The 72089-nt window shown below is 35.7% G+C and overlaps 1 protein-coding gene across 1 annotated transcript; it reads right to left on the reverse strand.

Moving 5' to 3' along the window:
- Window positions 1-6759: 6759 nt before the first annotated feature.
- LOC123531601 (putative leucine-rich repeat-containing protein DDB_G0290503) lies at window positions 6760-59860 on the reverse strand. The gene is made up of 12 exons (XM_053518058.1): window positions 59505-59860; window positions 46270-46356; window positions 41066-41107; window positions 34158-34250; window positions 33166-33330; window positions 27290-27382; window positions 24145-26710; window positions 16317-16366; window positions 15537-15645; window positions 12711-12790; window positions 11609-11713; window positions 6760-9548 (listed from the first exon to the last, which is right to left on the reverse strand). Exons 1-12 carry the CDS (start codon window positions 59580-59582, stop codon window positions 9438-9440), a joined length of 3579 nt encoding a protein of 1192 aa, XP_053374033.1. The 5' UTR covers window positions 59583-59860; the 3' UTR covers window positions 6760-9437.
- Between the last annotated feature and the right edge of the window lie 12229 nt (window positions 59861-72089).

Below are 72089 nucleotides of genomic sequence, written 5' to 3' on the forward strand. Positions count from 1 at the left end.
ATGCTATCATCTGACATATTATATATGGTATCACAATGTACAGCCTTAAGTCATGTCAGGTTAATCCAGTTGTTAAAAAACCTTTCTAATGGTGCAACAATTACTTTTTTTTCAATCAGTTTTCCTTCTGAAGAGGTAAGGAACTACTGCTTACAGTTGTAAAACCTGTCTGAAAAATAGCGTTGTCACCAAGACCTTGACTTCAAAATCTAGGCCCACACTCGAGAGTTTAGAATCAGAAACATAAAAGACTTTAGAGCAGCTAATATTCCACTGACTTTGTCTATAGCATATTCATACTTCTGTAAGTTTTTCTGAGGGGCCAACATTAACTGCAAATGAAGATTCCTGTAAAATTTACTTACAATCTATGCATATTTGATAAATGTTAGAGCAAAATACATATTCAGCATTTTTAAGTCTCTAGTTTCCGACTTAAAGCAATGAGGAGTACAGGGCCTGGATTTTGAAGCTCAATTCAGTAAGCTGAAGTATCCTTCCACATCTATTTTCTTCCAAAAAAAAAAAAGAACAAATATTATACTAAATGTTGAAAAAAGTCCTTAGCAACTGGAACACAGTTTTATTCGGTACTTAAGACACAGTTTTCCAATAACTGGATTAACGCAACTTTACATGTAGCTGCTACGTAAAAATTCATCACTTTAATGTCATAGAGAGATACATAACTTCTATCATACCAGAAAGGCTGAGATAAAAACATTAACTTTCCAATCAAGCGGTCTAGAATGTAGGAATATGTTCCACACTATAAATATGATATGCTAGGATAGAGTACCAAACGAGTACAAAAATATACAAACTCAGTTTAAACACATAGGCGCATATTCAGACTAGATATATATAGAGAGGGTATTTGAATGTTTCAGAATAAAGATCAAAATATCTTTCACTTACCGAACACCATATGCAGTAGCCATGAGTAAAAATGTAAAATTCGATGCTCACAAATGAAAGATATTTTAGTTTTACAGTCACATGAATCAAGCAACTTTTCTGTTTATTTCATGTCCTTTCAATGACATTTACTATTTCTATTATCTCTATGACTATATACCAAGTGACATCACAATGCTGACCATTAAATATTAAGATAGTTTATGCAATTTATGTATTAACTAATACACTCAAGTACACTAAAGTGTGGAAACTTGAATTTATCTGGATTTTTCCTATTGTAATATTTCCATAAGACACTGAAAAGCCATGAAATAAATATTTCAGATAAACAGGTTTTTAAACGTTACAAAGAGTAATAGCTACAGCCAGGGATACTGGAGTCAAAAAACATGTTTTTAGTATTTTATCTAATGATAATGAAAAGCACAGAAAGTATTAATCCTCTGTAATATGTAGTGACTCAAAAATATAATCAGTATTTTCCCTCCAATTACATACTCTGTGTGTGCAATTTTAGCATTCTCCAGTTGCTGTGAAAAAAAGCAAATTTTCTGTTACAGCTGTAGGACGCCGAAACAGGATACAAGAATACATACTCACTCGGATATTGCGGATTATCATTATGGGTCAGACACTTTAAATCAGTGGTCTATTACACACTTACTAAATGACTTGCCAGTCAATAGACAAAACTATTACCAAAGGTCTGAATGATCGGGGGTCAACAGTTTTGACTACAGACCAGTCAGCCATTGATTCTGTGTTTTACTCTTGAAATCTTAACTAAATTTTCATACTTAATTTCTTCAAATTATGTTTTTAGCCTAACAAAATTCAGTGTTGAACTATAGACCAGTCAACATTACAAACTATGGACCAGTAAGAAATTTCTATATGGTGTCATGTAATAATAAATTCTATCATATTAGTAACCAATGCCAATGAACAGAATAATAATTTGAAGTTTCTAGCAAAATCTCACAAGCTCTGTTTTGAGGACACTGAAACATTACACAAGTTGTTAAAAAAAAACACAAGGGTTTCTGTATACCATAAATGAGCCATGCCATGAGAAAACCAACATAGTGGCTTTGCCACCAGCATGGATCCAGACCAGCCTGCGCATCTGCGCAGTCTGGTCAGGATCCATGCTGTTCCCTAACAGTTTCTCTAATAGCAACAGGCTTTGAAAGCGAACAGTATGGATCCTGACCAGACTGCGCGGATGCGCAGGCTGGTCTGGATCCATGCTGGTCGCAAAGCCACTATGTTGGTTTTCTCATGGCATGGCACAAATGATTATTATGAAAACAAATTTGCATTGCTATCAATGCTTATAAAAATATCTTTATTTCTGGCTGTTCAACAAAGCAATTTCTGATTATCTGAAAATACAGGAATTCTGAGTAAAAAATGCGTCATCAAAAGTCACGATTTAACCCTTATCCTGCTAAAATTTTTATCATGAATTTGTCCATCTTTAAATCTGGATAGTACCATTAACTGTAGAAAGGGGTGCTTACCAAATATTTACTGACTGGACGGCAAACAGTGCAGATCTTGATCAGACTGCACAAATATGCAGGCTGATCATGATCTACACTGGTCGCAAAGGCAGGACCAATCATGTTCAGCATGATAAGGGTTAAGCATTTCAAATAACAAAATATTTCATAGATTTAATATCCACTAAATGGATATACATGTCAAACAGTGGACTAAAACATTAAAATCTTCATGTTTATTTTATTATGCGAAGTCACGAAAATGTGACAAATCGTCCAATCTAGAATATGACTATTTAAAATTAAAGGGATATGGAAACTGACATTTTACAGCAATTTCCTGGTGTTATTCTAGGCATATGTAAGTCAGATAATGAATATCATGAAATCTGTGTACCTGCATTATCAAAGTAATACCCCAGTCCCACATACAGCGCGGATAGCTACGTCTAGCCACGCATAGAAACGTAGTAATCCGTATCGATCCGTACCTGAGCCGTACCTTAAAGTAGTAACCTGTATCAATCCGTACGGCTCAGGTACGGATCGGTACAATCTGACTAAAGTACTTGATCTTCTAAACGAAGATCTGAGAACGACCCATTCACATTCGTCTTCTGTATATTTTGGATTTCCAATATTGCTATTTTTATTTTCGCAAATCTATTTTTGTTTGAACCAACCAGACAACTTGTTCGAATGTCAAGGAGTAAGAAAAATTTGCAGTTAATCCAGGTCTCGAACCCGGGACCTCTCATTTACAAAGCAAATGCCCTACCGACTGAGCTAACCGGCTATCTGACATCTTTCGACATAAAAATTGTTGATATCAAAACCCACGGCTTTTAAAGCTTGCAGGATATTGTAAGGTAGCTTTTGATTGGCTAGCGGAAGGGTTGTCAGAACGAGGCCATGAATAGCTCGTTGTCAGATCCTATGCGTAGCATAATAGGAGATGTACTTTAGTCAGATTGCGGATCGGTACAAATTAATAACTTTCTGTGTAGCTAAACGTAGCTATCTGCGCCGTATGTGTGACTTTGGTATAAAGAACAATCTATTTTCTTCAACCATCCCATCTGTATATCCCTTTAACAATTACAGCTAGATGTTTTCTGCAATACAAAAACTTGGACAGAAGAATATCAAAGCAACCATTGTTCAATGTGTTCTTTTCACGATGCTGTCTTCAGTATAAAGTTTTGCTTCTTAACCTTTACCCTGCTAAATTTCTAAAATGGACTGGTCCATCATTCAATTTGGGCAGTACCACTTATTATTCAAAGGAATGCTCAACGAAAATTTACTGACTGAATAGCGATCAATGTCTAAACAATGTGTAAAAAATTCAAATTATCAGAATCTATAAATTAAAGTCAAACTCTTCTACAAAAATAGTTGCTTTGTTATAAATATAAATAGTTAGGTCACTGAGAAATACAAAGTTCTGTTTAATATACAATCTTTAACAGTCCACACACTGACTATCTTTACTGCCCTGTTAATGTAATGGCAGTCAATTAACAAATAAACGCTAATTTCAGCATAATAATTGAGCCGTGCCACGGGAAAACCAACATAGTGGCTTTGCGACCAGCATGGATCCAGACCAGCCTGCGCATCTGCGCAGTCTGGTCAGGATCCATGCTGTTCACTAACAGTTTCTCTAATTGCAACAGGCTTTGAAAGTGAACAGATGGATCCTGACCAGACTGCGCGGATGCGCAGGCTGGTCTGGATCCATGCTGGTCGCAAACCCACTATGTTGGTTTTCTCATGGCATGGCTCATATCAATCTTTGATGTACCATTTGCACATTACTTTGATTAACAAAATGTAAATTATCAGAAGTTACGCAATCCTGAATGTGCAAGATTTACGATATTAATTCATCATCAAAATTATGCATCACATGTACTTTATTTAGCAATTTCTTACAACAACCATTCTACTGCATTCCCCCTTAGTTGTGGTAGGTGTATAAAAACATGCTCAGACTATTTTATAAATAGGGCATAAATAACACAAATATCTAAAATGCTGAGACAAACTTATAATGGTGGAATATCAGGGTTTATAGTACATTCATCAACATAACAATGCATTTATTATTCACATACATTATATCATTATTCTTTGTGGATTCATGTGTGCACTGTAAAACCACTTAACCTGAAGCCTGCTAAATTACTAAAATGGACTGGTCCATTATTCAATTAATGAAGTAGCATTTATTATTCAAAGGGGTGTTCACTGACTATTTACTGACTGAATAGCAAACAGTGCAGATCATGATCAGCCTGCACAGACGTGCAGGCTGATCTTGGTCAGCACTGGCCACAAAGGCAGAACCACTTGCAGGCTAAAGGTTAATTTAAAATAAATTGGGCTTATTCTTACTTTTAACTCTTCAAACTGAAATCAGATTTTGGATGATAAAAGTATGTTCTGCTGCCATGTTTTTAATATTTTTAGAAATTTGGTTCTGTCATCAAGCAATTAAAGGGAGAAATCCATAAAATATTCTTTTAAGAAGCATGTGAACCAAACAATAAGACACAACACTCCAGCAAATTACTTTTATAGCTACAGATGAACCTGTTCTCTGCAGCCATTCAAACGACCAGTCACAATATGTACGACCCTGCCTGAACAATGATCAAATGGAAGTGTTTAAGCAAATGAAGATGTGAATCAATGAATAGATGTTCAATAGTCTGCTTAAATGTATCTTAAAAATGAGAAGAACTATCAATGTTCATGAACAGTACAATCAGAAATATTTTAGACTGGGACTTGGTATTGAGGTAATAATATACAAGTGTACAAAAGGTAGTTGAATCATAATAAGAATTGGCAATTTCCCTTCCATTACACTTTCTCTGTATGTTATTTCAGCATTCTCCGACTGTTCCTGAAACCATTGCTCAAATGAGCTTCTTTTATGACCAAAGGATTACGAAATAACAGACAAGAATATGGACATCGCCAATTGTTATTATGGGTCCACTACCATAATTAAGGTTTTAGTGAACACATGTACCTCTATAAAATAAAAAAAACTTTTAACATGAATTGTTTGTCAAGTCTTTTCTAGCAGTGAAACATTTCTTGCCTACCTAGTGGGTAAAGAATACAAATGTACGATAATGTGCCAGGGATAGATATTCCTGTCTTTTCCTATTATAATAGAAAAACTTATCTAGAATAGCATGCACTTATGTAAGTAACATCACTACAGCAGTAACCATACTATGACATCATAATGCCATAAAATACCCAGACCTGTCTGTCATCTTCATTTATTTCTAAAGTGATAGGCAGGAAAAATTGTCTTACATGTCTGACTGTGAATGGCAGCTGTTTTCCTAACTCTTGGGACATCAGGGATGATAAACCTTGAGAACACTTGCTTTCCCATTCCACTGTCCCTGGGGTAGGGAAAGGTTTGCTTTACACCGGCAGGCATGTAAGCCCCTTAAAGTTGCATGATTAAAATTGATCAGTCGCGATCAATGAATATGCTTTTTGTAAGCTAAATAAGCAGTTGCCGATTCAAATCTACAACAGTCTTAAACAGATCTGCGCACTGTGTTTTTAAAATACATGGCACTTTAGAATATCCAATCACCATAACTAAAATTGGTACCCTACAAGCCTTCATTTACTTCAACTTATAACATTTAAGTATCTACCTGTTGCAAACCTCATAAACTTTCATTTGTGAAATCTAATTTATGTGCAGAAAAAAGTGCTTTACAAACTGAAACTAAGAAACTCTATTTTCTACCTTTCTAATCTGAAAGCGCATTAAGTATCACATGTATGGAAAGTTATTTGCTTAAAATACATTTGAGCAAAAAAAAAGAAAAGAAAAAATTGAGTTTCACAGAACTGACCAGATTTTTACATAAAAACAGAAAAAGGAATTTCATATGTTTTTAGACTCTTGTTATTAGAATCTGCAAATCAGTTCTAATTAGGGCTAAACTGAACACAATGTAAGTGTAGGATTTAAGATAGCACACCACCTTAGTAGCCAAGTGGTAAAGCCCCTGCTTCCAGTGTCGGAGGTCTTGGGTTCGTTTCCCCAGCCCGACAGTGTAATACCAAAGACATGAAAAATAGTACATGTAGCTTCCTCGCTTGACAAAGATAATCTTCTTCAGTCTTTCGCAAAGTGTTTCAATACATACATTAAAGATCAATGATTTCTCTATGAATATTCTATGAACACTTTTCCTTACTGAAATAGCTGAATTTGTATGCATATTTACAGAGGCAAGGGAAAAGAGGTTTACAATGCTTGTGAACAATGTTTATGAACAATATATCACTTTTCACTTTTACTGATAAAATCTTCTAGTGTTAATATCAGCTGTTAACTAAGTAAGCAATTCTATAAATAGATTGACATCTACAAACAGCATTTCAAAATTTGCATTGGGGATCATGACATACAATAATATTTATCTAATCATCAAGTGTGATTCTACTTTATACACATGTGAGCACTTTTCCATTATATGGACTAAAAGAGGCAAGAATATGTAGAAACATAAAAACGCATGACTGCCATCCATGCAAATACATGTAGTTCATGACATAATAAAATAAAAATGAGCTGTCCCATGAGAAAACCAACATAGTGCATTTGCAACCAGCATGGATCCAGGTCAACCTGCGCATCCGCACAGTCTGGTCAGGATCCATGCTGTTCGCTTTCAGCCTATTGCATTTAGAGAAACTGTTAGTGAACAGCATGGATCCTGACCAGACTGTGTGGATGTGCAGGCTGGTCTGGATCCATGCTGGTCGCAAATGCACTATGTTGGTTTTTCCATGGTGCAGCTCAAATAGCAACCAATGGAAGAACGGCAAAATCAAGCAGCTGCAAACAGCACTGGTTATAAAGTTAATCTACTGCTGAAAAAGACATCAAAACTGAATACACGCGCCATCAAGTCTTAAAACAGCGAAAATCTTAGAAAAAAAATTCCAAGCAAAAAGTTCATAGATTTTTTAGCCAACTAAATTCAACACTTTTCTTTAACGAAGTTTTTTGTGAAAGTTAGCTTTTGGTATTATCGCATCTGACTGAAAATTATCACTGCATCGGAAAATGGGCTGCTTCAAGAGTTAAACTTATATCAGTAAAAATATGCTCACAGCTGTGGTATCTTGGATACAAAATGATAAGTGATTTATACTGAAATTAATACACAAAAATTCATAACTTTTCATTATCAATACTGGCACTGTAACACTCAAAATGGAGTTTCCGATTTCCTGTTATTTCCTACTTAACTTAAATTTGTGCTTCAAATGACATTACATAAATGGGAATTAAATGTCATCCAAATTTTTTCAAAATCATATTCACAAAAATACTGACTTTTCAGCACTACAAATTTTTAAACATGTAATTTTCCTGTTTGCAGGATTCTGTGTTGATAATAATATGAATTGAATTCTAGTGTTTTTGAAACTTTATACACGTTATACATGTTAATTTATGAAAATAGAGAGACTGCGATTCCATATATTTTTCCAGCACGTGTAAGTAAGCATCTAAGCATCTGAGATGTCAATATTCAAACACTGTCGAAATATTACAAACTATACACATAGTACAGCCTTACACATTCATCTGTACCTGTAAAAGTAAATGTTTTAATTTCAAACCTGTCCATCAACATTTAATTTCAAACATGTACATAAACCTGTTGGGAACGATCTGATTAGTTATCGGACAATCTAAGCAGGTCTTTATTGCTATGTAAAGGGATTTACTACAAATATGCGAACACAAATGAAAATCGCAAAATCTCTATTAACAGTTTTCTTGCATACTTTAAATATTTCTGTTACACTTGAATAAAATATTCTTGTTCACAATATACATCTTTCTCATGATACGGTTTTAGAATATAAGCTTTAATTTAATTGTCACTATATATACATCTAGGTCCAATTTCATTTGACTATGGATATATCTGCATTTATACAAACATAAAATCTTGCATAAGTCTACAAAAGAGCGAGAGAAAATAAAATAACACAGGGTTTCACAAGCTTAGTAGATATTTAAATACCTTATAAATTGACATGTCAAGCATATAAAAGCTTAAAAATAGTTCCTACTGTCTGATCCATCAAATCCGTAGACGGGGTTTTTCCCAAATTTCAGCTTTATTTTGCAAGATCCAGAAGTTAGTTATACCATTCTAACATTTACCCTGCTAAATTTCTAAAATGGACTGGTCTATCGTTCAATTTTGGCAGTACCATTTATTATCTGAAGGAATGTTCATTGAAAATTTACTGACTGAATAGCAAACAAATCAGACCAAGATCAGTCTGCACAGATGTGCAGGCTAATCTTGGTCTGCACTGGTCACAAAGGCAGAATCACTTGCCGCCAGCAGGCTAAAAGCTAAATGTCTGCAACAGTTGTAGTCTGACAATTAAGAAGACATCTACCTATAATTTTGAAACCTTTTGTTGTTCAAAATAGTGGAAAATACCCTATCAAAATCATTTTTTGATATTCAATTCAAAACTTACTTTGAAATATAAAACATTGCTATTTTCATCATCAGAGTTTTTAAAGATGATATAAAATAATATATGAATGGTACTGTCTGGTAGTTAAAGTAAAATAAAGGAAAAAATCTGTTACAGAAAGGATGGAACAACAATAATTCCTTATTCTCATATCGGCCTTCACACCTAATCTCTTAGTCTGTTAGGCCCTTGGTCTCATCCAACATGGGTTCAGACTAAGTTCTACTGGAAAACACTACAAGTTGCTATCATGATCCTATTGTCCAATCACAGCAAGAAGCACTGGTCACATGACTGATCCTGGCCAATCAGATTCCTTATTTCTTCTATCCAGTCAGAAATATGCACTGCTTATGAAGCTAGCCAATCACAGGTCTGATCAGAAAATGCACTGACCAATGGGTGAAGATGTCTTATATTGATTATATTATGATTAAGCATGAATCATGTATTCACTCCTAATGCACTTCTTGTTTGGCGTATTTTTTCTAGTCTTTTCGTGAGATGTTTATTCTGATTTTGTAATTCTTCTATCTGGTTTTGGCACTCTCGCAACTGAAATAAAAGCATGTACCATGGTATATAAAGGTATTTTAGTCCGCTTTACAGTAAGTACCAAAAACATTTTCAGATCTAAGTCAATGGAAATTTAGGAAATCAATTATATTCTTTGCTTTTGTTTTGCCAGCAAGATGTTAGCAGTGCAAAACAGTTCTCACTCTGTGTTGACAATGTCCAAACAAAATGACACAAAAAAAGCCAACTACATTTTTTTTCTACAATGTGAAAACAAATTTAAATTGTGTCTTCAACTATTTCTTGAATAAAAGTTTGAAATTTTAAATGTCTTAACTTCATTGGATACTAATAAAGGCATTTCCCTAAAAGGAATTTGGAAATCCCGAGGACTGAGATAATCTCAGGGCTTCTCTTCATGAAAGTACATTCTGTTGTACATTCAGGAAAATTGTCAGAAAAAAGATTACAAATATTGCAAGTATTTCTATATTTACATTTATCACTGGAATTTCTTTTCATTGAAAAGCAAACAACAGACACACAGACTTGGTATAAAGAAATTAACATAAAACTAGAAGATGCTTTTGTAAAAAAGCGCATGTCTCCCCCAATGCAAAGTCGTATAGGCAAGAAGTCAATAGGGGTCAGGAGCGAAAGTCAAAGAGTCACTGATGGTTGGCTGCAATAGGGATCATCTACTTGGCATGTCCAGTCATCACACTAAGTTTCAAACCTCTTAGCCTAGTGGTTCTCAAGTCACTGTTCAGGCTCCTGTGACCTTGACCTTTGATCAAGTGACCCCAAAATAAATAGTGGTAACCTACTCTGCATGTCCAATCATCCTATTAAGTTTCAACATTCTAGGTCAAGTGGTTATCAAGTTATTTTCCGGAAATGATTTTATATGACCAGGCCCCTGTGACCTTGACCTTTAATAGACTGACCCAAAAATCAATAGGGGTCATCTACTCTGCATGTTCAATCATCCTATGAAGTTTCAACATTCTGGGTCAAGTGGTTCTCATGTTATTGATCGGAAATTGTTTTCCATGTTCAGGCTCCTGTGACCTTGACCTTTAACAGAGTGACCCCACAATCGATAGGGGTCATCTACTCTGCATCATCTATTATGTTTCAACATTCTGGATCAGGAGGTTCTCAAGTTATTGATCGGAAATGGTTATCAATGTTCAGGCCCCTGTGACCTTGACCTTTAACGGAGTGACCCCAAAAACAATAGGGGTCATTTACTCTGCATGACCAATCATCCTATGAAGTTTCAACATTCTGGGTCAAGTGGTTCTCAAGTTACTGACCGGAAACGGTTTTCCATGTTCAGACCCCTGTGACCTTGACCTTTAATAGAGTGACCCCAAAATTAATTGGGTTCATTTACTCTGCATGTCCAATTATCCAATGAAGTTTTAACATTCTGGGTCAAGAGGTTCTCAAGTTATTGATCGGAAATGGTTTTCCATGTTCAGGCTCCTGTGACCTTGACCTTTAACAGAGTGACCCCAAAATCGATAGGGGTCATCTACTCCGCATGACCAATCATCCCATTAAGTTTCAACTTTCAGGGTCAAGTGGTTCTCAAGTTACTGACCGGAAATGGTTTTCAATGTTCAGGCCCCTGTGACCTTGACCTTTAACAGAGTGACCCTAAAATCAATAGGGGCCATCTACTCTGCATGTACAATCAACCTATGAAGTTTCAACATTCTGGGTCAAGTGGTACTCGAGTTATTTATCAGAAATGGTTTTCAATGTTCAGGCCCCTGTGACCTTGACCTTTAACGGAGTGACCCCAAAAACAATAGGGGTCATCTACTCTACATGACCAATCATCCTATGAAGTTTCAACATTCTGGGTCAAGTGGTTCTCTAGTTATTGATCGGAAATGGTTTTCAATGTTCAGGCCCCTGTGACATTGACCATTGATGAAGTGACCCAAAAACAATAGGGGTCATCTACTCCAGCAGCCCTACAACCCTATGAAGTTTGAAGGTTCTAGACAGGGCAAAAACAATATGTCTCCCCCCAGAGAGGGGGGTGTGGCGGAGACATAATTAAACAACTATGAAAGAAAATTTACCTCTCGTTGTAACCGTCGTCGATCGGATTTTAATTCCTCTTCTAATTTTTCTGCTTCCTCAGCATCGTATTTGAAACGTTTGACTTGTGTCTCTAACCTATTTACCTGTAATCAAACATTTTCAACAAAATGAAGGCAAGTCAAATATTTCACTGTGACAGCATTTATGCATTTATACATGTGGAGAAGTAATTTTCGTGTATTTCGTGGCTAGGAAATTAATATCTTGAAATTAAATCCACCAAAACAACTAAAATTAATATTCATTCAATCTTTTAAATCTCAAATTCACAAATAAATGCCCCAATAAAAAAGTCATCTGGGTTTAAAGCATAGAATTTCATACCCATGGCATTAAATGATTTCACTGCAATTTTATATTCTAAATTAGGGTGAATATTCATTATAAATAATTCAGTTTTTCATAAATTTTGATCGAGTGACAAATATTTACTTTAGATCAAATATTTACTTTAGATCTGACTCTATCTATCAGAGTTTAAATTCTATCTGTGGGTAGTCAGATTTTTCCTTTATAGGGATATACAGATAAAATTAAATTCCTTCATTTCATTGCAGAAACAATATTTCTCACATTTTATTGACAAACCTAGTTAAAACAGCCTAATAGATTTTTTCTTAATCTGACAATGTGAGTGCGAAATTGTTAGGCTTTTGCTAATCTGACCAATATAAGATGGGCAAGAACAACCCCTGAAATTACTGTAAAATGTCATTTTGCATGTTTTTTCTTTTGATTTTACTCATTTTTACCATGGAAAAAAAAACAAGATAGGACATTCAGAGTTTAATGGTAAGATTAATAATTTGGAGACTTTTCATAACTTCACACAAAATCACACAGCAACTACCACAAAAACATTTAATTTCTCAAAATAATCACTTCCACTTCCCTTAAATTAAAGGAGTAAAATAAGAATAAATAAATCATTTTCTATATCTTGAAAGTATCCCTGTAGCAGGAAAATTTGAAAGAATTCTGATTTAAACAAAACAACATAAATTAGTACTGTAGTAGCACAGTCCTGCTTGATTTTTATTTGTACAAATTAATCACAAACTTTCCAAGCCTCATACTCACAGTGCCATCCAAATTGGTTATTTCTTGCTCGGCTTTTTGTAATTTTAGTTTATATTCATGTATCTGTTTACTGGCTTCTCCTGAAAAATAAGGTAGATATAAAAATGAAAATTGGGTAATTTTTGCACAAGTTTATTAAGATATTTCAAGTCTAGCCCCACTTTGTGGTTAAAAGAATTTGCAAAATGTGAGTGTCTATTAGAACATGGTGTGCAGATTAATATTCAAGTAATGGATAATATCACTTGCATTATAAGCCTGTGGCAACTGGATGTAAAAACAAACCATGGTCCTTATTAATGGCCCCAAGCCGAGGTATTAAAATTAATAGATAATTACCACACATTGATTTTCAACTAATTATTAACCATTCTTATTTTTTTTCCACAGATTTTATTAAGAATTATACCATTTGAAACATAAATCATTTCTAAATAATAATATACAAGTTTTATTGTGATATAGTACATTTAATCACTGCATTCACAAGTTGTTTAACCAGATTTGGTCTTCTTTTTTTTTAAAGTGCATTATTCGCATCTAGATGGTAATATTCTCACACATAATTGTTCAAATTTTTGTCAAAAATATCTACTGGATGTTTGACAAATGAAACAGGCTGCCGGAGTTTGTTACTTTGGTGTCTCCACTATTTGGCAGTGTCATGTGACTTTCTCATCGTCATGTGGTATCTTGTAAATGCAGCGGTTATAATTATTGCAAAGAAAGGTAATCGCTGTGAAAAGCTTGGACTATTGAATCATCTGGACCTGTGCCATATGTTCATGACAAGATATTGAATATGCACTGTCAGAAACCATATCTATGAAGCTCTGACCATGAGGATAAATAGCCGACTTTTTTTCCGCTTTCATCAGCCCAAACAAAACCACTTTAAATAAACTCAAGGTAGCTGCTTTGATTTGCTGGGTTTAAAGTCATATCAAACCAATCAAGGTTATACGCTAATTTTTCAGCTTCTTATAGAGGATCACACACTATAGGTATTTTTCAGGAACAAGCAGACATCCGTGAAGAACCATTAGCCTTCTACAAGCCTGCTAAAGAGAGGACCTGAAGACTTCAACCCATAAGGTTATGGGCAACTGATTCAAATACAGTAACCTTAACCAGCCACCCATTAATATTCTTCAAAACAAGAGGGCCATGAAGGCCCTATATCGCTCACCTGACCTACTGACCTAAAGATCATCAAGATCAACATTCTGACCAAGTTTCATTAAGATATGGTCATAAATGTAGTCTCTTAAGTGTTAACAAGCTTTTCCTTTGATTTGACCTAGTGACCTAGTTTTTGACCCCACCTGACCCACATTTGAACTTGACCTATAGATTATCAAGATTCACATTCTGACCAAGTTTCATTAAGATATGGTCATAAATGTGGCCACTACAGTGTTAACAAGCTTTTCCTTTGATTTGACCTAGTGACCTAGTTTTTGATCCCAGATAACCCAATATCGAATTCGTCCAAGATTTTATTAAGGGTAACATTCTGACCAAGTTTCATTAAGATTGGGCCAAAATTGTGATCTCTAGAGTGTTAACAAGCTTTTCCTTTGACTTGACCTGGTGACCTAGTTTTTGACCCCACCTGATCCAGATCTGAACTTGACCTATGGATCATCAAGATTAACATTCTGACCAAGTTTCATTAAGATATGGTCATAAATGTGGCTTCTAGTGTTTACTAGCTTTACCTTTGATTTGACCTGGAGACCTAGTTTTTGATCCTACATGACCCAGAATCTAATTGGACCTTGAGATCATCAAGATTAACATTCTGACCAAGTTTCATGAAGATATAGTCATAAATGTGACCTCTACAGTGTTAACAAACTTTTCCTTTTTTATTTGACCTGCTGACCTAGTTTTTGACCCCAGATGACCCAGTATCAAACTCGTCCAAGATTTCATTGAGTGTAACATTCTGACCAAGTTTCATTAAGATTTGGCCAAAACTGTGACCTCTAGAGTGTTAACAAGCTTTTCCTTTGATCTGACCTGGTGACCGAGTTTTTGACCCCAGATGACCCAATATCAACTCGTCCAAGATTTTATTGAGGGTAACATTCTGACCAAGTTTCATTAAGATTGGGCCAAAATTGTGACCTCTAGAGTGTTAACAAGCTTTTCCTTTGATTTGACCTGGTGACCTAGTTTTTGACCCCAGATGACCCAATATCGAACTCCTCCAAGATTTAATTGAGGGTAACATTCTGACCAAGTTTCATTAAGATTTGGCCAAAATTGTGACCTCTAGAGTGTTAACAAGCTTTTCCTTTGATTTGACCTGGTGACCTAGTTTTTGACCCCAGATGACCCAATATCGAACTCGTCCAAGATTTCATTGAGGGCAACATTCTGACCAAGTTTCATTAAGATAAAGTCAAAATTGTGACCTCTAGAGTGTTAACAGTCAAATTGTTGACGACGAACGGACGGACGGACGCAGGGCGATCACAAAAGCTCACCTTGAGCACTTTGTGCTCAGGTGAGCTAAAAAGTCTGCAATGTTACAGTATAACCATATCATAAACAGTTCCAACTGTTTTTAGTGTTTGTGCCAATATACAGTTGAAACTCATTATCTCTAATTCCAAGGGATCGAGCATTTTACTTTGAGATAACAGCAACATGACTTAAAATTTTATTTTGTGCACATGTTTTCTGGACAGGACTTATGTTTGCAAAACAGCAGGAATTTTGAAATAGGCGAGCTTGAGTTTCAACTGAATAGCTTGAATAAAACTAAAATAGAATAATCATTAATCAGTCTCTGACGGGTTGTTCATTCTAACTTACTTTGAACTTCATATAACTGTAATTCAGGCCCATTCGATGGGTTGCTCTTAGGTGCACTGGAATCCTTTTTCGATCTTTCATCGTCTAATTTATCTGTTAACCTATTGATCTAGAGGCAAAAAAAAACCAACAAATATTTATAATATTTATATTACAGTGGCAGACAGCTTTTATAATGGTTGACAAATGAGCCGTGCCATGAGAAAACCAACATAGTGGGTATGCGACCAGCATGGATCCAGACCAGCCTGCGCATCCGCGCAGTCTGGTCAGGCTCCATGCTGTTCGCTTTTAAAGCCTATTGGAATTGGAGAAACTGTTAGCGAACAGCATGGATCCTGACCAGACTGCACGGATGCGCAGGCTGGTCTGGATCCATGCTGGTCGCATACCCACTATGTTGGTTTTCCCATGGCACGGCTCAAATTATGATGGGAATGATACAATACAACTTTTCCTATGCTAAAAATATAATTTTGTATATTATTTGAAATGGTCCGTCATAAAAATGTTAAATTTCAGGCCAAACCTTTCCTTTAATGAGCTGTTATGACTATATGCAAATTACACATTGCAAATTATAAGTTCTCCATATGCAATTTTGGCATTATATGTTGTTTTTTTTTATGGAAAACCAAGTGCTCGTTTAGCAAAATTTATGTCTGAAGTATGCCAAATTACTAAACAAAATGTAATTACATGAAATTGCGAAGTATCAATACCAGTACACTACCTTAATGGCAACATTAATTTCAAATTCTACTTATTAATAAACAATACCTCTTCTTGTAAACTTTTTTGGTCAGCTAAAATTTTCCTCAGCTTATCATCTGAAACAAAAAAGTTTAAAATATCAGCATTTTCAATAACATTTCACAGACAAAGGTTTCAAATGACTTTTTATACCGGTACTTCAAATTTGCTTTCCTCAGAAACAAATACTGCAAATTTATTTTGCTTAAAAACGAAACTAAATACATGAAGTTCATTAGATATCTTTACAGAACTCTAAACTTGTGTCTAATACTGTGCAAATCATAAAACTTTCTATGGCACACAGCCTGACACTTTTTTAGAGCAATTATTTATTTACTTTATGCCTTAGAACTCTGAAACTATAGTCTTAAGGACTGACATACAGTTTAATCAGTATTTCTTGGGGGTAAAAAGGCAAGCAAACCTCTGCTCTCGGAGAGTTACTGTTATCAAAACATAATACCAAGACTCAAGACATGACATTTTTAAAAAAAGTTGGTATACTTTAAGCATTTTTCTTTAGAATACATCATTTAGGTTTCAACCATTGTTTGTAAATCCCCAAACATGCTTATGCTACAAGTGTTACGAGCATTTACACACCAATTCAGTATTTAGGTCTTAGAAATAGACTTTAACAGAGTTTAGCATAAAAAGTCTAGAATAAAAACCCCCATGCAAGCACTCATGCTAAATAATAAGCAACAAGTATTTATCAAATTCAAAAAGTAAGAAAGTTCAAATCATTTCAGTTTTTTCTTTCTGCTTCTATGGATAACTACTAATATTTTCACTTTCAAACATTCAGCAAAATTCTGTCTAATGTAAAGACTTTAGTTAAAACATGTGTCTTGCAAGACTACTAAGTACGGGGCCCTGCATTTTCAGTTAAAGATAAGCAATTCAAACAATCACAACAAAATACAAAATCCTCAACCCCTAATATAATATACTAAGTTGTTAATGAGAATTCTAATAACATATGTAAGTAATGATAAAAAGTTCACAGGATTCATTTGACAATAGAGATTAGGAAATATAACAAACAAGCAGGCACTAATTCTAGCAAAAGCACATTTCTCCCACAACATCTTTCTATACACAGGAGCATTCAATGATATTTCTAGAAACAGAACAATGATATTGCATGATTTGGCCACAACTACACAAAAAGTCATATTTCTAAAGGTCAGCCATACAGATAAAAATCACATACTAGTTAACAGCAAAGGTCCTGTAATTAAGTTTGGTACATTGCCTTAAAATCTAAGCATCATAAATGGAGAAAGCCTCAAATACAGCAGACAGACAGATATACAGACAGTAATGACCAGACTAATAATGTCTCCCACTACAGGGAGAAACAAAACTATTCTAAAATAAGCTTCCTAAAAGATATGAAATAAGGCTGAGTTATGTTTCCAAATCAACCGAAGAACAGAACAACTGTGCAATTCACAATTTTTAAAATTCAATACGTATGCTTCCAGTAACCTTTTAACAAGTATTTTAAAAGCTCTTCTACAAAAAGTAGTAAGCAGTTCAAATGCCTATGAGGCTATAAAAAGGAAAGGATTTACAACCAACCTATTTACAACCAAACCACTGACAAGACTGATATATTTAATTCTGGATTTAAGGCTAGTGTCCAAAACGGAGCCAAAAGACTTGTCTCAAAGTTAAAGGACCGGACTGGTTGACTTTGAACTCTATTAAAACTGACCAGTGGCAAGACAGCATTTTCAAACTTGTCTCCAAACTTAATTTTACAACCCTGGAAACAGCTTGGTCAGCTTTTGTAGGCAGGTATTTGTTATCAACCCTTACACTGCTAAATTTCTAAAATGGACTGGCCCATCATTCAATTAGGGCAATACCATTTATTACTGAAAGGGGTTTTCACTGAAAATTTACTGTCTGAATAGCTATGCAGGCTGATCTTGGTCTGCACTGTTCGCAAAGGCAGATTCACTTGCCGCCAGCAGGCTAAAGGCTAAGTCTATTTTCACCGAGTTCAACATCAAACCAACAATACTACATGTCATATGGTAACTTTCCAGTTCTTAACGGTGGTGAAAAACCTCAAGTACCCTTACGAGCATAATATCAGGTAAAGTGCCACTGACCATCCAAAAGTCAAGTCAACTCGATGGCTCTCTCAAATGGAAGTGGGCAAGTGATCCACTGGGACATGGAGGTGCCTAATATTTGTTATTAACCCTTACCCTGCTAAATTTCTATAATGAACTTGTCCATCTTTCAATTTGGACAGTTCCATTAACTGTTAAAAGGGGTACTACTTAAAAGATACTAACTGAATGGCGAACAGTGCAGATCTTGATCAGACTGCATGGATATGCAGGCTGATCATCATCTATACTGGTTGTAAAGTAAATTTCATGAATGTCTCCATAAACCCTATGGTCAATTTCACGAATGTCTCCATATACCCTGTGGTAAATTTCATGAATGTCTCCATAAAGCCTGTGATAAATATTATGAATGTCTCCATAAACCCTACGGTCAATTTCAGGAATGTCTCCATAAACCCTGAGCTAAATTTCACGAATGTCTCCATAAACCCTGTGGTAAATTTCATGAATGTCTCCATAAACCTTACAGCCAATTTCACAAATGTCTCCATAAACCCTTCAATCACTTTCACTAATGGAGAGAAACTTAGAATTTGGTATAGTTATTTTAACACCATGATACACTTTCTGCTATGTGATGTAAATACAAAATGAACAACTACTCTGTTAGTTACACTATTCCCGAAAAAAAAAACAACTATCACATTTCTTGATCAATAGTGATCCTCTGGTAATCTACAGTGACCCTCCGGTAATCTACAGTGATTCTCTGGAAAGCTTATGTGATTTTCCAGTAAGCTAAAGTGATTCACCAGTATTCTAGATTAAAATAAAGAGTATGGCTGAAAGTACACAGATATTGCCTGCATGCATACAGATAATAAGCACCCACAGCAACATAGGTGTATTCATCAATATTCATCATTCAATCAATCAATCAATCACATTCATCAATAATCAATCACAAAATTATATGCAACACTAAAAAGCATTCACAATATCATTATTTAACATAACTTAACAATTTGACACATTAATCCTACTTAACTGAAATGCATGTAGGGTTATCTTTTTCTTCACGCGAGTGCATGCACTCAAGATTTTGGACAACAATTTTGTGTCCTAGAAAAACATAAATAAAAACACCTCAAATGCTCGCTAAATATTGATAAATACATGCCCATTGTTAATCAAGCCAGAGAGATAGGGTAATATTTAGGAATTTAAGAGAAACAAATAGTTTTCTAACACATTATCAGACTGTGACAAATAAAATCAGTATATAAAATTTTACAACTAAGTATTTGTTTTTAGAGTTAATTTCTCTAAAGTCTGAAGGAAAACTGACTCGAAAATTACATTTGAAAGAAAAACAAAACCACTGTTTCTCTTCAATATAAATTTTTTAAGAGAAGTAAGCCATAAAAACAAGGTCTACAGATTCAAATAAGAAATGTTAACTTACGTATAAAACTTCACACAAAGTAAACACCGTCCAGTTTCTACCTAACTACACGGAAACTAAAACAATTCTCAAAAACTCAAAATAATTTCCGTTTCTATAAAACAAAACCATGTCAATAAAAGAAAAAAAAACAACATATAATTTAAAGGTATCAATGTGAATTTCTTGGTAATTTCAACTTTTTAGGAAAGGACTTTGTGACCATTATTACTGGCAGAAATGTTTTTAATAAACCAATATGAACGTTTCAGGCAAGTCTATTGAAAAGTGATAAATCGGATAAATAAAATAAATATGAGCCGTGCCATGAGAAAACCAACATAGTGGGTTTGCGACCAGCATGGATCCAGACCAGCCTGCGCATCAGCACAGTCTGGTCAGGATCCATGCTGTTCGCTAACAGTTTCTCCAATTCCAATAGGCTTTAAAAGCGAACAGCATGGAGCCTGACCAGACTGCGCGGATGCGCAGGCTGGTCTGGATCCATGCTGGTCGCATACCCACTATGTTGGTTTTCTCATGGCACGGCTCAAATATGTTTTTTGACATTTCAATTTGAGTTAAAAATAGTTAAGACCAGTTATTGCAAAAGTCGTGAAAGTAAGCAACTGTTATCTCTAATTTCTGCGTATAATTCCAAATTGATTTTAGCTCTTACTCCCAGTTTATAAACCTTGATTTTTTTTTTTCGGTTCCTAATCACTACCTTTTGTGTCTAGTAAGTCATTTAGTATTCAAGTCATTTGTGTAAAGACAAATATGCTGTTCCTTTAAAATTCATTTATTTATATTTCTTACTGATTACACACAAATGTAACAAAATAAAATAATATTCATAAATATTGCAAATTTAACAAATAAGCACATAAAAATTTAAAAACAAATGATGAAAATAAAGATTTGATATAAAAAAATGGCACAATCAGAAATGTGTTCTTTAAGTGTTATTCTCTTCCCCATCCCCCACCCCTCCCACAGAAATAACAAAGAATATCAATATAATGAATTTAGAATATCTCTATGGTAGCATATCTGTTGACATTACAATTTAAATAACAGGAGTTGTCCATCAGTAAGACAGAACGCTCGACTACTCGACAACAAAACTTCTAAGTAAAACGAAGACCATAACTTGGCAAGACTTATGTACCTGAATTATCTCGTAACAATTTATAACAAACGATATTTTATTTGGCAATGATAACAACTTAAATTCAAAACTTTAAGGTAAATAAGGGCCATGATTTTGATTAATTTTAACCAAGAATTCTCTTAACTTGAGTATGTGCGAAGACTTATAAGAAGATTTGATGAGAAGGATATCTTCTGTGAAGTTAAATTCATTACATAGATACTGCTTGAAAGTGGCACACAAAACTTAAAATGGCTTTCCTTTGTTGAAAAATGCCATACTTTACATGAAATCTAACCAAAAGTTATCTTACTTTGTACAGCTAATGACTGGCATGCATTTTGTGGTTTAAATCATAGAACTTAAACAGAATTTTCCAAGTTGAAGAACGGCTAGAATTTGTAATAAATTCAACCAGGAGTTAACCAACTTGGTTATTTCAGTAGAAAGCCTTGTACGAAGTTTCAATCCAATACATGCAATGGTCACTAAGATACAAACTTCCTCGCAAATCTTTAACCGAAGTGTTATGCAGATGCCAAAGTAAGTAAAATAGCTCTCACTAAGCTAAAAACAGCACCTTACCAAATTAACTCTTAGAAACATGTTTGACTTAAATATCAATACTCGTGTACTCTGAACTGGAAATATTCTTTTTGTTCCATGTTTGATATGCAAGTGATACCTATTAGTTACAATGTGTATACATACAAAAAATCTAAATAACATGCATGTTTAACTCTAAAACAATCAACAATATTCAGCATTCAATTGTTAACACAACATTCAATAATACTTCTAGTTCCTTTCCACTTATTTGAGCTGCACCATGAGAGAACCAACATAGTGCATTTGCGACCAGCATGGATCCAGACCAGCCTGCGTGATCAGAATCCACACTGTTCACTTTCGAAGCCTATTGCAATTAGAGAAACCATTAGCAAACAGCATGGATCCTGACCATACTATGCGGATGGGCAGGCTGGTCTGGATCCATGCTGGTCGCAAAGCCACTATGCTGGTTTTCTCATGGCGCGGCTTATTTCATTTGAAATTCCTTATGCAACCCATGAAAGTTTTTTAAAATTGTTTTCAGCAGACCTCCTATTTTCACCCAAAAATAAATGGTACTGCCAAAACAGAATGATGGACCAGTCCATTTCAGAACTTTAGTAAAGGTTAAATTGATAAAGGGCTGCTCAAATGAAAGACGTGTCATATGGTGGGAACTGTAGTCCCTATCAGAGATGGACAAAGAAATAAAAGGATAAAGGAGCTTATGTACTGTTAAAAAGCATAAGCTGCTTGGTAGCCAACATATGAAATTTTTGATCACATGACATGTTAGCTGGGTAAACATTTACGTAAGTGGAAAGAAACTGTTTACTACATCTAAAATTAACACAAATGACAAAACTCTCTCTGGCTTGATAACTGTTCAATATAACTAATAAAATCCTCTTATTAAGAAATATCCTGACATTTGTCTTTCAAATTAACCAGTAATTGCCACATACCAGGCACTGTGTTTAGAAAAAAATATCTGGGTCAGCATTCAAAAAGGTTCAGGGCACAAGGTGATAAAACTCAACTTTGGATACCAGTCTCAAAACATAAGCATCTGATTGGTTGTTCCAGAGCACAAATTTGAAATTGACCAATGGCATGGCTGCATTTTCAGACTGGTCTACAATCCTGAACCCAGGTGATAAACTAAACTAAGTTTTAAGTTTGCAAATTTTTCCCAACTGCTGTTTCCTTTTTCAAACATAATGCTTCTGAACATATGAAGCTACTGAATCAGCAGGAATAGTCATTTTGCTGTCTTAATTACTCATAAACAAAGACCACTGGATCAGCACCAATACTGATATTTTGCTGTCTTACATGTTTCATGAATATAAAACACATCTATTTTCAAAGAATGTAATCATAGAAAATCAATCTTTTGATAACTGTTTTATATCAAAAGTTTTTTGTTTTTTTTCAAAGCATACATAAGCTAAATTAAAGTACACCGTTCTCTGATGGTTTCTCCACAGTTTCTATGTCCAAGGACAATTTTCAGTAAGTTTTTGTGTTAACACTAAATTTGTACAGTCACAAAACTAATTTGATACTCCCAAACATCAGAACTGCTTTCACTCCTTTCGCATCTACTCAGCTTAATTATCCATTATCAAACTGGTTTTAAACTGGCAAGATAACTTGATAAATATTGCACTCCTACACTAAAGTTCTTCAGCAACTAATGTACTGTTAATTTGAAAAAATCTTCATGTATATATATTTACTTCCATTTTCAAAAAAAAGTCCCAAATACCATTAAACAGCAGTGCAAAATGAAAAACATCATATTCTGTAACACCCAAGTATACAGCCATTCTGAAAATTTCGTCAAGATAAAAATAAATATGTATATTTTCTAGTTTTCAAGAATAACTGACCATTGTCAGCATTTTGATTCCTTATTCTCCGACACACTCTCCCCAATGGCTAAGCACCCACACAAAATAAACAATGCAGCTATGCTTAGGAGACGAAAGGAAATTATCAAACAACCCTGCCGCCCTACTGTCTAAATATAGCTTGATATAAAGAAACTACAACTTTCTATACATGCTAAATAAAGAAATAACTAAAACAAAACCAAGATCTACAGCATTATGAAATGAATATCAATCTGGAATGTATTTCAAGGATTCTCACTCATAAAATTCATTGCTAACCAGCTGAACCCCTAAAAATCCTAAAATGTTGGTCCTATTACTTTGTGCCGAAAACTACGAAATTGCTATGTCCAAAGTAAACAATTCATCTAGCAAAAATCCTGAGAAATCAATTTTGCTTCTATCTAACAACCAGCATTGGTCTGCAAGTCCTGTTATTAACTCTAAATGTATTAGAGATGTTTATGTAGGTATACCCGTGAACCAAGGGGAAAGGCATGCTCAGAGTTTATATTTCTAGGGTAAAAACAGGCATGGCGTTATTTCATTCTAAGCACCTTTGGCATGAAAGCTTTATCTTCAAGTTGAATAAAGTTAATGTTTATCCCCAATGCACTGCAATACTGGCTATAAATATAAAATATTAAAGGGCTGTAGTTCAAAGCATATCAAGACATGTTAGCCTCTTGCGTTCACGTTCAACTGATAAGACATTCTTCTTTTGAATTTTTCTTTGACCCCTTTTTCTTTGACTTTTTCCTGTTCATACTGCCTGAATCAACACTCTGCCCACTTTCTCCATTAGGAGATATTTCTCCCGATAACCTTGAACCTGGTTCAGTAACATTCTCTAAGGAATCAGACTTTACATTCTCACTTTTGTTTCCCTCAGAATTTTCATTGAATTCAACCCCTGTGGCACCCTCCACATGTTCAACATCTTTTCCTTCACCTACCTTTGCTTTTGTCTCTTCTTCCACATTAGGATCACTTCCTGTGCCAACCTCATCTTTCTTTTCACTATCATTATCAGGTTCAAGCTGTTCATTATCAATGCTTGATTTCTCCCTATCCCCCTTAAGATCAATTTCCTCTTTAACACCATCAAAAGTTGCATTTTCAACTAACTCTTCATTTACCTTATTTGCATCCTTATCTTGCATATCACAAGCATTTTCACTTTCTGCTTTATCTGTGTTTAGGTTTTCTAAACTGGTATCTAAAATTTTGCCAGATTTCTCAACAGGAACATTACTTATTTCAGAATCTACTTCATTTTTCACTTCTTTGTCATCTACAATATTGCATGATACAATGTCTTTATTTTCTACCTCAGATACTCCAAGTTCTTTGGTCTCTTTGTCTACCTTATCATCAACAGCTACAGGCATTGAAATAAAATCTACAAGTCCAGGGGAACCTGTTTCATCCCCTATTTCCTCAGCACCATCATTGCTTGAATCATCAGAATCTACATCAGAGTGACCTTCTACACCAGAATAACAAACACCAAAACCTGATACTGGAGACTGCAAAGAATCCATAGTAACCATACCTTCAAGAGGGTTTTGCTCTTCCTCTATGGAGGTTAAAACAACATCAGCATCTGTATCTAATTTATAAGTAAAAAATTTCAAGTCACCTTTATCTTCTGAAGGCATGTGGACTACTGGACTTAGAATTTCTACAGAACCACTAGACAATTTCTTAGGAATAACATTTGTTGCAGTATCAACCAATTCCTCTGAATAATGTCTTTTAGGAATAGAAATATCAATATTTTTAGACGTGTATGACTGTTGTCTGACCATGATTTTCTCATCTTTTATCTGCTTGTTATACAAGTCAACTGACTTCAGAACAATATCAGTAACATAACCTTTAGCAAACTGAATCATATCTTGATCATAACCCATTTTGTCAAGAGGTAGTGACATAAACACCTCATCATTATGTGTGAGAGAGGTGCAAACTTCTTCAGGGATATCACTTCCAACATCTCCTTTCACCACTACATTTTCCTTCTCTAATGATTTAGTTTCATTTATGTTAGGTACAACATCACTATCAGCATCATTGACCAAAACAGAACCATTATCATTTTCTACACTAGCACGAGTAACAGACACTTCGTCATTTTCTACTCTACATTCTACATTACTCTCAACAGCTACCTTTGAAGACTCTTCACCTTCTGAACCTCTGTTAAATGACACATTTGGTCTTGAATCATTATCAGTTTCATCTCTCATCAATACCTTTTCATCCACAACTATTTTATGAAGATTCCTATCACCTGAACTATCATCTAGCTTTTCTTTTTCATCTTCTACAAATAAATCATTATCCTCGGATTCACTATGGTATGTCACATCACTCTCAAGACTAATAACACTCTCACTATATAATATTTTTCTCACTCCGCTTGAACTCCCCAACTTTGGCCTTACCACCAAGCTCTCAGATTCCAGACCCTTATTTTGAACATTCATTACTCCACCAATGTTAACATTGCTAGCACCTGACACATTTTCAGCAATCTCAGACTCGGTCTCATCCTCATTCACTTTATCTTCAGTCATTTTTTCTGATGTTTCCTTACTTTCAACCTTTATGTCAACTCCTTCCTGTTTCTCTAGATACGCAATCTCATTCTCTTCTCTCTTTTCATTCAAACCACTCAAATTTTCTCTTTCTTCATGACAGACTTCACTTTGACTCTCAAAAAACACCTCATTCTCATCATCCTCAGAACCAGATTTATCTTCCTCACTCTGTCTTTCCTTACCTGTTCCTATAACTAGTTCAGGATTACCTTCTTGTCTTGCATTTTCATTTTTGTCTTCTTGAACTACATCTTTTTTACTGTTAATGTTAATTTCATTGTTTTCTGCATCATTATTATTTTCATCTTCTATTTCAATATTATCTGTAGCCTTTTCTTCTGCAATAACGCTGTCCATAGCAGGAAGATCTGAATCTTCAGAACTCTTACTTTCTGCCTTAATAATATCTTCATTTTCAGCTAAATCTGAGTTACTATCACCTTTTACCTCATTATCTACAACTGAAATAGAAACCTCCTTTTGGGAATCAAGGGAAGTAACTTTCTCTTTAGATTTACCTAATGTTCCTTCCCCTGCTTTTTTTAGCAAATCAGCAGCTTCTTCTGAAATTATTGAAGTACCAAGTTCTGGTATAGGCACGTCGGACATGTTGGAACACTTTGTGAGTGAAAACTCTCCTTCATCTGTTGTAACAATGACTAAACCACTTTCCTGAAATACATCATATTCAAAAGATACATGGCCAACCTTGGTTGGCTCAAAATTATAACTTTCTTTTTCCTAATGTAATACTTAGAGAAGTTTTTTGTTTGTTTAGCTGAGTCATTAGATCATATACTAACTTTCTAAATCATAGAAAGACCTTAGGCTAGGTGTCCTGAAGTCAATCATCTGGTTAGAACCACTGACCTTCTGTAAGCTGGATGAATGGCTTCCTCAATCAAATATTTCACCTTTTTCTGAAGCTGCAACCTAACTTAGTTGAATGTTCTGGCAATTAAAGACTTTTACCACTACAGCGAAAAAAGTCTGAAAACCTATCATCTTTCCTCTCATCAAATTTGAGTTCTTTTGCTTCTGTCTATTTCAGAAAAATACTGTATAAAACACTTTTTATAATGCAGAGGCTGCTACAGGAAAAAAACCTCAAAACTTCATTACTACATTTATCTTTAAACTAATACAAACTATATAACTTTGGCTTCTAACTTCCTTATTCATGACTTTCTGTATATGTGCCAAATCTTTGTTTTGTCTAAGACATGATTTACCGTCATTTATTTCACTTACCTTTAATAATTTATCTTTTAATTCTATTTGTTGCTTTATACCATCACATTCTAATTTTAAATTTTCAAAATCTCTTTTTAAAAGATCATAGTCCTGAAAAGAAAATAAGAAAAACATCCAGATTATTTCTCCTAATTATTATTTACCCAAGCCTACATGTCTAACAACTAAACATTAATGACGAAACTATATTTTGTTTTTTGTTTTTGTTGGGTTTAACGTCACATAAAACACAATTGAGGCGTGCCATGAGAAAACCAACATAGTGGGTTTGCGACCAGCAAGGATCCAGACCAGCCTGCGCATCCGCGCAGTCTGGTCAGGATCCATGCTGTTCGCTAACAGTTTCTCCAATTCCAGTAGGCTTTAAAAGCAAACAGCATGGAGTCTGACCAGACTGCGCGGATGCGCAGGCTGGTCTGGATCCATGCTGGTCGCAAACCCACTATGTTGGTTTTCTCATGGCACGGCTCAATTATAGATCATACGGCAACATTCAAGCTTTGATGGTGGAGGAAGACCCCAGGTGTCCCTCCGTGCATTATTTCATCACGGGCAGGCACTTGGTAGAACCATCGACCTGTAAACCAGCTGGCTGGCTTCCTCACATGAAGTATTCAAAGCCCTGACGAAACTTGATATACTAATGACCAGCCATGCCACATTATACATCCATTGGGAGTATCAAACCATCCATTATAACAAGTAGCACTTTCTTTTTAAAACATTTAGAGGTAATACTAATGAAATGTCTCATCTAAATGCACACTCAAAGACTCAAACAATCTAATATTTGCTTTAACTTTTGTCAACCAACATTCAAAGATAATACTATCAAGTCCCAATATAATTACTGTTGAAGATAAAACAAATAAAGGATATAACTCCTGTCAACAAACACTCTAAATACAATCAGAATACTAAAAACTTTTGTAAACAAACAAAAAATAATAATACCAACGTAACATATTAATGTTTGATAACAAACATGAAAAGTTAATGCATAAAAAAAATTTAACCTTTGTGAAAAAAATTCAAAAACAACACCGATTATAACAACTGTCAACAAATGAAAATGAAAAGGAACAAGAGCTGTCACTAATGGTGACAAATGGTCCCCCGCAGTGCCTTGACCTTTGACCTGGTGACCCCAATGTCAGTAGGGGTCGTGTATTCAGTAAGTACTATCAGCATGTGAAGTTTGAAGGTCCTGGGTGCAATGGTTCACGAGTAAAGTGCCTTCATGCAAAAAGTTAATGTTGTGACAAACTAACAAACTAAGGGACGGACAGTTGAAAACTAATATGCCTCCCTTCGGGGGCATAAAAACTTCACTGGAAACAAGAGACCTACTTCTTCAATTACCTACAAACATTCAAGACAGTATTATGTTAAACAGATGAATGCTTCATCATATTATGTGTTCATACTGACATATACTATGTAATTCTTTACTGCCCAAGACACATAATCTCGTGGTTTTGGCCAAAACAACTGTGTTTTGGGTATATGAATTTGTGCATATAAAATTAATGGAATTTTTCTTATTCGCTGAAACTGAATTTCATGGATTTACTATTTACACCATGAAATACCCAGAAATAACTCAACAACTTATATTAATTATTTCACAGATGAACTGTCTGATCGGCCATTGTGCCTCAAGCGGGCTTCTACAACAAGAGCTGTCACAGGAGACTGCGCACTTGACTATTTCGATGCTGGATAGTGAAACTGGGCACATTTAAGCTGGAGCTGTCACTTGGTGTTTAATGACTCCCAACTGGTATGAAATATTGGATAATAGCTCGAGTCTGTGTCAAAATAATTAAGAAATAAGAGTGATAAGGATCAAGTGCATCAAAACATTAAATATTAAGTATAATTCTTATCAAAAAGGGGGCATAATTCCTGAAATCTTGGTGCAACAGTGATGAGATAAAGTGTAAATGCATCAAAATTAACCTTTAACTCTAAGTAAAAGGGGCATAATTCATGAAAAATTGGTGCTAGAGTACAGGACCTTGTGTCATATGATATGGGCGATAAGATGGAACAACTACTGTGAAATCATTTTTATTTGCGTAGGACGAATTTTCGCGTATTTCGCGCTAGGACCGATGCGCGAATTTAAGACCGCGCTATTATTATTTTTTATTATATTTTTCATTGCTAAAATTGATAATGCGCGAATTAAAGCCCGCTCGAAACAGTTCTTCCTCACGTTTGCGCGAAATTTCATGCCAGCGAATTTAAATGATTTCACAGTATTTTAAGTTTTTATCAAATCCGTTCAGCAATAACCAAGTTAAGAGTGAAAGTGCATCAAAACTTTAACCTGAAATTGTTAGTAAACAAGAGCTCGTCGAACACGAAATGCCCCCCTTGATTCATTTAGTAATTGCACAAGGAACAGAAATTATATGCTCACTGTAAGCAAAAGTTCTACCATTTTGTTTTAATCTGACTTTGACCTTAAACCTAACAAGAGATTACAAAGTGACCTTGGTGCCATCGACTGAGCCATTTTTGAATGTTCCAAATTTCAAGACTTGCTCAAGGTCAAAGGTCATATTTCATTTCGGTACAATATAATGTGTATGTGGTCCAAATTTGAAAGCTGTGGCTTGAGAAATGTTAAAGTAGGTCACTAGATCAATATCAAAGTCAAAGTTCATTTTGGTAGTCAGAAATATGAAAGTGCTTCAAAATTTGGAGGCTGTAGCTTGAGAAATGTGAAAGTAGGTGGTAGGTAAAAATCAATGTCAAATTTCAATTCAGAACACCAAAATATGCATGCGGTCCAAATCTGAAGTCTGTACAATCAGAAATGTGAAAGTAGGTCACTAAGTCAATCTCAAGATCAAGGTTCATTTCGGTACACAAAACTATGCATGTGGTCCAAATTTGAAGCCTGTACCTTCAAAAATGTGAAAGTAGGTCACTAGGTCAACTTCAAGGTCAAACTTTTTTTGGTACACAAAACTATGCATGTCGTCCAAATATGAAGGCTGTAGCTTGAGAAATGCGAAAGTAGGTCACTAGTTCAAAATCAAGGTCAAATTTCATTTCAGAACACAAAACTATGCATGTGGTCCAAATTTGAAGCCTGTACCTTCAAAAATGTGAAAGTAGGTCACTAGGTCAATGTAAAGGTCAAAGTTTGTTTCGGTACACAAAACTATGCATGTGGTCCAAATATGAAGGCTGTAGCTTGAGAAATGCGAAAGTAGGTCACTAGTTCAAAATCAAGGTCAAATTTCATTTCAGAACACAAAACTATGCATGTGGTCCAAATTTGAAGCCTGTACCTTCAAAAATGTGAAAGTAGGTCACTAGGTCAATGTCAAGGTCAAAATTTTTTTCAGTACACAAAACTATACAGGTGGTCCAAATTTGAAGGCTGTAGGTACAGAAATGTGAAAGTAGGTCACTAGGTCAAGGTCAACTCATGTCAAGGTTCATCTTGCCACTCAAAACCATACATGTGGTCAAAATTTAAATGTTGTAGGTTATTGACAAGAAGACTTTAAAAGCTTTTCCCTATATAAGTCTATATGAAGCATGTGACCCCCAGGGCGGAGCCATATTTGACCCTAGGGGGATGATTTGAACAAACTTGGTAGAGAATCACTAGATGATGCTACATTACAAATATCAAAACCCTAGTCTTTGTGGTTTGAAGAAGAAGATTTTCCAAGTTTTCCCCTATATAAATCTATGTAAACCATGTGACCCCCGGGGCGGGGCCATATTTTACCCTAGGGGGATAATTTGAACAATCTTAGCAGAAGCCCACTAGATGATGTCACATACAAAATATCAAAGCCCTAGGCCCTGTGGTTTTGGACAGGAGGTTTGTCAAAGGTTTTCCCTATATAAGTCTATATAAACCATGTGACCCCCGGGGCGGGGCCATATTAGATCCCAGGATAATACTTTGAATCATCTTGGTAGAGGACTACTAGATGATAATTCATACTAAATTTCAAAGCCCTAGGCTCTGTGATTTTAGACAAGAAGATCAGAAACTGCTTTAAATGTTCCTGGCCAATGTGACCTTGACCTTTGACCTAATGACCTCAAAATCAATAGGGGTCATCTGCTGATCATGACCAACCTAACTATCAATTTTCCTGATACTAGGCCCAAGCGTTCTTGAGTTACTGCCCGGAAACCATTTTACTGTTCCAGGTCAATGTGACCTTGACTTTTGACATACTGACCTCAAAATCAATAGGGGTCATCAGCTGGTCATGACCAACCTCCCTATCAACTTTTGTGACCCTAGGCCTATGCGTTCTTGAGTTATCATCCAGAAACCGTTGAACTGTTCAGGGTCACTGTGACCTTGACCTTTAACATATTGACCTTAGAATCAATAGGGGTCATCTGCTGGTCATGACCAACCTCCCTATCAACTTTCATGATCCTAGGCCCAAGCGTTCTTGAGCTATCATCCGGAAACCGTTTTACTATTCAGGGTCACTGTGACCTTGACCTTTGACCTACAGACCTCAAAATCAATAGGGGTCATCTGCTGGTCATGACCAACCTCCCTATCAACTTTCATGATCCTAGGCCCAAGCGTTCTTGAGTTATCATCCGGAAACCGTTTTACTATTCAGGGTCACTGTGACCTTGACCTTCGACATACAGACCTCAAAATCAATAGGGGTCATCTGCTGGTCATGACCAACCTCCCTATCAACTTTCATGATCCTAGGCCCAAGCGTTCTTGAGTTATCATCCGGAAACCGTTTTACTATTCAGGGTCACTGTGACCTTGACCTTTGACATACAGACCCCAAAATCAATAGGGGTCATCTGCTGGTCATGACCAACCTCCCTATCAACTTTCATGATCCTAGGCCCAAGCGTTCTTGAGTTATCATCCGGAAACGGATTGGTCTACATTCCGACCGACCGACCGACATCTGCAAAACAATATACCCCACCTTCTTCGAAGTGGGGCATAAAAAGGGGGATAACTCATTTGTGTCATATGATGTGAGCGATGATGTTGAACAACTATTTTAAGTTTGAATCAAATCCATTTAGTAATAACTGAGATAGAGTAAAAGTGCACCAAAACTTTAACCTGAAATTCTAAATGAAAGGGGGGATAATTCATGAAATAATGGTGCTAGAATTATGACCCTTGTGTCATATGATGTGAGTGATGATGTTGAACAACTATTTCAAGTTTGAATCAAATCCACTTAATAATAATTGAGATAAAGTGAAAGTGCACCAAAACTTCAATCTGAAATTCTAAGTAAAAAGGGGGATAAATCATGAAATAATGGTGCTAGAATTATGACCCTTGTGTCATATGTTGTGGATAATAATGTTGAACAACTATTTTAAGTTTGAATCGAATCCATTTAGTTATAACTGTGATGAAGTGAAAGTGCACCAAAACTTGAACCTGGAATTTTAAGTAAAAAGAGGGATAATTCATGAAATATTGGTGCCAGAGTTATGACCTTTGTGCCATATGATGTGGGTGATGATGAGGAACAACTATTTTAAGTAAATCCATCAAGTAATAACAAAGATAAAGAGAAAGTGCATCAAAACTTTAACCGAAGTGCGGACGCGGAAGGACGCTGACTCCAGGTCGAGTAGGGTAGCTCTCCATACTTTGTATAGTCATGCTAAAACACATTATATTTCTCACCATTTCTATATATCGAGGGTTGAATGCGAAAAAGTTCTGAGCTTCTTTATTTATATGCACATAGAACTCTTTCGCATTCACCCCTCGATATGCACTAGACAAAAGCTAACATTTTTACACATGTCTAAAACCCATCAATTCCAGGCAGCTTTTCATGTACATTGTGTACAAACAGATCTACAGTAACACTTACTCTACATTTATCTTTATATTCTCTTTGTACTTCTATCATGCCTTCCTCCTGTTCTTCTAACTGTTCTTTCAGCAGTTCTAATTGGAACACTTGACTTGTTTTTGTATTATCTAGTTGAGCATTTGTAACCATAGCAGCCTTGTATTTGTCTTCCAATTCTCGTAACTGGTGCTAAAAAATCAAATTCATGGATAATTTTTATTATGGGTTCAAACTGTTGACTTATAACCTCTTAATGTGAACTGAAAATTAAGCTGAAATGTGTTCTAATTAAAAGTTGTGAAAAAATGGTGGAGCGTATTTCCTCACATTAAATCATTAAAATATTATTAACTCTCTTATACTGTCCCTGGATACTTTTTATCACCTACCAGATATAGTATTCCCCATAAAGTTCTGATATTTCGTTTGTTAACACAATTTTTTTCAACCTATTTTAGTTATTTAGCAACAGGCAGTTAACCTAGCCAGTTTGCCTGGATTCTGTACCAGCAACCTGTTCTACGAATTTCAAAGTATTAAACTTGCAACTTCTCCACAAATAAAAGGTGGAATATACCATGTTTTCTATCAAATAATCATGGAGGACATAAGCCTTGCTGGAGAGTAAACTCAAAACCCCAGTCTGTAGACTTGCACTTTCCCTACTGGGGTTAGTGGGCAGGCTTAAGCACAAATGCAAGACAATCCATCTCAGACTGGTAGCCTACTGCTATTGTATTAAAGTATGTTTTTCATCCTTATAATCTGATTGCACTATTCATACCTTATTTATGCCCAAGTTCACTAAATCTATCATAAACAGTGTCAGGTAGCTGTGCTATTTCGAAAATCTTCACTGTTACAGCTTAAACAGTGAAAAAATAAATCTACAACACCAGTTGAATTGTGGTAAACTGGTAATAAGGAAATACCATCATTGGTTGAAATTTCCTTATCCAAATGTTCCTGAAACTGTGCCACATATTTCAACTGACCTTAATTTGTCGGACTTGATCCTTGGGATCTCTACTGTCCTTGGAGGAGACGTCGGATTCTGTAGAGTCATTGCTGCCTCTCCTTGAGCCAGAATAGCTGGCTATACTCTGAAATATTCACAGTTACAGAAGGCATGAAGGTTGGAACTTATCTTGTGCCACAGTAAAGTTCTGGGTAAATTAATACAGCAAGAAATTCATTTCACTTAGCATGGCAAGAACATTTATTTCGAAAAGAATAATCATTAGTTTTTACGGTAATTAGGATTTTAAGTTTTTAACAAAGATAAATATTGACATCTTTCGCTTTTATAATATCTTAAATAATTATCAAAATAATTTCAAGAATGGAGAATAATATATATTTTTCTACAGGGTGGTGAGGCACAGTCCACATGAAGGAGGGCAGAGGTTACAATAAAGGGATTTGTATCTCAATGAATAAACTGGTAAGGAAACCTACACATATATCATATGAAAGACAAGAGATCACAGAGTGATCTTGGCGCCCACCAATGTGCCATTTTTGAGTGTTCCAAATTTCAAGACTTACTGACTAGCTCAAGGTCAAATTTCATTTCCGTACACAACACAAATCTATGCATGTGGTCCAAATTTGAAGCCTGTACCTTCAAAAATGTGAAAGTAGGTCACTAGGTCAATGTCAAGGTCAAAGTTTGTTTCGGTACACAAAACTATGCATGTGGTCCTAAATTTGAAGCCTGTAGCTACAGAAATGTGAAAGTAGGTCACTAGGTCAATCTTAAGGTCAAAGTTCATTTCGGTACACAAAACTATGCAAGTGGTCCAAATTTGAAGGCTGTAGCTTGAGAAATGTAAAAGTAGGTCACTAGGTCAAATTTTACTTTGGAATACAAAACTATGCATGTGGTCCAAATTTGAAGCCTGTACCTTCAAAAATGCGAAAGTAGGTCACTAGGTTAATGTAAAGGTCAAAGTTTGTTTCGGTACACAAAACTATGCATGTGGTCCAAATTTGAAGGCTGTAGCTTGAGAAATGTAAAAGTAGGTCACTAGGTCAAAATCAAGGTCAAATTTTATTTAGGTATACAAAACTATGCATGTGGTCCAAATTTGAAGCCTGTACCTTAAAAATGTGAAAGTAGGTCACTAGGTCAATGTAAAGGTCAAAGGTCATTTCAGTACTCAAAACTATGCAAGTGGTCCAAATTTGAAGGCTGTAGCTTGAGAAATGTAAAAGTAGGTCACTAGGTCAAAATCAAGGTCAAATTTTATTTCAGAATACAAAACTATGCATGTGGTCCAAATTTGAAGCCTGTACCTTCAAAAATGTGAAAGTAGGTCACTAGGTCAATGTCAAGGTCAAAGTTTTTTTCAGTACACAAAACTATGCATGTAGTCCAAATATGAAGGCTGTAGCTTGAGAAATGTGAAAGTAGGTCACTAGGTCAAAATCAATGTCAAATTTCATTTTGAAACATGAAACTATGCATATGGTCCAAATTTGATGCCTGTACCTTCAAAAATGTGAAAGTAGGTCACTAGGTCAAAATAAAGGTCAAAGTTTTTTTCCAGTGCACAAAATTATGCATGTGGTCCAAATTTGAAGGCTGTAGCTACAGAAATGTGAAAGTAGGTCACTAGGTCAAAATCAAGGTCAACTCATGTCAAGGTTCATCTTGCCACTCAAAAATATACATGTGGTCCAAGTTTGAATGTTGTAGTGTCTGACAAGAACATTTTAACAGCTTTTCCCTATATAAGTCTATATGAACCATGTGACCCCCGGGGCGGGGCCATATTTAACCCTAGGAGGATAATTTGAACAAATTTGGTAGAGAACCACTAGATGATGCTACATTACAAGTATCAAAGCCCTAGGCTTTGTGGTTTGGACAAGAAGATTTTCAAAGTTTTTCCCTATGTAAGTCTATGTAAACCATATGACCCCCAGGGCGGGGCCATATTTGACCCTAGGGGTATAATTTGAATAATCTTAGTTGAAGACCACTAGATGATGTCACATACAAAATATCAAAGCCCTAGGCCCTGTGGTTTTGGACAAGAGGTTATTCAAAGTTTTTCCCTATATAAGTCTATATAAACCATGTGACCCCCAGGGCGGGGCCATATTTGACCCCAGAGAAATAATTTGAATCATCTTGGTAGAGGACCACTAGATGATGCTTCATACCAAATATCAAAGCCCTAGGCTCTGTGGTTTTGGACAAGAAGGTTTTCAAAGTTTTTCCCTATATAAATCTATATAAATTATAGAAATAAACAAAGGGCCATAACTCACTCATAAATTGTTGAACCAGTCTGATTTTCAGGGGGACACAACTAGGGTACCAATACATCATTCTGACAAAGTTTGGTCAAAATCCCCCCAGTAGTTTCTGAGGAGATGCGATAACGAGAAATTGTTAACGGACGGACGGACGGACGGACGGAATGACGGACGGACGGACCACGGACGCAGAGTGATTTTAATAGCCCACCATCTGATGATGGTGGGCTAAAAACAAAATACACCAAGGTCCATACGGCAAAATAAAGGAACCATCTAGATGCTTTGTAAAATATCAGTGTTTATGAAACAGATTGGTCGAATATCTATCTGTCTTGTTGCTTTGTTGTAATCCAACATAATACTATGTCCCCCAATTATCACACAATAATTCAATAATTCTTAGCCTCTTCAGTTATCAAATTGTTTTGTTGTTAGTTCTCTTGTAACAATGTTGGACTCTTTCTTTTTTGGTGGCAACAGGCAGAACCAACAACCCGCTCCAGTATTTCGCTACTCACAAGAAACTAGAGCCCCTAATGGGACCTAACACATCCATTTGCCAGTTCATCAGGAACTATTTTTAATCTTATCAAGTGGACTTTAAAATAGCATGCAAATATCAAAATATCAACCATGCACAATCAGGTCAGCAATGTACATGTACTTATATGTCACAGAGATGCACACACACACTGACATACAAAAGTAACAAGTAACTCCATTAACAAAATTTACATATGCACTTGACTCTGTAAAAACATTTGAGCCGCACCATGAGAAAACCAACATAGTGCGTTTGCGACCAGTATGGAGCCAGACCAGCTTGCGCATCAGCGCAGTCTGGTCAGGATCCATGCTGTTCACTTTCAAAGCCTACTGCAATGAGAGAAACCATTAGCCAACAGCATGGATCCTGACTAGACTGCGCGGAAGCGCAGGCTGGTCTGGATCCATGCTGGTCGCAAACCCACTACGTTGGTTTTCTCATGGCATGGCTCATTTACATGGTACAAACCAAGAATATTGACTAAACATCACTCACATAAGTCATGTGAAGTTTAAGTCTGTTAGATTTATTTTAACCACATGATCAAGATGAATCTACTTCAGACACCTAAAATGTTCCTCAATTTCACAATATCTGACCTAGTTTTTCAGCAATATAACAAAATCTTCTTTGACTCAACGTAATGGGTTTTAAAACTTCTGGCTGTGTATTTAAAGGTCCAATACTAAGGAAAGTGAACATTTTAATTTCTTTTAAAAAGCACAGAAACTATTTCATTTTATTGGAAAATGAAAGTTGGTATGTAGAAATTCGAAATAAATCGCAGTATATGTACAATTATTTAAGAAATAATAAATCTGTTCCTATATTTTATCAGTTATTAAAATATGGGCAGGAGTTTGGATGCGTAATAATTAAATCACGAGTGCGTAGCACGAGTGATTTAATTATTCGCATCCAAAGGACTGCCCATGTTTTATTAACTGATAAAATTTTTGGAACATATTTATTATTTCGATTCTAACAACGCAAATAATTCGCATTTTACAGTACTACATTTTCAGCGTAATACGTCATTCGGGTCATATGCTGTTACAATTTACCCCCTATGGTTAGAAAGAGTTGCATAGCCAATGGAACGTATAGATATTTGTTTCTTTGTATCAGAATTTTGAGAAGTATTTATAATATAGTAATCTAACAGCTCGCAAACTAATTATGAAGAGAATCATCAAATTAGGCGAGTTGACCCTGTGTTACAAGTTACGAGCTTAACTTTATATGACGTCACATCATTATGACGTCATACTTTATGTCATACATTTATGACGTCACCGCTGAATCTTTATTAAGCTAATTGAATTCGCTTGTAGAGATCGAAACGTGTTTTACTGTCCTACACATAAGTCAGTATGACATTTTATCATATTTATGTTTTTGAGATGCTGTTTTCAACCGTTTGGCCCTGAAATAATTTGTATGTAATGGAACTGAAGTAGTATATCTTATGCCACAATCATAGGGGGTGAAATGTAACAGCCAACCATATTTTATCGTAGATTCATGTATAGGCGATTTTGCTATAATAAATTATGTTTATGTACCAATTGCTGCAGATCGTGTTAGAATTTTCTATGAAGTATGAAGAAACTTAAAAAGACCTGGGGGGTCATTCTGTCGATTCATTGAAATTTCAACATAATACACATACATTTCTTTGAGTTCCAAAGACCTTCTGTAAATTTTGACCTGCCAATCTGCATTATTTAGTGTCTTGCAGAAGTCTATGCACTGGCTATGAAAAAAATTGCCAACTCACTTTCCCTTAGTAATGGACCTTTAAATGCATTCTGTTCATTTCTTTTGTATTCTAGACATAACTTTTTTCAAGCATTTAGGCTTTTTGAAACTATGGATGTTGCCAAATGTACTGTTGTAGAAAAATACATGAAAACCTTACTGTACTGACAACCCACAGTACTGACAACTTCACTATATTTTCAGTCTCACTAAACTGACACCTCACTTTACTCAATACCTCATTATACTGACCATCTCACCATACAGACTGCTGACTTAAGACAGATACTACAATAGGCTGACACAAGACTTGAAAAAGGCTTTCAGGCAAAATGGAGGTTTCAAAGGATTTGTCAAAAATCACATATATATATCTGAAGGTTTTCCACATAGAGGCCTACCTTGTAATAATGCACCTGCAAGTTGATGTAAACAATTCATAACAAAATAGATGTAATTTCAACTTTCCTAACTTGAATACAGTTAAGTGGTGTAGAGTATGAAAACTTGAAATGAAATTAATTCCAAAAACAATTTTAACTTCTTGTGCTTTAAACTGCTTCATCTTTATACTCAGCTTAAGTGTCACAATAATGACACAATTAAATGAAGACAAGAGGGCCATGAAGACCCTGTATCGCTCACCTGACCTATTGACCTAAAGGTCATCAAGATTAACATTCTGACCAAGTTTCATTAAGATATGGTCATAAATGTGGTCTCTACAGTGTTAACTAGCTTTTCCTTTTATTTAACCTGGTGACCTTGTTTTTGATCCTACATCACCCAGATTCAAACTGGACCTTGAGACTATCAAGATTAACATTCTGACCAAGTTCCATGAAGATACAGTCATAAATGTGGCCTCTACAGTTTTAACAAGCTTTTCCTTTGATTTTACCCCGTGACCTAGTTTTTGACCCCAAATGACCCAATATCTAACTCGTCCAAGATTTTATTGAAGGTAACATTCTGACAAAGTTTCATTAAGATTGGGCCAAAATTGTGACCTCTAGAGTGTTTACAAGCTTTTCCTTCGATTTGACCTGCTGACCTAGTTTTTGATCCCAGATGACCCAATAGTGAACTCGTCCAAGATTTCATGGAGGGTAACATTCTGACCAAGTTTCATTAAGATTGAGCCAAAATTGTGACCTCTTAGAGTGTTAACAAGCTTTTCCTTTGATTTGAGCTGGTGACCTAGTTTTTGATCCCAGATGCCCCAATATCAAACTGGTCCAAGATTTTATTGAAAGTAACATTCTGACCAAGTTTCATTAAAATTTGGCCAAAATTGTGACCTCTTAGAGTGTTAACAGTCAAATTGTTATTGACGGACGGACGGCCGACGACAGACACAGGGCGATCACAAAAGCTCACCTTTGAGCACTTCGTGCTCAGGTGAGCTAAAAACAGCAACTTATTAACATAATCACCACAGTGTAAAAGGCAGCTAACTTCATAGACATTTATAAAGAAAGTTAACCACTTTTTGTGCCAAGGTGACAAACATTGTACTTTCATGGTCTGAACAAGAGCTATTTCTAAAACCTGTATGCCCTCCACAATGGCCTACCCCATTTTCAGTCCACAGATTAATAAGACCTTGACCTTTGACCTACTGGCCCCTACCATAATTGGATCAATTTACTAATCACAGGCAATCAGCCTAATATGGAGTTTTTTGGCAGTATGCCAAAGCGTTAACACGACCACTGTGACATTGACCTTTGACCTATTGATCCCTAAGATATTAGAGGTCATTTCCTAACCACAGGCAATCATCCTATGAAGTGTAAAGACAGAAGGCCGAAGTGTACTTTAGCAACTGAGAGCAAACAATTCAGTTTAAAGTCCCTGTGATGTTGACCTTTGAAAACCTGACCCCTAAAATCAATAGGGATCATCTACTGACCACAGACAATCATTCTACAAATATGACAACTTGTGGCCAAAGTGTTCAGAAACCATTTTCAGTCTTAAGGTCCCTGTGACCAATCATCCAGTGAAGATTGAAGACTATAGGCCAAAGGTTTATTTAGTTACTGAGCAGAAAACATTTCCAGGCTCAAGTTCAATGTGACTACTGACCCCAAAACAATAGGGGTCATCACAGGCAATCATCCTATCAAATTTGAACATTGTGAGAACAAGCATCCTCTAGTCACCGAACAGAAACTAGACAGTCTACAGACTGACCAACCAACAAGCAGCAAAACAGTTCTTCAATGTGGGGCATAAAAATGCCTAGGGTATTACATTAACTAGCTTTAGTTATGTTATACTGATCCATTTATGGAAGGGTAATTACAGAAGCAGATAAAGACTTGTGAAAATTACCTTGGAGTCCGTTCCTTGTTGTCCTTTCTGGCGTTCTTCCTCCTGAAATGTACAATATTAATGCATATATTACCAAGAAAAAATGAGACATATATATATATATATATATATATATATATATATATATATATATATATATATATATATATATATATATATATATATATATATATATATATATATATTTTACCAAGTAAAACTAGAACTGTCACAGGAGTGACTCATACCCCCACCATACGGTCTTGTCAAAGAAGAATGGCAACCATATACTTAGTCTTTGGAGTACTTCATCCTGGGCTTCCACATGTAAGTAATACTAGTATAATACTAGTATAGTAATACTAGTAAATATATTAAATCTCTAATATTAGAGATACACTAAAAGTGAATACAAAAAAGTGTCTTACCGACCCATGTTACCACAGAAAAATGTATTTACTTTTTACATAGGACTTATAATAAAAAAGTTAGAAAAATACCTAAAATATTGAAAATCTAAAAATAGGATTTCTAAAAATAGACTAATTCCTGGAATTTAAGGTGAAGAAACTCCATACAAAAGTTAAACAAGAGCTGTCGGAGGACAGCAACGCTCGACTATTCAACAGCCTTGTCAATTGAATGAATATAAAAGTCGAAAAAGGGGCATAATTTTGTAAAAATGGGAAAAAGAGTTAAGGAACCTTCACAGTGCTTATCAGCTCATGACAGTTAACAAGTGTGAAAAGTTTCAATCCATTCCAATTAGTGGATACTGGGATATCAGCTTACATACAAAAACTTAACCAAAAACTGCTAAGTCAGAAAAAGGGGCATAATTTTGAAAAAATGCAAAGTAGAGTTATGGGACCTGCACATTGCATGTCAAATTATGACAGTGAACAAGTGTGTGAAGTTTCAATCCATTCCCATTTGTGGGTACTGAGATACCAGCTTACATACAAAACCTTAACCAAGAATTTCTAAGTCGAAAAAGGGGCATAATTTTGTAAAAAGGAAAAACAGAGTTATGGAACCTGTGCAATGTAGGTCAGTTTATCACAGTGAATAAGTGTGTGAAGTTTCAATCCATTCCCAGAAGTGGTTACTGAGATACCAGCTTACATACAAAACCTTAACCAAGAATTTCTAAGTCGAAAAAGGGGCATAATTTTGTAAAAAAGCAAAATAGAGTTATGGAACCTGTGCAGTGTAGGTCAGTTTATCACTGTGAATAAGTGTGTGAAGTTTCAATCCATTCCCACAAGTGGTTACTGAGATACCAGCTTACATACAAAACCTTAACCAAATCGGGACGCGGACGCGGACGCGGACGCCGACGCATGGGTGAGTCCAACAGCTCACTATTCTTTGAATAGTCGAGCTAAAAAAGGTTACTTCCCTTTGGCTCTAAGCCAATCAGAATGAGATATAGTGAAAATACATCAAAATTAATCTTAAATTCTAGGTAAAAGGGGACACAATTCAAGAAAAATTAGTGTCAGAGTTATGCACCTTGTGTCACATGATGTGGGTGATGAGGTGGAACATCTATTTTAAGTTTGAATCAAATCCATTCAGTAGTAACTGAGATATAGTGAAAATACATAAAAATTAACCTTAAATTCTAAGTAAAAAGGGGCATAATTCATGAAAAATTGGTATCAGAGTTATGCACCTTGTGTCACATGATGTGGGTGATGAGGTGAAACATCTATTTTAAGTTTGAATCAAATCCATTTTGTAATAACTGAGATATAGTGAAAATACATCAAAATCAACCTTAAATTTAAAGTAAAAGGGGACATAATTCATAAAAAATTTATGTCAGAGTTAAGCACCTTATGTCACATGATGTAGGTGGTGTGGTGGAACAACTATTTTAAGTTTGAATCAAATCCATTTAGTAATAACTGAGATATAGTGAAAATACAACAAAATTAACCTTAAATTCTAAGTAAAAGGGGACATAATTCATGAAAACTTGGTGTCAGAGTTATGCACCTTGTGTCACATGATGTGGGCACATGATGTGGGTGATGAGGTGGAACATCTATTTTAAGTTTGAATCAAGTCCATTCAGTAGTAACTGAGATAGAGTGAAAATACATCAAAATCTACCTTAAATTCTAAGTAAAAAGGGGCATAATTCATAAAAAAAATTGGTGTCAGAGTTATGCACCTTATGTCACATGATGTGGGTGATGAGGTGGAACATCTATTTTAAGTTTGAATCAAATCTATTTAGTAATAACTGAGATAGAGTGAAAATACAGCAAAATTAACCCTAAATTCTAAGTAAAAGGGGACATAATTCATGAAAACTTGGTGTCAAGAGTTATGCACCTTGTGTCACATGATGTGGGTGATAAGGTGGAACATGTATTTTAAGTTTGAATCAAATCCATTTGGTAATAACTGAGATAATAGATTTCGGGACGCAACGGGACGCGACAAAACTGACTCCGATATACCCCCCTAAAACACGTTTGGTGGGGGTATAACTATGACATGTATATATTACCAAGTAAAACTATGACATGTATATATAAACCAAGTGAAACAAGTTAGGTTTTCATTTTGTTGGCATACAATTTCATATTATCAGCCAAAACCGCTACCTTGTAGTCCTGATATTAATGCAGTTGTATGTCATCTTGATGTGGCAAACAACTTAAACTAGAAAATGCTTTTGTAAAAAAGCGCATGTCTCCCCAAATGCAAAGTCCTATAGGCAAGAAGTCAATAGGGGTCAGGAGCGAAAGTCAAAGAGACACTGATGGTTGGCTGCAATAGAGACTATCTACTTGGCATGTCCAGTCATCCCGCTAAATTTCAACACTCTGGGCCTAGTGGTTCTCAAGTCACTGTTCAGGCTCCTGTGACCTTGACCTTTGATCAAGTGACCTCAAAATAAATAGGGGTCATCTACTCTAAATGTCCAATCATCCTATTAAGTTTCAACATTGTAGGTCAAGTGGTTCTCAAGTTATTTCCAAAAAATTATTTTACATGAACAGGCCACTGTGACCTTGACCTTTAATTGACTGACTCCAAAATCAATAGGGGTCATCTACTCTGCATGTTCAATCATCCTATGAAGTTTCAACATTCTGGGTCAAGTGGTTCTCAAGTTATTGATCGGAACTGGTTATCAATGTTCAGGCCCCTGTGACCTTGACCTTTAATGGAGTGACCCCAAAAACAATAGGGGTCATTTACTCTGTATGAACAATCATCCTATGAAGTTTCAACATTCTGGGTTGAGAGGTTCTCAAGTTATTGATTGGAAATGGTTTTCCATGTTCAGGCCCCTGTGGCCTTGACCTTTAACAGAGTGACCCCAAAATCGTTAGGGGTCATCTACTCTGCATGACCAATCATCCTATTAAGTTTCAACATTCTGGGTCAAGTGGTTCTCAAGTTAATGACCTAAAATGGTTTTCAATGTTCAGGCCCCTGTGATCTTGACCTTTAATGGAGTGATCCCAAAATCGATAGGGGTCATCTACTTTGAATGTACAATCATCCTATGAAGTTTCAACATTCTGGTTAAAGTGGTTCTCCAGTTATTGATCGGAAATGGTTTTCCATGTTCAGGCACCTGTGACCTTGACCTTTGATGGAGTGACCCCAAAATCAATAGGGGTCATCTACTCTTCATGATCAATCATCCTATGAAGTTTCAACATTCTGGGTCAAGTGGTTCTCTAGTTATTGCTCGGAAATGGTTTTCGATGTTCAGGCCCCTGTGACCTTGACCTTTGACGGAGTGACCCCAAAATCATTAGGGGTCATCTACTCTTCATGATCAATCATCCTATGAAGTTTCAACATTCTGGGTCAAGTGGTTCTCTAGTTATTGATCGGAAATGGTTTTCAATGTTCAGGCCCCTGTGACCTTGACCTTTGACGGAGTGACCCCAAAACAATAGGGATCATCTACTCTTCATGACCAATCATCCTATGAAGTTTCAACATTCTGGGTCAAGTGGTTCTCTAGTTATTGATCGGAAATGGTTTTCAATGTTCAGGCCCGTGACCTTGACCTTTGATGGAGTGACCCCAAAATCAATAGTGGTCATCTACTCTTCATGACCAATCATCCTATGAAGTTTCAACATTCTGGGTCAAGTGGTTCTCTAGTTATTGATCAGAAATGGTTTTCAATGTTCAGGCCCCTGTGACCTTGACCTTTGACAGAGTGACCCCAAAAACAATAGGGGTCGTCTACTCCAGCAGCCCTACAACTCTATGAAGTTTGAAGGTTCTAGGTCAAATGGTTCTCCAGTTATTGCTCGGAAATGAAGTGTGACGTACGGACGGATGGACGGACAGACGGACGGACGGGGCAAAAACAATGTCTCCTGGGGGGAGACATAATGAAAGTCCTTCCAGCTGTTAAGAAAGAATGGAGCAGACATAATAAGCTATATATGTGGGACCTTGACCCTGGACATGCGTCATGCTCTCTCTGCATGCTGAATTGATCTCAGAGGAAAACAAATTGGCTCTGGTTTATGAAAATTCTTCCAGTTGCTCCAAGGTACGGAGCAGAAAAACCGTGGAGCAGACACAAAATAACACTACTTAAGCTTTGACCTTTAGGAGTAACCTTGAACTTGGACCTAGTGACTTAACCCTTAGCCTGCTGGCGGCGATTGGTTTTGCCTTTGCGACCAGTGCAGACCAAGATCAGCCTGCACAGATCAGCCTGCACATCTGTGCAGTCTGATCATGGTCTGCACTGTTCGCTATTCAGTCAGTAAATTTTTAGTAAACACCCCTTCAAATGATAAATGGTACTGCCCATATTGGAAGATGGACCAGTCCATTATAGAAATTTAGCATGGTAAGGGTTAAGATTAATGTGTATCTCACTGTATTAGGATAGCAAAACATTATGAAATGTAATATGAACAACAGTGGAACTTCTGTGATTGTTACACAAGATTTACACCATTATTCAAGTAAGTTACCTAAAATGGATGTATTTCATTCAGATTAAAGTAATAGCTAGAAGAATGTTCCTTGTGCTTGTTTTTAATTTCTGCAAGTGCCCACTGAAACTGAAAAACATCCGCCTGATTGTACTTTTAAGGGTTCAAGGGGCATTTTGTGCTTTATCAAAAAATCCTTCCAAACCACAAACTTTTTAACATGGTAACCCTGCTAACATTTATAATAAAATAAGCTCCGCCTATGATATATCTTCCTACTGTTACCTCTTTTTGTTGTCTCTCTATTTCACGGAGTCGTATTTCTCGTGCTTCAGTCCTAGCCTGCCGTCTTGCTTGAATTCTTTCTTCAGCCTGAAAAAGAAAAGAACGAATGTTATTTACCAGAAATTAAATTCAGTAAACAAAACTAACAAATCAGGGTATTTCAAACACAACATAAAAAAGTGTTTTCATCATCTTATCTTCACACTGATGTAAAAAGAAGCACAATTTTAGATCATTATGCAACATTAAATTTGTTACAATAGTATTCTGCCTTTCACTGATGTGGTCTATCATTAAAGCTATTTTGATACAGAGCTCTACATCTTAATTTCAATAGGGAATTTAAATAAAGTTCAGAAATGATATAAAGCAGGAAAATTTATTAACATACTGCATACCCATGGGCGAAAACTGTCTCCAAACCTGGGTCTATTTTGAACAAAATTGTTTTTACTGATCAATATATTACTTCATATCAAATTTACACAAAGAGAACACTATCTCCTGAAGGCCTTATAAATAAGAAACTCTAGCCTGCTATCATAGCTTATGTACAAGACTGTCTTTCAACTTTTTTTCGAGAAGAAAATGTTATTGTGAACCTTACATTTTATATTAGTTCTAAAGTCACATTATATTTACTGTATTAGTAAAAGTTGCCCTAAATTAATATATTTCCCTGCAAAAAAAGAGTTGACAGTGTAACATGTATAATCACAGATACCCAAATAAATTTATTCATGTTATAAGAAAATAGCCACAAAAACAAACCATTCTTATCTATGTCATTTATTTGTTTGTTTGCTTTGGGTTTTGCCATTCATTTTTCAACAGTATTTCAGTTAAGTAAAAGTGGGCAGTTAACCTATCCAGTTTTCTTTTATTTTGCATCTACATTAACATGTCCACAAGTTACTGCCATCTTCCCCACATTAATCTGTAGTGGTTAACCTTCTTCAAGATCAGTACAACTAAATTACATAAAAATTCTTTTGTTGAATTAACCTTTAGCCTGCTGGTGAGAAGTGATTCTGCCTATGTGACCAGTGCAGACCAAGATCAGCCTGCACATTCGTGTAGGTGAACACCCCATAATAAGAAATGGTACTGCCAAAACTGAATGATGGATCAGTCCATTTTTGAAATTTGGCAGGGTAAAGTTTAATGATAACTGACAAAACAGACTTGTAAGCTAATTCATCTGTACATAAATCTGTATCAAAATCAGTGCATCTTGTACGCTTAATCTAGTATGACTTTACGAGCTTTCCTTCAACCCTGGATACTATATATACAACTGAGGAGAATAAATATATCTGGAACTGCTTGAGAAACAAGAGTATGTCAAAATATTACCAGGAGTAGACAGGTATCTGTTATTATGAATGAAAACTCCAGCTGTGAGAGATCTAAGACTAGACCATCAAGGCCATGACCTTGACTTATGCTATCAGTACATATAATGTTCTGACCACAAGTCTGCCTTTGACCACTGTGACCAGCCAGTGATTAGGACACCAGGTTATCACTGGCCGCAAATACTTACTTGTTAATTAAAGGATCAACAATGTTAGTGAAGAAATAATGATATTGCAGCCACAGTTTTTTTCAAGGCCAATTTGGGAGATGGGACAGGGTGGAGAATTAGGCCCCATTTCCCTCCTGGAAAAGTAGAATATTACAATATTCCTCCAATTTGATAAAAAAAAAAATCCTTTCACGTTGTGAAGCAAAAAATTGAAATTTTTAAATCAAGTGGTGGTCAGAATTAGTTTCAATCAAGAATTTCAACAGTCACTGGGTACAATGGATGTGAAATCTGCTACAGAAAACTCAAATCATATTTCAATTTTATAAAAAAAAATCTTTACAAATTATTATAGGATAATATTTGTTGTAGAGTTCAATTGAAACATTTTAGTACACACATTTTATAAGAAATAGTATTACTCATCTAATGCAAATGTCACCCATCAAAAGAAATTGTAATGAATATATCTCACTTTGATTTTTTTTGTCATTGAATGCATTACTTTGATGTCTAGAGACAATGGTAATACAAATAAATTGCACAAAACAACAACAAAAGGTTAAAACAACATTATTTGAGCCGTGCCATGAGAAAACCAACATAGTGGCTTTGCGACCAGCATGGATCCAGACCAGCCTGCGCATCCGCGCAGTCTGGTCAGGATCCATGCTGTTCGCTAACAGTTTTTTCAATTCCAATAGGCTTTAAAAGCGAACAGCATGGAGCCTGACCAGACTGCACGGATGCGCAGGCTGGTCTGGATCCATGCTGGTCGCAAACCCACTATGTTGGTTTTCTCGTGGCACGGCTCATTTTATCAAGCATATGAATGAATAATACTTTCATATGTTGGCATGTTGCTAGTCAAGGTTAAATCTGCACCCATTAATAATGGTTTCTTTGCAGTCTCCCGCCTACACTATTAACAACAAGTTTAATTTCTTCATCTGTATGCAACAGATGCAAAAAAAGGCAGATAAAAGTACAATAATGGCAAAAATCATGAAGTTTCTGAAATGAATGGCCATTAAACACCAGGCTACCCACTGAGAAAATAAATATAATGTCAAAATAAAATTCAGTACTATGAAGTTATTTGAATAAAATAAATGGTGTAGGTGATTTCTGACTCCATACAGATTACTCAAAAACAGGATGAAAAGTGGATGTGTTACATAAATTTCCAGGGTATATAATAAAAGTAATTACATATGTACTGGTTTTTCCAGGAAACAGACTTGACACTTTGACTAATTAAATTTCCAGAAAACAGACTTGACACTTTGACTAATTAAATTTCCAGGAAACAGACTTGACACTTTGACTAATTAAAGTCCATTTCACATATTATATAATTATATTATATACGCTGATGCAAAACAAAGTCTGACGCAGCTTTTTCTCTTTTAGAATTAGCTACAAGGGGCTTTCACAATATGCCAAATTTTGATCTGAATCCCTGGGCAAAACGGTGTAAATCGACCAACCTGTGGAAAAATATTACCTTTTTCACATAGAATTTCAGTTTAGGCATGTTTTCACTTCAATTTTGTTTTACTTTTCGTTTCAGTAACAACAGCAAATTCTAGAATTGTCCCAGTATTAGCAAATTCTGCCTCAAAAGTGAACTTACAAAACGCGTTGCACTCTCATACTTGGGTGGCCCATTTTAAATGCTGTCCCTACTCACTGGGAAGGATCCAATATTCAATGCAATTTTACTATAATCAACAGATTCAGATTATCAGAATAATTTTAAATTAACCTATAAACTATATAACTATAATTCATCTAGAATCTGATTCCAGTACAAACATGTTTTTCAAAATACAATTACAACTGAATCATCTAACAATAATACCACATATGAGCCGTGACATGAGGAAACCAACATAGTGGGTTTGCGACCAGCATGGATCCAGACCAGCTTGCGCTATCCACGCAGTCTGGTCAGGATCCATTCTGTTCACTTTCAAAGCCTATTGGAATTAGAGAAACTGTTAGCGAACAGCATGGATCCTGACCAGAATGCGCGGATGCGCAGGCTGGTCTGGATCCATGCTGGTCGCAAACCCACTATGTTGGTTTTCTCATGGCACAGCTCAATTATATACATGTATTATGTTTATCTAACTCAACAACACTGTTTACAAGGTGTTTTAATGTTAACCAGAGTAATTGACTAATAAATTAATGAAAAGTTTACATAACAGAAATTTGGTATATATAAAACAGTTAAATACACCTTTATCAAACAACAAACAGGCAATAAATCACACAGTATGATGTCACTCGACTTAATTGAAAAGGACGACAAAACTCCACAGTGTACAATTTTCCTAACATATCAAAATACCAACTAAACATTAATTAAAAATTTGTCTATATATGGCATTGCTTTTTATGGCAATATTTGGACTGTAGTTCTGCTCAAATCCCAATGGCAAATAGTATGTTTTTTCACAGTTAAACAAAAAAATTCTGTAAAGACTGTACCTATCAAACATAAACCTTTGAAACACAAGGCAATATTGTAACTTGATACAATACTGACCAATTTTTAATATCACTTTTTAGCTAACTTCCAATTTGGATGTTTTACCACAAACTTTTCCCAACTTTAAACACACTGAGCCCCATCCCCAGATCTGTGGAAAGGACACTTTGAGGTTATACATGATTACGTTTTCAGAACTCCAAACGCTGAAACTGACCAATAACCAAATTGTATTCTGAGAAGGTGTTCAAACTTAATTCTTATGTAAATTTACATTATGACCTGAGCCTATATTTTCATGGACATTCTTCATTTCCCAAACACATTGTCCAGTTGTGATTTTAATCATTTCTATATAAGCAGTGATTTCTTCATTTTACACAGACAGTAACAGCTTGGGAACTTGACTGCAGAATGCTGCACAATATTAGAATGGAAAAACAAAATGTTTTGTCTCCAAATCCAGTAAGAGCATACCTATACTTATACTCTTGCAAATAATCACCAATGATTTTATTAATTATGTTACAGCTTGGTAAATATAGGAAACATGTGGCCGATCTATGAGAAGGTAATTAACACAATCATGGATAGTATTATTCTTACTGATGATTGTACATTCACTATGATATTGTATTTTCTAACTAGCCCAATACTGAGCTCCAATTCTGGGTTTTTGTAGAGTTTTCAGCTATTCAAACTCACTTTAACTGACTGCAAAAGCATCTAATCTCGAGGGTATGGAATTTTTTGGTTGAGGCCAAAATGACCATTTTGTAGGTATATAAATAATAATGTTCTTATAATGACTTCGATGTTGGAACACATACGATATGGTAAATTCTGTATATTGGTGCAACCACGAAATCCGTGGAAATTAGTCCCCTGCTGAATTGCAGTTAATACTGATGGAGAAAGACCCCAGGCCTGGGCAGGCATCTACTTTACAGTGATCCTCAGACAACAAACTTTCTGCAAGCCAATCACATTACTTCCAGGCTGGGTTTTATCAACTGGTTCATGTATTGTAAACGCAGCAACCATACCTAATCAGCCCTTAATCTTAACTCTCGACTTGAAGGACCCAAACAATCAGAATTCAGTAAGCTATACTTGTTAAAAGTTGTTTCAAGTAAAAAATATATCTGAAACTCGATATCTCAATTTGCTTATCTCAAATTCCTCAAACTTGCTTATCTCCAACTCCTCAAACTTGCTTACCTCAAATTCCTCAAACTTGCATATCTCAAATTCCTCAAACTTGCATATCCCAAATTCCTCAAACTTGCTTAACTCAAATTCCTCAAACTTGCTTATCTCAAATTCCTCAAACTTGCTTATCTCAAATTCCTCAAACCTGCTTATCTCGAATTCTCCAAACTTGCTTATCTCAAATTCAGGCTATCTCAAAGACATTTCAAGTCCCATCCCAAAAACAGGCAGTACACAAAATATCATTCTTAGTAGAATTTTGGTAATCTCACAGTAAAACGCTTGATCCCTTGGAATTCGAGACACCAAGTTTCAAATGAACCCGACACTAATACAGGTAACAGAAAATTTCATTTCTGATTAGCGAAACTTTCTTTCCTTTTTATTTCCCTTGAATCCGGTCAGTAATTTTACATGAAATGACAAAGCAACCACAAAATCAGGAACTACCTAGTCAATGTAGCTTATTGTGGAAAATTTGGCAAACGGGAAATATTGTTAATTCCATGTATGGACGGTATGTACAGTATGTGAAAAATCCTCTATTAACAGTGAGATTTTCGACAAGGAATGTTAGTCCAGGAAAATATGGAAACTTAAGAAATACTGCAAACCATCAACCTGACTCTTTAGCTCGCAGGAAAATATTATATATTAGCAAGATAGGGAAAATAATTCAACTGAGCTACGAAATGAAATCTTCACAACTGACAATTTTCCGGTTTGACCGTTTTCCTTTCATCATCAGTAGCATTAAAAAGTTCCCATCATTTATAACAAATCTGGCCAATACTTCCTATTTATAACATGATCAATCTTTCTCTAAATCATTCACAGTATGTACATGTATCATTGTTTTGCTTTCTGAGATCTTTTACCCCTCCACCCAGCCTGCAAGATTAATTTATATCAATTACAACACTACCAGTCAGTTTACTGTTTCCAAAATGTTTTCTATATGAAGAGCAACTTAGCAAGATTGGATATAAATATATTTATCCCAGCCTGATCCAGACACATGCTGTGAAAATCTCCCAATAATCTAATAATTACATATACCTTTTATTACTTCCCTCCATCAGATAACAGGTTCTTCTCCAACATTATGTTTATGACCCTATACTTAAGACATCAAAGCAATAAAATTGATGTAATTTCAAATTTTGTGAATTTGTCAACAATAAACAGACTGGACAATCATATAATCACTGTATATATTTGACATCAACAACATTGTTTGTGACCTGTTAAGCCATCCTCTTCACCCTTGCAGTAATATTTAGGTTTCAGAGAGTTAATACATGGGTATAGCCTATAGGTGGGGTGGAGGACATACCCACACTGCTGGAATATATACAGGTTGGGACAAAAAAAAATACTGCAGTGAGGTAGGGGTGCCTGGGGTGGGGATTTACATTCTGGCAGTGAGGCAGATGTTGGGATGTTCACAATATCATACTGCAGTGTTTTTCAATATTCCAACCAGTGCTGCCTTATCCAACTTCATACAGCAATAACTACATGCAAATTGTACAAATCAGCTGTGGTTTATAATTAGACCCAAAGTAAATTACAACATCATTTAACAGATTACACTATGAATCAGAAAACAATAGCTGATGTTTGGCCAAATTAGCAAAAAAAAAAAAATTTAACGGGTAATTCATGCTTTCACATTTTCTCTGCATCCCTACTCTGTGATTCAATGCAATCATGTGCATTTTTGCCATGCATAAGAAAACAATAACTGTCATTTGCCCAAACTGCCAAAAAAAAATTCAACCAGTATTTTTACTTTCACACATTATGTCTGCAACCTTGCTTTGTGTTTCAAAAAAAAGCAACCCTGCACATTTTCAATACATATTATCGGGTGTGTGGGGTGTTGGGGTGAGTCCATGGCCATGATTGTGTTAATGTCAAGGACTTTAATCACTGGCCGATTACCATTGCCAGTTCGAAACCTGCCTTGGGGAGTAGAATGTTTCACATGAGGGGCACCAGGGTCTCTGTCCACTACGAAAAGCTGGAAAAGTCACCATATGTCCAGGATTGTGTCAGTGTGTCTCTCAATCTCTACAAACTAACTAACTTGCTAGTAACTGTGCACAAAAATATGATCAGAGAAGAAAATTTACATACCATACTTTTGCCTATCAGCATTTAAACATCACTTTCACAAAAAGAACCTATAAATTTGTGTCTTTTCTGACATCTTTTCCTTCATTTGTATATGAGAAAAGCCATAGCACATACATGGATTTGTAAAACCAAAAAAATCAAGCCATTAATACATATTTCCTTTCAATAATGGCATTGATACTTAAAACAATGACATTATTCTTCATTTTTTGTTTTTCCCTTAATTTCTGAATATGTATTAAACAGATATATATCTTCATTTGTCAAAATGCTACAATTCATCAGTTTTTCAATATACAAATTTATAGACAAAAAATAGATTCGGATTCAAGGTCAGACATTTAAAGTAAGAAATAACAAATTCATCCATTTCGCTGCAGGCTTGTACACAGACTTTTAATTTAAAATATATAAAGAGTTAAAACATGATCGTCTTTTTCCATAGAATAAAATAATTAAACAATTTCTAGTCCTTAAACAGGTTTGATTTTCACATGTTGAAGGATTTGTGACAGGGGCAACCAAGAAACATGGTTTAAATAAAAAATAACTTTTTTTGGAAATCACAACAATGCCCAAACACAAGTTTTATGAATCACCAATTTTTGAAAAAAGGTAAAGATACAGGAAGAAAAATAGCTTCTAACTGAGCTACTTACAAATGTAAGCATTTTAGACAACTTAATAACACCAAGTTTCAACTCATAGACATCCTATTGTTTGGATGCTAATTTCATTTTCATATCAAGCTCATTAACTTTCATTTTCACATAAACTCACTCTGATATGAACAATTACAGCACAAACTAGTTTTTTTCTTGGCTGGCTCACCACTTTTAGTTCCACAACAGATGCAAGTTCTTGCATTTTCAAACAAAATAAAACACACCTTTGTTCCATTAAAAAAGACGAATTCAAGAAAACACTAAAATTGTTATAGACAGGGCTCCAGATAATTTTTTTGGCCAATGAGTATTTACTCAACATATTTTTTGTGAATGAGTAAAATGGTAAAATCTGAAACTGACTAGAAGTAATTTTACTCCTGAAAATTTATAAATGTGAAAAAATCAGAAATCAGTTTTTATTGGGTGTAACACCCATGCATTTGTTTGCAGTTTAGTTTCAATTCATCATTTAAGCTTCTTTTTTCTCCTTGGCTTGCTTTGGCTTCACACTCGCTACCGAATAAAATAGAATATTCAATATACCTTTAGCTATGTTTTGGGGATCAGTTTTGTTGGTTTAAAGAATGCGTAGAGCGTTTGTTCACTTATACATTCTTTTAAAGAGACATTTTTGTTTATTCCGCACCGGAAGTTGATATTTTAAATCAACACCGCTTTAATATACACTACCGTACCATCAATATTAATTCCCAACTATTTGATACACGCAGACATTGAGTGTAAAAAATAGTTTAACCTAGGTTTATAGAGTACCATTCAATGTGTGTGTATGTTCAATGTTGGAGAATTAATGCCGACTGTGCTCTGTGGACGATTCAGATTTTGTTTATGCCAGTAAAAAGTCATTGCATGCGTTTCTGTTATTTCATATACGTTTTTATACGCTTAAAAATTATCAGACATGCGTATATGCATTATTTCAAAGCGTAATTTACGCTAATACGCACCTTATCTGGAGCCCTGTATAGAATAAATATTATCTGGAAAAAAAAAAAACAACTTCAAGAATTTCTTATTGTTACAACTATGCACAACTGCAGTCTCTTCATTGTTGGGACCATTAAGATCTACGGGTGCTTAAAGGCTTAAATGGTCATTTTTACACAATTATAGGTCATATGGCGACTTTCCAGCTTTGATGGTGGAGGAAGAACCCAGGTGCCCCTCAGTGTATTATTGCATCACGAGCGGGCACCTGGGTAGAACCACCAACCTTCCGTAAGCCAGCTGGATGGCTTCCCCACATGAAGAATTTAATGCCCAGAGTGAGGCTCAAACCCATATCAATGAGGGACAAGTGATTTGAAGTCTGCGACTTTAACCACACGGCCACGGAGGCCCTAAAGGTGCTCATTTAATGTTCTGGCCGCTGTGTCTGCTTGATATGGGAATACCTGACTGGCAGCAGTAAGTTAACCCTTATCATGCTGGACATGACTGAATCTGCCCTTGCTATCAGCGCATATCATGATCAGCCTGCACATCCATGCAGTCTGATCACAATCTGAAGTGTTCGCCATTCAGTCAGTATCTTTTTGGTAAGCATCCCTTTTAACAGTTAATGGTACTGTCCAAATTGAAAGATGGACAAGTTCATTATAGAAATTTAGCAGGGTAAAGGTTGAATCAAAAAGAATTCTCATTTCTTTCATTTGATAATAATCAAATGACAGAAATGCAATAATTTTCACCCTATCTTAGTGGTTACAGCACAATGTTTCCCTCCTTACGGGCCCTGCCACCATTCCCCCAAAGCTTAAATAAAAAACACTGCAGGTAGAGATGCTTAATCGGTCCATATTCATGATCTATCATCAAAAACAATCAGACAGAGGTTTTCAATCAATTTGCGATTACTAATCAAATTGTTTTATTATAGTGGGAAATGAAAATACAGTCATATGTAATAAGTACTGCTTCTTAGTGCAGCAGCCACATATTTTTTTAATAAATACAGTGTTCACGAAAGACCCTAAATATTCACAGGACAGTCGGTCTGGTAAACATGATTTTTTTACAGGACTGGATAATATTTTACCAGACCGAATTCTTTTTAATAAATTTGATATCTGATCTTTAAAACTGTATTTATACATAGTCTATATAGACAGCATTACACAAATTAGAATCTAGATTCTACATCCTTTTAGTTTATTTCCACATATTAATTGAAACAGATTTCAGACATTAAGTTTTCAGGCTGTAAAAAGTCTCCCTGTACTTGGATTCAGTGTTGTTATATTTTCTGGTCCTTTAGGACCATGGAGTCCATTCAACATATGTGTAATAGATTTAGAGTCCCGCTTAAGCCGTTGCCAGGGGGCGTGAGAGATGTTGCACATTTCATTACCTCTCGCGAACAGACTCTGTCAAAACGAGTCTGCTGTTATTCTTCTCGGCTGCATTATTTGCTTCCAAAGGATCTTTTTACAGATTTTATTCATATTCATTTTGCTATATCATCGCTGTCTTTTCCCCCCACAAGTCTTTGTTTGCACCGAGTCACGTTGATGTTGACATATAAAGAGAAAGATGACCTCGGAATTTCTGGAAATTCCCGTCTGGTTCCCACGTACATAAATCGAGTACCAGCCACTATTAGTAAGCATCCAATGATAACGCGCGTTCTTAGAATTGTCGTGACGTCGTGAGGGGTTTCCACTGTTTCTATTTTAAGTACCAATGAAACAAGCACTTACTAAAATATAGTTTGACATCAATTTCTCGGGATTCCATGTTACAATTTAATGATGAAAGTCAAACTTTCGCGAAATCGTGGAGGACTTTCTTATTTTATCATATTGACCTGCAATTTTTATCGGACACTCGGTCTTGTGAACTTGATATATCACGCCGGACCGGATCAAAATTTACCGGAAATGTCCGACGGCTTTCGCGACCTCTGTAAATACGTTTTCGTCTATGAAAACAGGGTTACCAATAAGTTTTTTTGTTGGACAGGCTGAAATAGAAAAGAAGGTAGGTCTGTCTCTAAATGACCACAATTATTCGGAAACTGGGGTTGCAAAAATACGTAACAAATGGCAGTTCAGGCAATTAAGGCTAGCATTATTTATAAAACGACAATTTTAAACTTATTTTCTATGACCAGAGTTAATTTTTACCAATAATTTCTGCTTGGTTTATGGCAGTTTTTCATTGAAATTTGCCAAAATCAGTTACGGCCCTGATATAAATATCACTCTTTCATTCAAGATTTTGCTACAAAATATAACTTGAAATGGCTACTTTGACAACACTTTCGTGATTCCGCTGTAAAACTGATGTACATTTTTCATGTTATACCTGGCATTGCCTTTTATTTCAGTCCGTTAAACATGATTTTCATTACTTTGATGCTAATGGCAAAATATCTCACTTGGATTTGATTAAATGATGAGGTATGTATATCATCATTTTGTAAAGGCAGAGCTTAAATAATTTTGCCGATGAAATATGTCACACGCTCTACATCCAAAGCTGTCATTGGTTTATCACGTTTTAACTCAAGTCAGAGATCGCGAGGCACGTGGCAGTGTATGAATACACTATCGGTTTATGACATGTCGCTCGGCAATTAAGATTGAACATTCGCCCTCTAATTCCTTGGTTGATGACACGCTGTGTATTGTGTATTATGAACGGAAACCGCTGCAGGTAATATTGATTTTTTAGACTGGATGGAGAATTTTTTAGAAAAATTAACACACATTAGATTTTCAAAACAGAATTGTGAAAAAACACGCTATAGTCGGCGGGTTTAACTTTTTAATCCCTATCAAAAAAATATTTGTTTGTTGAACCGGCCCAAATGCCATAAATTTGAATTGTTCATTTCGTCCGGCAGCCGCTTCTTATTGACAACCTTGTAAAACGCGGGATTTTCATTGCTTAAGCTAATTTGAGTCTTGATCAAAAGAAATTTGATCAAAATACATTTTGTCTGTCGAATGAGAGAGAGTGTTTAAATCAAATCCTGGTGAAGTCTCCGGCTTGATTACCGGCCCTTGATTACATGTTACACTACAACCATTAACCCTTTACCACACAGAACAGAAGCCAAAGTAACCTCTTTTACGTAACACTGATAAGTGATAATCAATAATCGGTATATGGCTGATAAAGCTGACTGTCTTATCTGAACAGAGGTGTTGGCATTATTTTGTGATTACACAACGAATCGGAATCAGTAAGTATTTATATAAAAAAACAACCATCAAACTGAATAACACTACAAAAATAACGGATTGTAAAATTTCTGAAAGTGCAAAAAGATCACTGAGATCGAGTGTCGTAACCGACTACAGTATTCTTGTGCTAAAAATTAAAATATTTTTAGGATAATATTACGTAATATTTTGATGATCAAACGTCGGTACATCGCGGGTGACTTCCACTGCAATTAACTCTTGGGGTGTCATAAAATATTTGAAAGCCGCGGTCCTTCTGTTTTCATTAACACTTCCCGTTATGTAAGGCCATAAATTCCAAGCCATCGTATACACAAATTGTTGTTTAGGGGAAATCTGCATGTATCACGTGTGACCTTCATGACCTAACACATTTAAAAATACTTTGATGTTAAATGGTTGTTATTTTTAGTACGAGGAAAGCCCGCGAACCAGCCAGTTGTAAGCAGTTTTCTCAGTAATTTTCCATGACGTAGCGTCGTGCACATGTAGGAAAAAAAACCCGGTGTCTTTCTTTGCAAAGTACTCGATAAATTTAAATACTAACCGCATGATCTTGTACTTAAATAATGATGACGAAATCCCATATTTTGAGTTAGTAAACATCCGGAATTTGTTTCTTTAGGAAAAGAACGAAAATAAAGCGATTGATTATGAGACACGGGATAAAACGATTCTGTTCAAATGGCCGTTAATTGGTATAATAGGTTTCTATCGGGGAACCGTTAGACACGGGTCAATACGTTTCTGTTTGGTAATCGATAGATACGGTGATAAACGTATCGATGTGGGAAAGGGTTAATTAAAATTAGTGCATATATCAAATTTATATCACATTACTGAATAACTGGCTCTGCTGAAGAACTGAAAATGTAACGCGACAAAGTACAAGCAAAACATTCACTGTAGCTTGTTAAATTCATACTCACTCAGTTTCATTTTCAGTGTAAAAATTGATAAAAAAAATACATTACCTCTTTAGATATCTGATCCAGAGCTTGGTCTTCAGCAGAATAATGCCTATCAGTCGTTCTTTTTCGTCCAGAACTCATTGTTATTATGCCAACAGATTACTTGTACCACCAAAAATAGATAAATTCACTGGGTTTGCATTTTGAAGTTCTCCACCCGCTAAACTATAGATGGTCAATAGAAAGTATTTTTAAGAATATTCACAAATTTGACATGGCTGTATGTATGTTATCGTCTTAAGATGTCGACATGCTGTGGCTAATTCTTTGTAAGAAATCTGTTTCTTGATCTGCCAAAAGAAATATACACTTCCTCAAAGTGTAATTTTGCGACAAATGGCGAGTTTCCGGAAGTTGCTCTGTGGACTGGTTAAAAAGAGTTTAACCAAACGTTTTAAAAATACAAGAAAGAAAGATTAACTACAATATTTTATAGATCTACTTCATATTTGTTGAGTTTTTGCTCATATAATGTACAGGGAAACCGGGTTTTATGTTACATAACAGGAATTAGCAGCAAATCTTATCAATTCATTGAACGACAAAATCGCAATCCAGCCTCACTATGCATTGAAGACACAAGCAAAACAAATACTGTTATTTTTGCGTTTGTCTCTGTACATATATCGTAAACAGACCTCTTTTTAATCGCAGCTGTCAGCTTGCACAGAACTATAAGGCACCACTCTGGCTAAAAGAAAACAAACTCATGGTGGCAATCTCTAAATATATAAAATGGTCTGCCAATATCAATGATATCACATCCGAGGCCAAAACCATCTCCGCTTTATCAGAAGAAATGTCAAAACAAATAAAAAGGTTATTATATGAAGGCTTTTAAAACAAAGACACTTGGAGGTCAAGCCACCTCCCCTCGCCACCCCTGCCAAATGTCAGCCAATATTTTTATTCTTTTAAAACACACTAAGCATTAGTGTTAAAAATACCATTTACTATCAATAAAAAACAAAGACAAATATCAAACAAGGAATGCCACGCACCAAAAACGCAGCCTCCTCAAAACGAAACACACAGCATGCAGACGCGTGCACCACACACACACAAACCTGCAAGAAGATTCTTTGGAAGCATAGAATGCAACCAAGCAGTTTGATTCAGTCTGCTAAAGTGCAACACCCTCACGCCCCCAAGCACTGACTTAAGCGAGACTCTATTACCCACAAACGTTGAGTGGACTCGGATCAGAAAATATAACAACACTAAATCCAGTACCACAAAAAGTAGAGATCACAGACAATATTTTAATAGTCATCAAATATGTTTTGTTACAAATTCAACAAGATTTTTAAAAATACCATTTACTATCAGTGCAATAAAAATACTTTTTATTGAACTGATATTAAATTGTAATTTGTAATCTGTGCAAGAAGACAAAGTTGATAAAATAATTATATAATTATATCTACACTTAAATGTTTTACAATTACTACCGATGTAATTCAAAATTATATTGTCTATATCTTTAGCTACTCTATTGAAGGGTGATGTGGCGGTGATGCCCACCAATAAGAAGAAGGTCAGTGGCAAAGCAACAAGTCCACTTGTCATTTTAACTGGTTTATTAATGTCAAACCTCACTCTTACACTCTGCCTCAACCCCAAGAACAAAACAACAACAAAAACCAACAACAACAAAAATCGAGAAATATGTTAACATTGTGTGACACATACACCATCCTCCTGAAAATGATTAATAGCATAATCTTATGAACTGCAAAAGGGAGTATAACTAATAAAACAAGAGCTGTCGGAGGACAACAACGCTCGACTATTCAACGACCTTGTCAATTGAATGAGTCCAAAAGTCGAAAAAGGGGCATAATTTAGTAAAAATGCAAAACAGGGTAATGGAACCTGCATAGTGCTTAACAGCTCATGACAGTGGACAAGTGTGTGAAGCTTCAATCCATTCCAATTAGTGGGTACTGAGATACCAGTTTACAAATAAGAATTTAACCAAAAACTGCTAAGCTGAAAAAGGGGCATAATTTTGTAAAATGCGAAGTAAAGTTATTGAACCTTCGCACCCATTAGTGGATACTGAGATACCAGCTTACATACAAAAACTTAACAAAAAACTGCTAAGTAGAAAAAGGGGCATAACTTTGGAGAAAAACAACAAACAAAGTAGAGTTATTGTACCTACTTTGTGCATCTCAGATCATGACAGTGAACAAGTTTATGAAGTTTCAATCCATTCCCATTAGTGAGTACTGAGATACCAGCTTACATACAAAACCTTAACCAAAAATTTCTAAGTCGAAAAAGGGGCATAATTTTGTAAAAAAGCAAATAGAGTTATGGCACATGTGCAATGTAAGTCAGTTTATCAAGTACATAAGTGTGTGAAGTTTCAATCCATTCCCACAAGTGGTTACTGAGATACCAGCTTACATACAAAACCTTTACCAAAAATTTCTAAGTCGAAAAAGGGGCATAATTTTGTAAAAAAGCAAAATAGAGTTATGGAACCTGTGCAATATAAGTCAGTTTATCACAGTGAATAAGTGTGTGAAGTTTTAATCCATTCACACAAGTGGTTACTGAGATACCAGCTTACATACAAAACCTTAACCAAATCGGGACGCCGACGCCAACGCCTACGCAGACGCGGACGCGGACGCCGACGCACGGGCGAGTCCAATAGCTCTACTATTCTATGAATAGTCGAGCTAATAAACGGACTCGAAAGTCTCGTTAATATAAGCACGGCTTCCTGTTGATGATGTATTCAAGTTTTGTTTGATTTCGTTGGAAACTGGAGGAGTTGGTAGGTAAACTAGGTTAGATAAAGTCGTAATACTTAAAAGTCTAAAAGGGGGCATAATCCAGGAAAAAATAATTTGACATGAAATATAATTCTTTTTAAGCACAGAACGCAGCCAAGCAACATTATAGCACACTCGGTTTGATTAGGTCTGTTCATGCGAGATAATGGAATGTGCAACACCCCTCAGCCCCTCTAACACCGGCTTTTAAAGCGGAATTCCATCATAGAGTACCTGAATTTTCTCCATGATCCAAAAAGACCAGAAGATCTGCCATAACTGAGTAATAGTACGGGGACTTTTTACAACCACCACACGGCATTTAAAGACAGCTGCTTTGATAGTTAATAAAGCCTGTGAAAGATCCATAAAAGTCTCGACAATATGTGTATCCTCTCTTCGTTTTGCTGATATATGCCAAGTTTCATTCGAATAGGATGGGTACTGCAGGATAAGTTGATTACATAAGAAAGTGTTACGGAGAGAAGTTCAAACATTATATATACAAACAAGGAAGAATATCCTACAGGGAAAGCCGCGTTCTAACAACACAGCCTCTCCAAACGCGCACACGATCAACACACGCACACCACACACACAAGCACAACAGCAAAACACACACAACCGGAAATGGTCATGACAAAAACACCATGGGGGCAACCCGGTTATGCGTGCAAAACTCACTTACCATGTTAGGGAGTAAATAAACGTTATTCCCACCACTGAGCCCCTAACATTGCCAAAGAAACAAGGCATGTAATGTAAAAAAATTATCCTCCACGGTGAATAACATATCAAGCAACAAAGGATATTATGTAATATATAAATTTTATATATATATATATATAAACACAATCCTTAAGAACCTAAAACGCATGTACTCAATGCCTTTGCAGAAGACAGAGCAACAGGGGAAACACCCTTAAAGGCCCGACGAAACAGGCCAGAAGACGGAAATCAAAATAGCTCAGTCCTGGTGGGCCGGTGATCTAGTAGGCCAGGCACTGGAAATTTCTGAGATGCTCTTGAGTGTCTCCCACCTAACTAGAGGCTTGTACTGGTTCTTCCCAAGAAGTCGGCTTCGCGTGTATCGGTGCTATACACCGAGCACGTTAAAGAACCAGACTGTCTATTCGCAAAGAGCTAAGCTAAGTTAACCGGACACGTCTGTATCTAAAACATTCTCTCTGTCTGTTCTGGGGGCTTTATCTCACTCTGTCCCTCTGGTCAGATCGTTCTGTGTCTGTACTAGTAGAGGATGAATTTCGCGCCCTGTGTGGCTGCGTTTGCTATATGTAAAGCGCCTTTGAACGTGTTTATCATGAAAATGGTGCTATATAAATCTGGTATAATAATAATTTAAGAACTACTTATCATAGAGTCCTCCACCTGTTCCCTCAGACACAATCAAAGAGGAAAGCGTAGCCTTACTGGTCTACGCCATTGGCATGAAAAGAAACCATTTACCAATCGTACTTAAAAGACTAGTGTTAGGCTCTACTTCGATTAATCAAGCAGTTTGGAAATAGCTTGATTATTATTTATTAATCGTGATGAAAGTTAGAAATCAACAATGACAAAAAAAGGGAAAATTAAAGAAGCCTTTTAGATTTTCTGCATCGGAACAATAAGATTATTTCTCTAGTTCTGGACAGGATGTCCAGGTCATTGTTACACAAAATTGTGTGATAAAATCATTTTTGATTATTAAGAGTGACAGAATTTGGTAATTCAAAGATTAGTTTATTGGGTATGAGAGTGGGTGGAGGTGTTTTTAAGTTGTCAAAATTTGTCAAAGATTGAATGAATCGTCAGCGACCACGTCATGGATGTTTTTTTCTTCGTGATTAATGCCTAACAGAATCATTCAAATCGACAACAAATACAAGAAAGAGAACTATCTTTAGCTGTTGTATGTAAGGTGTTAAATTACTTTCCCTGTCTGTAGTAACACTATATATCATTATTACATCAAACCATGGAGCTATAATTATACTTTTTTGATCAAACATCGCAAGTTAATTTCACAGTTGTTACAAATAAAAAAAAATTTAAAGAAAAAAATTACCACATTTAGATAATTAAGTCAATATCCCAGAGTCGAGAAAAGAGCTGCACAAGTACATGCATATAAATCTGTGCTTTGGAAAATCTTTAAACTAAGTCACAAATCAGTTTTAAAGCAGATAATATATCTTTATACATTGCAAAACCCCTTCTGCAGCAAAAGAAAAAAAAGATAATCTATCTACTTGTCCGCCCCTCCTTCCATCCACCCACCCATCCTCCTTTTTTACTGTTTAAACCTATACAAGGACGTAGACACTTTCGTGCGAGTTATCAAAGAAATAAAAAGAAACCGGTCCAAAAACAAAATAGGGAAAGGAAAATATATCAGTGATCTAAAAGATAAAAACAGAGGTTAAATGCAAAATTATGGTGAATTATGTTCAATGTTTCACAAAGCAACACAGAGCTCTTAAAGGTTGGAAGGAATATAGTTATTCCATGGGACTATAGTCATGGGAAAAGAGAGTATTTGTAGTGATCAGTAGTTGCAAAGTTAACAGGTTAACAAGACCACAGGAGCTTGATATTCAATCAGAAAATCTAGAAGAACCATTGTCTTCCGGAAAATAAATTCCCTCTATATAAAATAACCTCAAAAACTTGATATTCAATCAGAAAAAATATATTTTATATAGATGGTAGGGGAGATCATTTTTCGGAAGATAGTGCTTTTGAATATCAAGTTCCTGGGGTAAGAGAATGCATTATAATGGCATGACATTCTTGTTAGCAAGATGATATACTCTTCCACGGGGATTGCAACCAGATGATTATTTTAGATTTTTCACTATTTGCTTTGTTCTCGGTGCTTCCGAGGGATCTACTTTTCACATTTTATTTACTTCACAACAGCGGGTGTTATAAGTGCTGTGTGGCGGCCGTGAAAAGTCGCCCCGACTTCATCTCAGTGTTGTTATATTTTCTGGTTCTTCGGGATCACTGATTTCAACTCATTTAGATTTGAAGATTGAATACTGCTTAAGTCGGTTCTAGGGGGGCAGTGTTGCATTTTCCATCAGTGCTCATGAACAGACTCAGTCAAACCGAGTGTGTAATTTTCACTGTTTGCCTTGTTCTCGGTGCTTCCGAGGGATCTACTTTTTAGATTTTATTTGGAATTCAATGTGCCAGGGGTCTAACCTGCGCTATTTAATAAAATCTGTAAAAAGATCCTTTGGAAGCGAAGAGTGCAACTAAGAAGAATAATAGCAGACTCGGTTTGATTGAGTCTGTTCATAAGAGGTTATGAAATGTGCAACACCTCTCACGCTCCCCCCAGCACCGGCTTAAGCGGAACTATATTACACATATGTTGAATGGACTCCATGATCCCAAAGGACCAGAAAATGAAGACTGTATGGCACATTTCAGTGACACTGGAAATGCGGCCAGAGTCGAACATATCCCAAAGTGCTGCCTGTTTCTGTACCGCTTCTGTTAAGTCTGTTTGAGTTTGTGTGTATGGAGACCAGACTTGTGAGCTGTATTCTACCTGTGTTCTAACGAGGGTCTGGCATGCCATGGACATTAAGAGTTTTGAGTTGACCATTATATTTGTGCGAAAGAAACCTAGGGTTTGATTTGCCTTTTTAGTTGAACTATTCATGCAGGCGTCCCACGAGAGAACATTTGAAATATCGAGGCCAAGGTTTTGCTATGGTGACAGATTCCAGTAGTGTATTGTGCAGGTAGTAGTGTTAGGTAACAGGATATTTCCTTCTTGTGACGCGGATAACTTGACACCTGAAGGGATTGAAGTCCATATTCAAGTCCAACTCCCACTTTTTTAACGTTTTAATGTCATTTTGCATAGTATTTGATTACCTTAGGCTGTTCCATTGATCTGTCTAGCAATACGGATAATATGTAATATAAACGCGCGAAAGAGTCTTTTGATGGCCTGATACAGCAGGGTGACATGTGTAATACAGTGTCATATGTAATTTGACGAACTTTAGACCGGATGTTTTGTAGGAGGTTATTATTTATACTACGAAGAGCAGGAGCCCAAGCACGGACCCCTTTGGAACTGCAGAATTGAGTTTATACCATTTACAATTACAGATTAAAGCCAGTTGTCAAGGAAGTTCTTAATCTTATATTATAATTGTGCTGATTATTTCCTTATTATTTGGAAAAATCATTCATTTCGTATTCTAGCACTGTACTGGTACTGATGATAAACTCGAACAGATGATAAAGTCGACCACCTTCAAATTATTCAGTTGCAATTGTTCTTTTATATAACTGAACATGCCGTCTAATAGCAACCACTTAAAACACCAACTGGTGTAAACAAAAACAAAATTTGTAAATATTCTGTTTAAATAAATGAGTTACATTTGTCTGTTTAAAAAATATTTATCTAAAAATACTGGGGAAGAGGATGTTTTTGCGCATGCTCACTGTCAACACACGAAGGCCTGACATTGGGTCACATTCCATTACCTGATCGGGAATGACCGTTGCAACATTTTTGAGAAAGTTTCAATATTTATAATACTAATGAGTGGTCGAATTTTACATACCCCTTTCAGGGCCTCACTTCTTGTGAGTTTGCTTACTAAATATAAATTTAAATTATGTCAGTTATTCAGTAAGAGCTAAGCTTTATTTTGATATCAACCATTGATAACAATTTGCAGAAAAAAAAGTTACAGGTAAAAAAACTCATTTTCTGTTCGAGTTTATCATCAGTACCAGTATAAGTAAAAGCACATGACCTTTAGAATAATAGAAAATAATGTATTGAAAAAAGTTCAAAATAAATAAAAATTTAGCTTATTCTCGCACTTTTAAAGTTATTTTCATTACAGATTTTGACACATGTAGGCCTATATTATATTTGCTGTTATATCCTAATAATTGGCGCAAAATCGTTTATCTTTTTTATACCTACTGTAACCGTATACCAATATAAAATAAAATTAAATTAGATATAAAACCAAAAAAGATTATGGCTTGTTTTCGTAAACAGTTCTTATTTTCGGGAAAATAACCTTATTTTCGCACTTTAGGCCGACCCACACTGGTGTATTAATTAATTCTCTCCCTTAGAATGATTTACGCCATTTGTTCATAATTTCTGCAGTAGTGAATGCTATTTGGTATGTAGATCTGTTATCATTTTATTTCCAAATAGTTCACTTTTTCAAATGTTGAAGTTCTCGGAGGACAACAAAACCTGTCATAGATCCTTAAGGCGACTGTTATATACTCGGTAACGTTATAACATAAAAATATTTCTGACTAGATCTACATTTATTTTCAGGTGGTCACATTGCCCGATTGATTGCACGATCGGGTTTATTTTTATGAAAAGAAGTGTAAAATTACGGCCATATCACATACAATGACTTGACGGTGCTTCTTGAAAGTCCTAAACTTGGTATATTTTGTCTAAGTAAGAACATTTATGAGAAAAAAAACTTTAATTTGGGCATTATTTACTTCAAAAAATGTGATTAGTTCAGAATCCCAAAACTGGAGGTTTGCTATTTTTCAGCTGGAGTTGGGGTCTCAAAACTGGAGGGGTTTTTTTTTATCAACATAAATGAAGCGTGTGAACGCAAAACTTAAGAGACAAAATCGAAAATTTTATGTTATTTTCTGTTCAACTTTTAACTTCAAAAACCTAAAAGGATAAAATATATTGTATTTTAACAACTTTTAACAAGTGGCACATTAATTTTAAATTTTTACTGGTACACATGCAAATGAATTACAAATTTAAGGTAGTATCCCCTAGTGAAATTTAGAGAATTTATTTTTCAAGATTTTCTTTCTAGGTGGCTGATTCTTTAAGTCCCTGCAAAAATAGAATAAACTTCTGTTTACACACCATTTGCCTAGAAGGTTTTCACCACAATTGCAACTACATTGTCCAAAAAGTTTATGGGGGCAATGGACAGTAGATTTGAAAATTCCACATATTTGCGCTGATACTTGTACAAAAAAAATCATAAAAAATTCAATTTTGATATATTCAAGGCAAGTGTTGAGCGAATGTATTGCATATACCAGTAGCACTTCATTATGTGACATTTCCAGTCTGCTGATTCTGTTGCTTCTGTGATAAAAATGAGTAAAACACCGGTTTCAGGACACTAAATTTTGAGGCAAAAATAGCCCAAAATGCACACCTTGCGCGACCAGTACTGTATTATCTGCAAATGACTGACCTAAAACACATGTATATTTTTAAAGCATGAGACCAAACGACAATAATGGTGAGAAGAAAAGTGTCTCTTAACCGTTTACTTTTTCCGCAAATTTGAGCTGAATCTGAATGCATGGATGACCGTTTCCATTCTGTTTGACTTCTGTTACCTCAGGTAAGATTTTAGACCCGGCCGTCTACACGGAGCTAGGAAAATCAATTTAAGCACACATCTAATTTTACACAATAATTACACGTACGCAGGAATCCTTATTTCTATAAACATCATAAATAACCAGTAGAATATATATGCCTGTAAAGTACATTTATCTATTTCATTTAAAAAACGTACCTGGGCCAAATGCGTAAATGGCCCTTGCCACTTGAGTGTGTGTATTCAGGTGAAAAAATCCGGTCATGAAGATATGTGACATTTGATTTTAATGGTATAAGACCTATCTGTTTACAAGGTTTTGGTACTTTATTCAATAAATGTTGATGTATAAATGTGTTTTGGGAGTTTTTTTACACACAAAACATGATTTCCTGGCAGAATCATGCATTTTATTTCTACCGATGCAGACAAACTTATGTTCTAAAAATAGTAATGGGTTGGTTTTTCCAAAACATATTTATTGTGATTTCATTACCAAACAAAACTTTTCTATGAATTATCAAAAATGCGTTTCAGCTGGGAATTATTTCCTATGACTGGAAGTTTTTAGCTTCAAATTGGTAAAAAATCAGCATAATTGTTAAATTGGCATTGAGAAGCCCCATGAGACAGGTGGAAAAAGCCCTGCTGGTCTAATCCCTTACAAAACAAACAATTGTTCATGTTATCAAATTTTACCTGTGAGAAACAACTCTTTCCTCCAGCTACATGTGTGTCAAACATGTATAATACACATCAGTCGGTGACGCTTTGATTTACAGTGTAAACATGTTTGGCAGTCCTCAGTAATTATCAATCCAGTCATAATAATAGTGCCACGAGGAAAAAGTCTAAAAATTGATTTTTTTTTTAAAAGCGGGAGAATTATGGTTTTGGTCGGGAGACTGGAGGCAAGGTGAAAAAATTGGGGATTTTGACCCTCCCGCGCGGGAGATCACATGTATGACTTACTTAGACATACTTAGATGAATTCTAGAAGAAGGCTCCCAGCCTCTGACGCCAGCTCTTCAGTGTCTTTCTTGTACCCGTTTGTGATTTCCGCTACATAGTTTACTGGTTTTTCCAAAATTTGTCCAATCTTGCCTCGAAAGTTACCACAGTCTTTGCATTTATTACACTGTCCGGTAATGAGTTCCAGATGATGACGACTCGTCTGCTAAATGAATATTTCTGATGTCCAATTTGGGTGTGAATTTTTTCATTTTTTTGTGGTTTCCCCTAGTATTGATGTTTTCACTTAGTGTAAGTATTTCCTTTTCATTGAAGTAGTATTTCTGGTTAAGCAGTTTATAGTTCTCTATCATATCTCCTCTCACAGGTCTGTAGCTTAAACTTCACGTAGTCTTTCTTCGTAAGATAGATGGCTTAATCCAGGAATGATTTTAGTAGCTCTTTTTTGCATGTTCTCAATTAATACTTTATCTTTTTTTCTTATATGGACACCATTCATTATTTCAAAATTCAAAATTTACTGACTGAATAGCGAACAATGCAGACCATGATCAGCCTGCATGGATGATGGGAGTTCAAGCTGATCTTGGTCTGCACTGGTCGTAAAGGCAGAATCACTTGCCGCCAGCAGGCTTAAGGTTAATTTTGCTTTGCATTTTACTCAGAAACATTGAATTTTTGCTTTGAATGCAGTTGGGAATTTTTGTCTCAATTTTGGGAGCAAAAGATATTTTTCAACAAGATATTTTTTAGTTGGGAATTTGACCTAAAAACTGATATAAATTCAGCCTAGAAAAATCCTGAATAATAAAAAATTAAATCTGAAAAATTTCTATATCCTTAGAACTACTGGCACATTTTTATACAATCTCGCCAGGCATTCATGTTTATGACAACACAGAAAATGACACCAGACGACCTTCAGCTTTATCCGGAAGTAAAGAAAATAAAAGCTAAACTTGAAAAGGAAAGTCGCATTTGCATTGGTCTGTCTATAGTCAGGTGTCACGCACAGGGGTCACCCCATCTAAATGTATGCGCATGGACCTCTTTTTATTTTTTTGCTAATGGGGAGTCAATTTTCAGCACTTTCTAACAAATTTGAAATAGCAAGGCTTTAGCACAACATATCAGCTTTTTATCTGCGAAAAAATATTTGAACTTGGGAATAAACACAAATCCCACAGGAGTCCGTAACGGAGCAAGGGTACAGGGTTTTCTTTGACGCACATTTTAAAAAAATGACCCCTAAAAAAATTTTTAACACATCATTGATGGCACAAATGTACTCGAGACCAAATATCCGGTGGTGCGAATTTTCGTACCCAATGTGGTTTTAAAAGTAATCACTGATTCGCACATCAGTATGAATTAGTAACGTGGACTGCGGCCAAAGACTAATTATCGGGTACACTTCGCAGTCAATACACACTAATAGGTAGACTACATCCAAAGTTTATTAATCTGATACACCTCAGGATGACTTGATAAAATAAACCATTCAACAAAATGGTTCAAAAACATGTTTCTGTTGTCTGCTGTTTGCACGAAGAAAGTGCAGTGTTGTCTTTTGCAATCTCACATACCAGAGGTTTGTCTTGGGTGCCATGTCCAACATCTTATGAATGAGAATGGGTTTTTCGTATGCAAGAGGATTGATGCTTGAAGTACGTAGTGCTTGAACAAATATGGCTGGATTTTTATTGGAAACATTAACCGTAAAATGAAGTGCCAGCTATGTTAGTGTATAAACCCTGAAGTGTCTGGCCACTCGGGGTCCATTTATTTACATCATTTATCAATTTCTCTTTCCTTCTTTCTAATCCGTTATTATTGAAAATAAATGACCCCCCTAAATTTGAAAATGACCCCCAAAGCCAAACATGAAGGGGTCATAATGACCCCCTATCAAAATTTCTGAGGGAAAACCCTGAAGAGTAATATTATGGAGATTTTTGGAACTTTGTCAAATCTATCTAAAGGTCCTTTTTGATGTTGTCTAAAAGTGTCAGTATATGCCTTGGATGTTAGATATTTCCTTATTTGAGAGCTGCAGACCTAGACATTACAGAAATAATTTCCATATTGTCTTCAGCAGCAAGATGAGAAACTGCTTTCTTTCTTAGAGAATAGTTACAGACTGTATCAACCCATAAACTAGAATCTAGAATGTATTTTATCCTTAGACGTTAGTATTTCTATTTTGTCCGTTTTACCATAGTTTAATTTATAATTATAATAAGTTAATTTAACAACTGCACCATTATGCATTGCACAGTTTAACTTCCAGATAGAGAGACTGGGTTATCATTCAGTTCAGTGGTATATTTTAGTGGGAGTATATCAAGCAACAAAGTTATATGCATGTCTGTGTGAAGGAATAGAAAAAAACAGGGCTCCCCCCATCCCCATGCAACCCCCGTCAACCTCCTATATGGTACCAG

Source organism: Mercenaria mercenaria, chromosome 11, assembly GCF_021730395.1.
Source record: "Mercenaria mercenaria strain notata chromosome 11, MADL_Memer_1, whole genome shotgun sequence".
In the NCBI taxonomy this organism is placed as follows: domain Eukaryota; kingdom Metazoa; phylum Mollusca; class Bivalvia; order Venerida; family Veneridae; genus Mercenaria; species Mercenaria mercenaria.

Bases quoted from the DNA above. Each gene is read 5' to 3' on its own strand.
- LOC123531601 (XM_053518058.1), bottom strand. From the start codon at position 59,582: ATGAGTTCTGGACGAAAAAGAACGACTGATAGGCATTATTCTGCTGAA. The intron at 46,357-59,504 runs GTAATGTATTTT...TTTCTTTTTCAG, and splicing joins TGGATCAGATATCTAAAGAG to GCTGAAGAAAGAATTCAAGC. The intron at 9,549-11,608 runs GTAAATTTTCTT...CTTTTATTTCAG, and splicing joins GACGACGGTTACAACGAGAG to TTGCGAGAGTGCCAAAACCA.